Genomic DNA, 60,948 nt, shown 5'->3' on the forward strand with positions numbered 1-60,948 from the left:
GAAACAAGATCGCTGCACCCTCCTGCAGAATTTCTATGGGTAAACTCTTTGGGCAGCTATTCCCAGGATCAGCGCCATGGAAGCCAGTGAGAACAGGAGGGCCCTGGGTGTGGAAGGTGTGGAAGCAGCAGGAATGGGATGCTTGCTTACACAGCAGTTCAGAAGATCCTATGAAAACCAACCCCTGGAGCATTTCCAGACAGGGCTTTTAGCTGACTTCTCCTCTGGAATGGAGGGTGTGCACTCACATACTGGCCAGGTTTACTCTAAAGTCCCTGTGAGCTACCGGGGAGCACTCCAGACACGATTCGAGTTCTTCATTACACTTTCGAGCATAGCCTGGTTTATTTATTTAAAACATTTCTATACCACCCAGAACTTGTGTCTCTGGGCAGCTGATTTATGTCTCGGGTAAAAAGATCCACTGTTTGTGTGGGGTTTGGTGGGGCAAATCCATACTTGCAGTAAAGCCTGCTGTCTGGAAATGCTCCTGGTATGGCTGTCAGTTCCAGACTTTGGAAAGAGACCTGCGTTAGCAATGCCACTCTTTCTACATATGAAGCGGATGCATGCCAGGTCAGATGCTTGTTCCAGCTAGCCCACTGCCATCCCCCCTGGACTCGTAGCAGTTCTCCAGGGTCATGGCAGAGATGCACCAAAGCATTGCAGCACTGAGGCAAAGTGCCAAATGCTGCCTTGCCTCCTGCCTCAGTTGGGGGGCAGCCCCCTTTCCAAAAACTAACCCTTGCAAGCTTTGAAAGTAGTGCCCGGTCAGGGAGGAGGGGAAGTTGCCAGCAACCTTCTCTTCCCTCCTTGTGCTTCTTGCAAGCGTTGCCAGGAGTGTGAAGAGAGGAGCTCTTGCAAGGTTTGCCAGCAAATCTTGCCACCCTGCTGGTGCCCTAGCAATCTGCCCTCTGAGACCACTGCCTTCCCTTGCCTCATGAAAGGGCTGCCCCCTATCAGGCAGAGACAGTCCCTGCCTGTCTCTGTTCAGTCCACTGGAGATCCTGCCAGGGATGGGAACTGGGACCTTCTGCGTGCAATGCAAGGGGCTCTGTTGTCATTCTTTGACACCTACATGCAGACTTCTAAAGACTGTGACTTGAGATTATTCCTGTTTTCCAAGTGGTCAAAGGGCAGTAAAATGGGATATGTCAAGGAACATTTCAGTATCTGCTGAACTACTTGGTTATATTGATCTTAAATTCCGTGCACGCAGTGTGTGTTGGTTTTTAAAGATTTTATGTGTCACCATTATTCCCATTTGATGTTGTTGTTTTTAAAAAGCCTCTAGAATAATAAAAAATGCAGAAATAAAAGACAACCATTAAAACAGGGCAATCATTGAGAGAAGTGTGTGTGTGTGTGTGTGTGTGTGTGTGTGTGTGTGTGTGTGCGTGTATTGGGAGTGCACAGAGCTAGGCTTGTGGTAGCAAGCATGAATTGTCCCATTTGCTAAGCAGGGACCACCCCAGTTTGCATTTGAATGGGAGACTACATGAAGTACTGTAAGTAGGGGAAGGGGTTGCTCTGGGAAGAGCACCTACATGCTTGCCTGCAGAAGGTTCCAAGTTCTCTCCCTGGCAGCATCTCCAAGACAGGGCTGAGAGAGACTCCTGCCTGCAACCTTGGAGAAGCCGCTGCCAGTCTGGGTAGACAATACTGAACTAGATGGACCAATGGCCTGACTCAGCAGAAGGCAGCTTCCTATGTCCTCTAACACTGAGTGATATGGCCCTCCAGTTGGCAAAAGCTCCGCAGAATGGAGTGGATGACAACAGAACAGATTACCTGCTTCCAGTGCTGTCCTAAAGAGCCAGGGGCTGTCAAAAGAAGCGCAGCTGCCTCTGCTTCCTAGCAACTCTGGTTGCTCCTCTCTCTCTTCCTGCCCCACACGAGAGCTGTGCTGTAGGCAGCACATTTGTCAGGTAGAGCTTAGGGGTGTGCATGGAACCAACTGGCCCGGTTCGGTCAAGCCCCCGTCGACCCCCCCCCCGTCTGGTCCGATCCCGGACCGATCCACAAAGGTTTTTAAAAAAACATTAAACAAAACAATAGGGACCTTTAGCCCCTTCGGGGGGCTTGCTGAGGCCGTGGATGTGTGTATGTCCGCACGGGTTCCCTCTCCCCCTGCCAGCCATCCTGATCACCGCCGCAGCCTGGTAAATAATCATTTTCGGCCCTTTCGGGCCTCCGTATTGATCAAACAAAATGTCCCTATTTTTTTGTTTTAATGTAAAAAAAAAAAATTGCAGACCAGACCCAGTGGTCCGGTCCCGGTCCAAAGGAACCGGGGGTGGTGGTGGTTTGGTTCGACCCCAAACCCCCGAACCGGAATGCCGGAATGGTTCGCACATCCCTAGTAGATGAATGGCCAGCCTGCAGGCAGCGCGGCTCTTGGGCAGGGTAGGGAGCAACCCAAGCGGCCTCCTTTGCCCCCGCCCTGGCTTGTTAGAACCAGCCGCTATGGTCTGCTTCTGCATCAAAGCCTCCCTTACAAAACGCAGGCTCTCCATGAGCATCTCTGAAATTGAATCAATGAAATGACGACACCCATCATAACAAGCCTGTTTCCTGTTCTGGCCAGCTGGCCAGCATGTGTTCCTGGCCCCAAGCCAGGCTGGTGGAGCAGAGCCCACTGGGTGGGGCATCGGGCTCTGGAACCCTGGAAAACAGAGAGCTGTGAGCCACAGAACATTCTCGGGGAAAGGGAGGTGGCTGGTTTGGATTTCTCTCACTGGGCCAACAGGCGAGGTCGAAGCAAGGCAAGAGTGGATCATAACTCGTCTTGAGGACACTTGTGTTGGGAATTAAGCTTGGTTGGGAATGTCAGGGGAAAGTCATATCACGGAGCATATCATGGTGTGAAAATACTGCATTTAAAATTGTGGTGTATCAGATACTGCGTGTGGCACCGGGAGCGTGTGTGTCAGTATTCCCTCTAACAGGGATTCCCAGATGTTGTTAACTACAACTCCCACAATTCCCACACATAATATTCTAATTAGACTAGAATGTTAAATGTTGCAAACCCCATTCCTCCACCAAAGCCCTAAACATCTTGTTCACGTATGTATGTGTCCGAGTGAGTAAATGGGTGGCGGGGGGGGCATTCTCTGCAGTGACAAGAGTGAAGAGTCATATATCCAGGGCATTTTCTTTCCCTTTAGAAGACATCAGAGACCCTGGAATAAGATGTGCTTGAGACAAATTGGGTTTCATCAGCAAGCACGATCATATGACATCATCATGACTTCATTCTTTGAAATGAAGGGAGTTCAGGAGTTCAGTCCCTCCTCACAAAGCACTGATGATGAGGGATGTCTTTGTGTGACTGTGCCTCTCCCATGAGCTAAAATGTGACACATCTGAGGAACCGCAGACTTTCCCTCCACAGGAAAGGAGAATCGGAGGTGCCTTTCAGACACTCTACATTTTAATCTTCCTCCGGATTGTGCCAGAGATCTGAGAAATGGCTGAAGGGTTTGCATGATCTGATACGCTTTTCTTCCTCGGCTGACATTTCTGTAGAGGGCCTGGAAAATAATCCCCCGCCAGGCTGAATAGAGGCTCAGGACAAGCTGCAAAATTTTACAAAATTGTATAATTGATTGACTCCCAGCCTCTGCTGGACGGAATGCGGAAGGCATGCCGCAGAGAAGCTGCGGGGAGCAGAAGCCCAGACTGGAGCGCAGGGGACCTAATTTGCATGTGGGCAGGGAGAGGATTTTATTTTTTTTTTAAATTGTCTCCTTCTGTTGCTCTACAGGAATGTGTTTGGGAGGGCTGAGCTGGCCACTGGCGTATGGGACATTTGTCCAGAATGCTGGCACACTGAAGAAGCTGGCTGCCTCCACCATAGTATATGTTACTCAGAGGCAGAGTTCCTCTGAAGATGTGGGCTGCACCAGAGATGCACCTAGGTAATTTTGGAGCCTGGACCTCACACACACACACAGACACTGCTGCAAGATAAGCATCATCCCCCTACACACGCACACACCAGTGTTCCCTCTAACAGGGATTCCCAGATGTTGTTACTACAACTCCCAGAATCCCCAGCAGCCATGGCTTTTGTGTGGGAATTGTGGGAGTTGTAGTGAACAACATCTGGGAATCCCTGTTGGGGGGGAATACTGACACACACACGCTCTCAGTGTCCTACGCGGTATCTTATACACCACAACTTTAAATGCAGTACTCTCATGCCATGATATGCTCAAGGAAAGGGATATGCTCAACCCACTGAACTGCAGATACCACATTTTGCAGTGGCAGTTCTGACAATCCTGGCCGCGGATAGTGGGAGGGAGATTGGGCGGGCTGTGGCTGGCCACAGCACTCAGACGCCACCCTCACCACAGTCATGCTCAGCTGCCTGGCACAGCACGGCCATCACACTACCCAGAACAGCACCAGGAGTATTTGGGGGGCCCAGGGGGTGTGGAAGCCCTGCCCAGGGGTAAGTCCAGGGGTAAGAAAGAGCCCCTCTGGGCTGCACTTAGCTATTATGGCTAAGAGTCCTATCCAAGCCAGGGGGCACAATGGTGTCCTGTGTGCATTGTGTGAAGAAGTATTTTCTTTTCTGAATATACTGCCATTTTCTAAATTTCAAATGCCAACTTTAATGCCAGGGGAGCAAAAAGACCTCTCTGTGACCTCTCTTCACCCCATTCACCACTGCAGCAAACTCCCTCAGGTCAGAAATTAGGGCTCTCCATTGCTAAACTAAACTAAAGAGCTCCTTTGAGTCTCACTTCATGGGGGAGCTGCCTTCCCTCCACCCTGGGCTATGTTGGTTGCTCTTTTCCACCATGGGAAGCTAGGAAGCTGCCGTATACTGAGTCAGACCATTGGTCCACCTAGCTCAGAATTGTCTACACAGACTGGCAGCAACTTCTCCAAGGTTGCAGGCAGGAGACTCTCTCAGGCCTATATTGGAGATGCTGCCAGGGAGGAGGGAACTTGGAATCCACCCATAGGCAACGATGGCAGGGGAAAGGCAGGGAAGAGCATGCAGGTGCTCTTCCTAGAGTGGCCCCATCCCCTAAGGGGAATATCTTACAGCACTCCCATGTAGTCTCCCATTCAAATGCAAACCAGGGTGGGCCCTGCTTAGTAAAGGGGAGAATGCACGCTTGCTACCACAAGGCCAGCTCTCCTCCTCTTCATAAGGCAGCTTGAGAGGTGAGAAGCGGGAGAGAAGGCTGCAGAATGAGAAGGGGCCCACAGCTCCATGCCAATACGAGCCATGCTATCCATCCCACTTTAGCAAAGGTGACTTTGCCTTCCTTGTCCCCAAGACAGACAAGAGGGGAGCTGCGTCTTGTGACATGGCCAGGGCTGTGTTCCAACCGTGGTGGCACTGCAGGGAAGGGAGGCAGGGAGAGGGGCCACCAGCCCTTCCGCCCTGGCCACCCACCCCAGGCTTCCTCCCTCTCTCAACCTGTAATGTCTCTTGCTCTGCCTCAGCCCTTTTAAGGACTGTGTGTGTGTGTGTGTGAACAAGAGCAGCAGCCAAGAATATTCTACGGCTGCCATTGCAGGCTTCAGCAGACTGTGATTAATCCCCAGCGCCCAGGGACCCAGAGGAATTCCAGGCAGCGGCTGAGAGCGCAGCGGAGCAGGGGGGCACCTGCACACAGCCAGCCCCCAATTCTGAGTCGCCCTGGCTGCCCTAAAGCGAAGACACCCAAGGCATCGAGACGGGGACTGCTGGGGAAACCGATGGCGAATGTGCATGTTAAGTATCCTCACTCCTCACCGAAGCTGCCAGAAAGAGCCCCACCGAAAGAGGCATCAGAGCAGTGCCAGCCAGCGCCACTTTGCTGCCCCTCCTCTTTCTAGATCAAATTCACCTCCCATTCCTCTTCCTCCATCCCCACAGTTTCCCTTCCCCATTTCCCTTCCCCCCAGTAGAAGAGGAAGAGGAGGAAATAAAGCAGCTGCCTAGTGCCATTTTGCCTTCCCTCCTCGGCCGGTCATCCATGGTGGAGGGCTACTGTGCTGCCCCAAGAACTGGCCCAAAATGTGCCTCCACCTGCTTCACTCAGGTCGGCCCGGAAGCAGACAAGCCATCCAGCGGCCTGTGTTATGTGGGGCCATTCCCTGCCCGGGAGGAAGGCTTACAGTCTTTTTGACACACATGAGCTAAGCCACAGCTATTCTGCTGTCCTCGCCCGTATATTCCACCCAGTGGTGTAATGCAGGTTCAGAAGTGCAGGGAATCTCCATGACAGCCCCCATGGCCATCATGCCCACCCGAATAGCCACAAACCCCACTTAGGGAGATGTGATCATTGGGGTGGGGGTAGGGGGAAAGTCAAGGAAAGAAGTCATGGAAAACTTCCGAATCCTACAATACTTGAACCTCATGAGTTCAGTACTTGAACCACCCAGAAGAACAGCCTGGACTGTCAACCACAAAGGGTGGACGGATACTCCTTCTAACAGAACGCAGGAAGGATGGTAATCAAATCAATTGTAGTCCAGTCTGAAGTGATATAACAAACTGTCGGAATAACAGGACAGAGCATTCTTTCCATTTAGAAAGCAAAGGGCTTTGCGTCCCTGCTGAGACCCTGCAAGCGGATGGGGAGAATGTATCAGGACTGTGTCCCTGCCCGTCCCTGCAACCCTAACCCCATTGATCCACCAGCTCCAGTGCCTGCCACTCCGAAGGCCGCACTAGATGATACGCAGATCGCATGACCGGGACCTGCAGAGTGGTTTGCTCATGGAAACAGCAGCCACGTCAGGCCCCTGACCTGGCTTTGATCCTGTGCCCTGCCGTGGTCCCAATCCAGATTGGGCCCCACAGGGAAGCTCCCTTCCAGTGGAGCTTGGTGGTTCAGCCTTGGAGAGCCAAGGTACATTCCAGGGCGGCTCTAGAGAAAGAGCAGACAAGCAGACCATGGGTCCATCACCCTCCACCCTTATCAGTGCCCAGGCCATGCCACGTTTCCTTGTGCCATCTCCATGTCCAACTGCAGACCCCTTTTCACCATAGGAACATAGGAAGCTGCCATATACTGAGTCGGACCATAGGTCCATCTGGCTCAGTATTGTCTACACAGACTAGCAGCAGCTTCTCTAAGGTTGCAGGCAGGAATCTCTCTCAGCCCTGTCTTGGAGATGCTGCCAGGGAGGGAACTTGGAACCTTCTGCTCTTCCCAGAGCAGCTCCATCCCCTGAGCGGAATAGCTTGCAGTGCTCACACTTTTAGTTTCCCATTCAAATGCAAACCAGGGTGGACCCTGCTTAGCTAAGGGGACAAGTCATGCTTGCTCCCACAAGACCAGCTCTCCTCTCCGTTGCCAATTAGAGTGGAAAGCAGCATTGAGACCCGGCTCCTTCCTCCAGCCACTCCCCAACAGGGTCAATCACCATCCCCAGATCCATGCGGAACCAATCCAATTAGGGTAGCTTGCTCTCATCTTGCTGTGCGTTCTAATGACATTCGACAGTATGAATGGAAAGTGGAAACATCAAAGGGTCCTCCTCCGCATGGAAGTTGGTCTTGTTCCGCTCTCTCCACACGCACAGCGTTTCACAAGTGGGAGGCAACACGCATGAAGCGAATTATGGATGCTCCCTTGTTCAGAAGGGAGCCTTTTGCCTGGATCGTTGGAGAAACATCACAAGATTGTTTGCACAAGATTGTGATGGCCATTGACCATCGGCCCTCTTTACTCCATTGAGTAGCAGGCCTGCTGCAGCCAGACCCAGTTCTCATGCTGCTGGGCTCTGTGGGGCAAGAGGGGGGTTGTGACAAACTCCAGTGGGAAGGGTGAAAACAAAGTGAAAAGTGAACATATAGTGAAACAGTGAAAAGTGAAAGAGCGAAAAGTGAAAATAAAAGGAAAGGGCACACACTGGTGCGGTTTTTGTTGTTAAGCAGTATGCAAATATTAAATAATAATATCTAGGGAAAAATCAGTGAACAAATATTTTAAACAAATAACTAAGCCTTAGTATGTATCACTGAAATAAGTGCCAGTTCTTCCCCTGTTCACTCCTGCTTCCAATCCTTCCTCTGCCTGGCCCACAAATCCCTCCGTGCTGAATTTTAGACTGCAGTCTCCTCGGGGCAGGGACCTACTTGGTAAACCATCAACACAGTCTCTTTTGGTCTCCTTGTTAAAGGGCCCGGAGCCCTCTCAGAAACACAACTGGCAACTATCTGAATCTCTGACATCCCAGCAACCTGATCCTCACTGTGATGCATTCCACACAGCTGCCATGAAGGGTGGCTTCCCAAGGCAACGAGAGGTTGCTGTTCCGACATCAGCAGGAATTCCTACTCAGCCTGATTCCCCCCTTCTGCTACCTGCTGCAACTATTCTTCCATCAGCCCGTCCCAGCACACACTTGGTTCTCACTATGCACAGGCAACTCTGCTGAGGCAACAACAAAAGCAACCAACGGTCAGCCAGCCTACAGCTATGGAGAGCCACTGCCTGCCAGTGTAGACAATACTGAACTAGATGGATTAATGGTCTGACTCAGAACAAGGCAGCTTCATAGGGTGGGATCAGGCTACCACTAGTTCAGTGCTTTGCATGCAGAAGGTCGCAGGTTCGATCCCTGGCAGCATCTCCTGGTATGGTTGAGAGAGACTCCTGCCTGAAACCTTGGAGAGCTGCTGCCAGTCAGTGTAGACAACTGAGCTAGAGGGACCAATAGCCTGATTTGGTTTACGGCAGCTTCCAATGTTCCTTTTAATATTTTCCTTTCCCCCATGTTTTCCAAAACAGACAGAAACTAGAAGGAGGGGTAGTGGTAATAGGAGTAAGTTTAATTTACAGTCTTAGGCCAGCAAAACAGAAAGCAGTAAATACAATCAGTTCAAAACTCTCAGCTGGCACCCATACAGAACAATCTGCCGTTGTTCATGTTGCTACTAGATCTGATCATGGTATGGATATCCAAGCACTCATTTGCTATACCCACATTCTCAGAGGAGGAGAGGGAAATCAAGGGAAGGGGGACCTGAAAAGAGCCGTGTTTGTGGAAGCTCATGGGCAAGAGGGTGTTGGAGAAGGCAGGAATTCTGTGGGGTCCCCAATCCACCCCATGCCCAAAGGCCTCTAGTTTCTAAACCCCCAGTCAAAATGGCCTGTGTGTGGTTTTGACAGCTGATGGAAGACAGACTCCCCAAGCCAGGCAGCAAAGCGGGACTTCCAAAGTTGTCATGATATGTCAGGCAGCAATTCTGAGCAGGCTGGTGCCAGAAATGTCCTTTCGGCTGCAAGCTCAGGCCGGCCAGACTATTAAATGTGGGTGCCCTGAAAGAGTCACGGCGGAGACCTGGGGGCACCCCATCACTCTGTTTATTGCTCTCATTTGTCTGGCGCGAGCAAGCAGGAGAGCAAGATTTGCCCTGATCCATGCGCCAAGCTGGGCCAAAGGTGCCAGTTTCCTTCACAGGGAGATCAATCACGAGTGACAGGAGAACGGATGTTTTTCCAAGTCCGACGGAACCCCTGATGAAAAAGAAGGCCTGGCCTGGGGGCAAGGTGCCCACAGCAGCAGTCTGGCCCCCTCTAGTGGGAGCTGGGGCACTGGCTCTATGGGATGCTGTTGCCCCCAAGGCACCGCTACGGCTTCCTTTTTGTAGGAGTCCCATGAGCGGGCCGGCCTCCTGAAACAACAACGGCAGCAGCATCATGGGACTTGGGCTTCTGCAGGAGTAATCAAGCACTTCCATCTGCACGGATGTATTTAATGTCTTGTTTGCACTGCTTGCCATGAGGGAATTTATGGCTCTTGGAAACGGTGAGCTCTGGTTTGCTTGGCATGGACAGTAAGAGAGATCTTCTCGGGACCTCACAGCATTTGACATGGCTTCGATTCCCCTCCACACACACACACACACCCAAATATCCACCAGAACAGGGCTGGCCTGCCCACTGGGCAAACTAGGCATTCACCTAGGGTGCCAAGCAGGGAGGGGTGCCAATGGCCCAGGTCATGGGTCCCCCTGTGGGCTGAAGTGGGCCAGCTAGTGGGCAGGCTCTCCTCACACCCGTCGCCCGCTTGCTCTCCTCACCACGGCAGGACGCTGCTCCTGCTGCTGGCCCACCTCTGCTCATTATAATCACGTCCCCACATCACACAGCGATGTCATTATAATGGGCCATGGCAAAAGTTGCAGCCTGCTGCGGTGAGGGAAGCTAGCAGGTGGGTGGGTGAGCAGCGAGGGCTGTTGCCACCCGACGAGAGACACCTGCCCGCACATGCCCACAGGGTGCCCGCACAAGCCATGGTGTGTGGGGTGCCCATGTGGGTGGACAGGGTGTGGGGTGCCCGCTTCGCCTGGGGCACCACCAATCCCTGCCCCAGAAGGGGAGCTCTTCTGTGAGCTCTTCTGACTTCACTACACACACAGGGCTCTTGTCGAGAAGTGGATTCCTGCCAAGCCAGAGAAAGCCTGGGGGGAATGCTTTTGAATCAGAAACAAAGACAGATGACCAAGGAGTCAACTTCCAGGCATGTGATGGCAAAGGATCCAACACCAGCTCTCTCCAAGAAGAGATGTAAGCAGGTGGGAAACAACAGTCGTGGGTGATGGGTGTTGTAGTCCAACCACATCTGGCGACCCATGGTTGAGAAGCCCTGGAATGAGGTATAGAAAGAAAATGAGGGTTGTGGGTTCTGCTTCTGATGGTGTCATTCCTCCAGTAAATCTGCCACCCTGTTTGCCCACCAGCCAGCTGTTCAGACTTGAGTGGCCACCTTTTTATAGCCAGAGGGTCTGCACCTTTTCACAGCTGCACAAAGGACAAAACCCCAGCGGGTGCCACTTTGGTCATCAGGGATACCTGAAGCTCCCGAATATGGAGCCAGACCATCGGTCCACCCAGTGCAGTACAGAGTCCTCCTCTGACAGCAATTCTTCTCCAGGCTGAGAAAGAGCTTCCCCATCACCTTGTCAGGCTCCAAGCTGGTTGTCCAGCCAATTGCATGCTTCCCAAAAGGTCACGGTCATACTCTGGACCAGCACACAGGAATCAGTAGTGGTGGCACCAGAAGAAAAACTGAAGGGGGACACACAGAAGGGACAAAGTGCAATGACAGGTGGGCAAGCTTAGATTCCAGGGGGGCAAGTGGGGGGCAAACTACTTGTTGGGGAATGATTGCCCCCCCTGCTGCCCCCTCTGGAGCTGCCCTTGGCATGTAGTCAGGAGCAGGCAGAGGGCAAGATCCACAGCAGAAATCAGGGAGGAGGGGCTGGTGCTTAGAAAACATCCTCACCACAGAGACTGCTTGGACGGAGGAGCAAGTGCAAAGGCCAGGGCGTTCTAAGGGGCTAGTGAGCCAGACCCTTTGGGTCTGCTGGCTGGCACTACAGCCCAGACGGTGCCTCCAAAGTGCAGGACTCAGCTGATCTAGTATCAGGTGTGCAGTAGAAACAGAGCACGGGTGTTAAGGCAGCAGAGTCTGGCTTCTGGGAGCCCTATTTCAAGGCACCCTAGCTTCTGACTACACACACACACACACACACACACACACACACACACACACACCTGCTTCCTGATCCTTTCAATTGGAGAAGCTGCCAGGCATTGAACCAGGGACCATCTGTGCGCAAAGCAGGTGCTCTGCCACTGAGCTGTGGCACCTCCTGCAAAGACAGCAAACTATTTCTACAAAGCCATGTGCAGCAGTCCCACTGAAAAATCAATAGATCCCCAGTCAACAAAATCAGCCAAAATCATTGAAGTAAAATGGATAGCACAGCCAAGGAGAAAGAGCTGAGCAGACCCAAAATATTGTCATTTTCACCATCATGACCTCAACAGTAGGGATGTGTGAATCAATTCGAATTCAAATTGATTTGACGTGAATCTAGTCAATTTGAGGGATTTTGACCAGATTCAAATTCGAATCGATTCGACAACAGTTTCGGCACCTTTAAAAAACCATCCAGGCACCCTGATAGGTTAAAAAAGGCGCCCAAAGAGGGTTGAATGGATTCAAATTCAATTCAAATCGATCCTGTTTTGAACCGATTCAATTCAAATTCGAATCAGGCAGATTCAATTATAATTCAAATGGATCACAAAATTTGATTTGTGCAGATTGTGCACATGAACTCAACAGCCGTTCCAACCCCCAGGCAAAGGCCTGAGCAATGCACAAGACCAGTGCCAGCCAGGAAGCCGCAAGGAAGAGACCAGCAGACTTCTAGGAAATGAAGCGGCTTCTTCTCACACCCTCCCTGCTGCCTGCCACGTATTCCCAGTGCTGCACTGAGTCAACAGCAGGCAGAACCCAGCAGCAGCAGCAACAGTAGCAGCAGCCCCTTCTACAGTTCACAATCTGGCACTTGGGAACTGGGCTGGGCTGGGCCTTTTTCTGCAGAAAGGGGTGAGATTTTATTGCCCCAGATGAGATTGCTGGAGACACACCATCTCAGTCGAGAGTAGGTTATCAGCCTGCAATCAAGGGTCTTTATTTAAAAAATGGAGGAGAAGACAGGAGGAAAGGAGGGCGGGCGGGGGGCGATGCTGAGTGAGTTATCTGGGGCATGGAAGAGAAGCATCCGCCCAGCACTAATAGAAAGAATGGCAGGTGGAGAAACGTGGCATTCCATTCTGCTCCACCAGCAGTGCACCATCTCCTGTGCTCTTCTGCAGCCAGCAACGCTTGATTTCCGTGGCCATGGCCACGGTGCTCACCCATGTACACAGTCTCAGGAGCTTTTGAACTTTGGTGCTGGAGAAGACTTTTGAGGATACCATGGACAGCCAGAAAAGCAGACAAATGGATCATAGAACAAACCAATCCAGAATTTTCACTCAAGGCACACAAATGACCAGGCTCAAACTATCCTACTTCGGACACATTATGCGAAGACCCAGCTCCCTTGAGAAATCCATAATGCTGGGGAAAGTTCAAGGGCAGAGAAGAAGAGGACGACCAGCAGCCAGGTGGATGGGCTCCATTATGACAGCAATGAATGCACCACTGCGAGACCTGAAAGGCCAAGTTGAAGACAGATAATCCTGGAGAGAATCTACCCATGTGGTTGCTAAGAGTCGACACCGACTTGACGGCACGTAATCAATCAATCACTCACTCATCACCTTGCAAACTCCTGAGCTCAAACACACTGAGATCCCCTCCTCGAATCTGGAGTCTTTTCATCTGCCAAGCTAAGCTGGGCTGGTCCTCCCTAAGATGCTGCCCAGAGCTAATGGCCAGAGCCAGCCAATATCGGACCAGAGGCACAGATGCTGGGACTTTAACAAGCACAGCCTGCTGCAAGCCTGGCTCTTTGCTCCCAGTGTCCTGGCTTGCCATCTTGTTGCAGCCCCCAAACAAGGGGTGTAGCGGAGCGGGGACATGCAGGGATGGTACTTCTCGGCTTCTCTGGCTGTTGGGGTGGGCATGGCCATGGGGGCTGTCATGGAGAGCACCTGCCTGCACTTCTGAATTGGCAGCTACATCACTGTGCCAAAACCCACTTTGTAAACAGAGAGTGGAGCCTTCAGAGGACACCATCCGCGGGTGCACTGAACATCCAGGTGCCCTGCTTTGGTAGCAACTTGCCTGAGCCTGCCCCTCCTGCCGTCTGAAGCGTGGGCCACCGACCGTGTTTTGCTTTCAACAGTAGCAGTGAGATACTCACATTACTACCACAGCTCCCACGGGCATCCCCTCCAACATGTGTCAGATTAAATTAGGTCACCTTCTTCTTTTGCTTCTTGTGAGAGCATCACTCACCAGAGGAAGGCAATGAGCAAGCGGCTTGCCGGGGGATCTGCTGACTGCCAGGCACTCCACCACACCTGGAAAGCACAGGCAACACATGCGGGAAGAGCTGAGGGTCCCGAATCAATGCGACTTCTCTGTGCCCCCTGAGTTCCGTGGATTCCAACAGGATTTTAAAAGCAGCTTCACTTCCTCTGAATTGAGCCTCTCTTAGATCTGTGCATTTCCTCCCTTCCAGTGCAGTACTGTTGAAGCATGTGAGCCTTATCAGAATCTGTAGATGGGGGAGACCCTTGGAAGCCCAAGCTGCTCAGAGTTTTCTAAAGTGCAGGATGCATAAATGAATACACGTAAGGTGGGAAAGGAGGATCCATTGACACACACGGGACCTTCATAACTGCCTCCATACACTTTGTCCTTGAGTGCCTCTGGTTTTTTGCATGAAGCCTTTGGGACATGCCCCCCTGGTCCCCCATCTTCTCCTCTGCCTGTCCTTCAGTCATAATCATACCAGGACCTTTCCCAGAGGACAGGCTTTACTGCGAGTTTACTGCAAGTTCAATTTGCCCAAAAAAACCGAAACAAAAAGAGTATTTTTTAACCTTGGTATGTCCAAGGTTAAAAAATACACTTTTTGTATCAGGTTTTTTGGGCAAATTCGAACTCGCAGAAACCTGCGGTAAAGCCTGGGAAAGGTCCAGGTACAATTATGGCAGGTACACCTACTTACATAGCCTTATTTATGTAATAGGGCTAGGCTTTAACATGCAATGAAAAACCCGAATTGTGTGTCAAGTGCTCTGCAATATCTCACACCGACTTCGGTGCGAATCCGGCTGATGTGCGAACGCACACCCTCCATTCCAGTGAAGAGGCGAGCGAAAAGACTTGTCTGGGAATGTTCCTGGCTCCTCTTGTCTCCTCTTTTTCCTTCCCTCCCTCCCTCCATTGTCTTCCCTCTGTTGAATTTTAAAGTGTAAACCCCTTGGGGCAGGGACTTATCTTCGTGTACAGAAACATTCTGTACAGAAACCTGCTTTGCCTCTTTGCTCTTCCCCAATTTTCTTCCCCTGTTTTCTACTTGGGACAGGAATCTGTCCTTTCATACTTGGTGAAACAGTTCTGTACCATGGGTGACACTATATAAATCCTCAAAAATCAACCACATGCTTAAGTATGCCATGTAGCATGAGAAGCTGTGTAAATTAATTACAAGATTTCTCTTGCGTCTTTTTAGGAGATAAACACTATGGCTGCCTATGCGGCTGGAAGAGCCCCAGAAAAGCATTCCTCGCCCCTCTCCATGCATCTAAGGACCGGGCACCCTCTAGACCGCTGCCCAGCTTGCCCAAACCCAGCTTCCAAGCCTGACCGAGCCCAGTGGTGGATTTGGTTCCCTCTTACTTGGGAGTCATCTCATGAATATGGCTTGAGCAGAGAGCACCTCCAGAGTCCCGTGCTGAGGGGAGTGATTTACTGGAGGGAGGCACATTAAATCCTCATCCACAAGCCCTGCAGCAGCAGCCTTGCTCTCCAGCAGTAAATCAGGCCAGCTTAATGCATTCCTGGTGCGCGGGCAATCGCAGCCCCAAGTAATTTACACTCCGCCGTGCATGTAATGTCCCAAGTGCTAGCGAGCTAAGTATGTTGTTTGTCCGGGGCACTGAGCACAGCAGCTGTGGGGGGTGCTGGCATGTCTTCAATCACACGCTCTGTTTCACACAGCAGGCCGCGCCCTGCACCCGTCACGGCCAGAGCTCTGCAGACTCCATGCTAATACTGTGCTGGGAATTCTCTCTGGTAGAGAAACCCTTTTCCAATTATAGCAGAGTGCACAGAGGCACAACACAGTGGATTTAGTTGGGCATGCGTGTATGCTGAGAGTAAAGTAACTTGGAGCCGGTTCATAGTTTCAAATCGATATATAAGGCATTTATTAGAGAACTCCATTCTGGATAGGAAAGTGAGGAGTTACGTTCTCTAATCTATCTATCTAGCTGGATGCAGATGGATTCTGCATCTTCTCTGCACACATGGTGCAGGGAGAGGAGCTTGCTTGCATGGTGCAAGGTAGAAGGAACAGGAAGAGAAGGGAGGAAGGAAGTTGGTCCCTAAGAGTAGCAATCTACATTCCAAAGGGATAGTGTCAGAGCAGTAGAGAAGGGATGACCAATGTCTTGACCCTCTAGCCCTCTGACTCACTAGTCTGTCCTCCACCGTCTTTGAGACAAGAGACAGTGCAAAGTCCTAAACTTCCAACATACTGTGTCCCCCCCGCCCCCACCAAATCAAGTGAATTGGTAGGTTTGTGCTTTTATTGCATAAGGTTAGGTTTCCAAGTAGTATGTGCTGGCAGGCCTCCCGGCTGACTCTTTCTTTGCTAGGGAGAAGGCTGGTTAATGGCCCAGAATGGCTGGTGGGAGCATCATGGAAAGAGGTGGTCTTTTTTTATGCCACCTGGACACCCAAAGTCGTCAGAGCCTGGGCAAGGTCACACAGGCTGAGCTCCAGCTAAGGGGACAGAGGGACTTAGTGACCCGGTTCACGTAGTCGTTCAAATCTAGGTTTAATGTGAGTTACTAACATTAGTAACACGATTGTGTGAACCCATGGCAAGGTGGGAATCTCACATTCATCTTGAGATGGGGCCATAATTCAGGGAAGAGCACCTGCATGCTTGCATGCAGAAGGTTCCAGGCTCCCTCCCTGGCAGCATCTCCAAGATAGGGCTAGAAGAGACTCCTGCCTGCAAACTTGAAGAAGCCACTGCCAGTATGTGTAGACAACACGGAGCTAGATGGGCCAATGGTCTGACTCGGGATATGGTAGCTTCCTACATTCCTATGTCCCCATGGATGGCCTGCAGAGGAAGGAAGACAAGGTGGCACCAGTCTGCTTCTCCTCTTCCCTCGCTAATCAAATAGGAAGGAAGGAATTGGATGTGTAGTTTTAATAGAAGACAGGAGATGGAAAGGAGTGGGGCAGCTTTGGGTGCTCTGTTGCAGGCAGCCAAATGTTCTGGGCATGTGCTCTTGGGATGGAGCCACCACTGAGTGGGTGGGTTCAAAGAACCCAGGCCGTCACCCCTCAGGGACCGCACCTCATGCCCCAGACACACACACACCCGCATCTGATGTCAGATGCGGGGGGGGGCATGATTTAGCTCCCAAACGGGGCCACACTTTTAAAGGCAGGGAGAGTTGCTCCTGGCCATGCTGTGAATGCAACGCTGGCTGGATTTAGCTCCCAAATGGGGCCACGTGGCCCCCTTTGGGAGTTAAATCAGCCAGCACTGCTAATGCAGCACGGCCAGAGTAGCTCTCCCTGACTTTAAAAGGCAGGGATAGTAGCTCCGGCTGCACTGCAAACACAGTGCTGGCTGAGCTAAACCACACACCTGCATCTGACATCCGATGTGAGGGGCGTGGCTAAATGCAGGGGTGGGGCTGATGCAGGGGGTGGGGCTAGATGTCAGATGCAGGGGGTGGGGCTAGGGGTCGGAGGCGGCAGCAGCAGAACCTGGGCAGCCGCTGGCCTCCCTCCACACCTGCCTCCACTGAAGCTCTGCTTCTAAATGTGTAAATAAAGCAAATGCTACATAGATGTCCTCTGCCTCCAGTGCCCTCTTGGCCAAAGGAAACCACCCCCAGGCTGTCCTGTCCCTTGGAACTACTCACCACTCAGGGAAATGGAGACTGTGCAGCAATATACTACAGCCACAGATTTGAGTAGCCGAGGGCAAGTGGAATGAAGGAAGAGGCGAGAGGTCGGTGTTAAATGGGGCCATGTTGAACCAAAGCATGGCGCTTCTTTGGGCAATGGTAAACCACTCCTGTATTCTACCAAGAAAACCACATGGCTCTGTGATCGCCAGGAGGCAACACTGTCTGGACAGCACAATCTTTCCTTTTTCCTTTTCAGCTCTGGGAAATGCAAAATCACCAGAAGAAAGCGAGTGCCTCTGAGCATGTCCGGAGTGCTTTTCCTCCACATGAGTGAATGACACAGGCAGGCTCAGCACACCAGGGATCAAATCAAGAGAATGATTCCAGATCAGAAAGCAGGACTTCCAAGGAAGCCTTGATGCAGTTTGGGCCTCTCTGTTTGGAAACTGGCTCACTCCCAAGTGCTAGATCTCTCCTGCTGACGTTGGAATGGAGTGGAGGAAGGTGGTCTTCAGGGGGCTTGTCTGGTAGAAAGCAAAGCCAGAGCCTCTTGGGGAGACTGCAGCTTTTCAATTAAGCCCCAGAGAGCCCCTGCATCCTCTGGAGGATGACAGAGAGCTCTTTCTGATGCATTCCGTGGCCTGAGTTTCCATTTAGCTCTTCTCTGCTTAACTTTGGTGATTAGGTTCATGATCAATGCCTCCGTGAGTCCGGAAGCAATTGCAGCTGAGTGCCGCTGCCTGGTCCTTGGGCCTTGGCTGGAGAATCTCATTAGGAAAAGCCTGTCAAGGAGCTCAGGGAAATGCAGCCTAGACAGAGCTGCAGAGGGGATGGATGGATGACTATCTGGCAGGGACAGAATGAAAGGCAAGGGGGAGGCGGCGGCAGCAAGAGCCTCCTTCCTCCAGCAGGGATTAGCTACATCTCTCCTGCTGCCTCGGTGATTGCTGGCTCCTCGGAAATTAAATGCACCTCAGGCAAGCGGGAATGGGCTTCTTTGAACCCGTTGGCCCAATGGTGGCTCCGCCCCTGCTGGGTACGGAGCCACCATCATCTGAGTTTGAAGCCTGATGTGTGCTCTGCACTGGTTTGTAGTGAGATATTTTTCTTGTGACTGTGTGATTACCCTGCTGAGCTGTGGTCAATGAATGGATTAACCAAAAACACCACACTCCCCAGCAACAGCCACTGGGAGGGGCACTGTCCTTATTGGAATAAAGACAGTTGGTTTCCCCCATATGAGAGAGCCACCACCACTTAAAAAGGTGCCTCTATGCCCAGTTAGCAGATATCCAAGCCACAGCTGGACAATATCCTGAAAGGACCTGAGAGAAGGACAGGCGTCTTGCTGCAGGAGGGACAACAGAGTGGGACTGCCAGCTTCTTCCCTCTGTGCCTCGAGGGCAACTTGGTCTGCAGGCATAAGCTGGAAGTTTGTTACACAGGCTTTTAAAGCCCTTTAACTCGCATCTCCTCCGGAATGGAGGGGGTGCATTCACATATCAGCTAGATTTACCCAGAGGCGTAACTAGGGAAAATGGCGCCCGGGGCAAGCACTGAAATGGCGCCCCCGCCCCCCCCCCAACATAATACATTATATTTAGGTTTTTCCTCACAAGCGCCCACTGCCGCCGCCAAGCCAGGCCACTGACTGGCCACCAGGCGCCAGCAAAGCAATGGGGGGGCACAGGCGGCACGGAAGGGACTGCTCGTGGGGGAGGGGGCACCAACGCGCTCCCTTGACTGCTGCAGCGCTGCTGCACTGAGCAGGAAACATTTGTATTAACAAAAAAATTAAAAAAAAAATTTGTCATGGTGGCGCCCCCCACGTGACCAGAAAAGATGGCGCCCGGGGCACGTGCCCCCCCTGCCCCCCTATAGTTACGCCTCTGGATTTACCACAAGTCCCGGCAAGTTATCGGGGAGCAGCTCACACACAATTCAGGTTTTTCACTGTGCGTTAGGAGTGTAGCCCGATTTATATCCAGGGTAAAAAAATCCACTATTTGTGCCAGTTTTGGGGGACAATTTCAAGTTTGTAAAAGTCCCAGGTGATGAAGCATCTATGGTTAATTTTTGTTCACTGACTGGTTGTTTGAGGTGGTGTAAAAATGTAATAAACAAACGGCTCGTTTCTGCACAGGAGCAGACCAGGCAGGAGTACTTAGGGTTTGGGTGTTTTTTTTTTAAGTTCTTAAACCTAGTTGTTTCAAAGAGGCTTTTTAATGTGCTTTACCGCAGCCCAGTGGGTTTTTAATTTTAATTGGGTTTGTTTTAATTGGTTTTATTCTACACTGTGTTGTGTTAAATTTTATATTACTTTTATTGTTGTGAGCTGCTCTGAGCAGTATTGTACTGGAGGGGCAGGATATAAATATGTTTAATAATAATAATAATACACCTGTTCACCATTTCCTTTAAAGAAGTAGACGGGGGCTATGGCACATAGTAATGTAGGCGATGGAGGGGGCATACAGGAAAAGGAAAAACAGAGGGGGAAGAGCATGTGGGGAAGCTAAGGGTCAATGCCCTGCTCTGAAGGAGTTGGAACAGGCTACTGAGGAGGGTGGGAAGGGCCAGGAGGAGGGAGGTTCATGGAATGGGAGGACAGATCTAGAGTGAAGGGGAGACACCTTTCTGCTGCTTGTCTGTTTCCACCCCCACCCCAGATTTTAAAGAGCTGACATGAACAGCCCTGAAGGGAATGTTCAGCCTCCAAATAGTCAGTATGTGTGTGTGTGGGGGGGGGGATTATTAAAACAAAATTAAGAACCTTGAAAAGCTTCTCCAAACGGCCCAGGTACAGAAAGGGCCCGGAGAAGAGTACTCCGGCCACTTTCAGCCAGCAGGCTGTTGAATTTGGTATAATAATTACTAATTACTTAATTAGTAAGGCAAACTTGCTGGAGGCCATGGCAAATGGCCATGTTTGTTCAAAAGCAGATGGAAGTGAAGGCAGGCAGGTGCAGGCGATGCCTAAGCTGATGTGAAAGATCGTTGTGTGTGTGTGTGTTTTAAATCTACCCTGCCTTTGCATTCAAAAACCTCCACGTCTGTTAACAATTAAGAATGACAAGTTAAAAACAATGCCACCTACAAAACCATATTAAAACTGCACAGCAGGTAAAATGAGCAGCTAAAAAGAGCAGGGTAACAGTCGTAGTCAATGATCAGTAGCTGCTTAGTTTAGGAGGCAATGCTGTATCCTTTGTTCATTCAGGTTTAATATCAAGCATTTCAAGAGATAATTTCCAGAGGAATAGATCAGCTCCAATGAATAAGGGTTTATTTATTTATTTTTATTATTGTGGTGCTGGTGGTGGTGGTGGTGTTGGGGAGACTTCCTGGACACAAGAGGCAGGGAAGATGACATTCTTGGTGACAGCTTTACTTACGTTATGTATTGCTTTTAGATCTGGTTAGAACCAAACTGAGAGCAAAAGATAATACAGGTAGATTATTTTCCTCCCACTTCTTACCTTGTATCTATAATTTTTTTAAAAAAAGAAAGATTGTGCCATCGAGTCAATAGCAGCCCTGATATCAAGTGAATCTGTTACTCTGTGATAGCTAAAAACCTATTCCCTACTCCTCCCATTGAACAGTCTATGCCAAGGATTCTCAATGTTTCGTCCCCAGATATTATTGGACTTAATTATTGGACAAAGGCCCAGTGGCCTTTGTCTGGGAATTATGGGAGTTGAAGTCCAATAACATCTGGGGACCAAACGTTGAGAATCCAACACAAAATTTGGAGGAGCCCCTCATCAGGGTGACCGTGGGCTGGAACTCTTCAGATCAGTTTCACCTGGAATTGCTGCCCAGCTGAGAAGGAGCTTTTTCAGAGTCCTCAGCCTAGCATAGCTGGGCCTAAGGTGTTGCAATTTACTCCATAAGCATTGTCTCTGCTCTCGTCTAGGCGCATGGTTTTCTGTATATGTTTGTTTCGATGTTTGGGTTTGGGAGTGGAGTCTAAGCTCCTCCCTCCTTCATAGCTTCTAACAAAGTCCTGAATTCAAACTAAGAGGTTCTCCCTCTCTCCTCGTAAGAGACTGTTCATCTGTTCTTTGTTTTTTAAGCCTCTTTTATTATTATTATTTATTTAACATATTTTTATACTGCCCAAATCTTACATCTCTGGGCAGTTTACATCAAAGCAAAATAAATGACAACAGAAAAAGTGAAAACATTAGTTAAAACAAAATAAATGGCAACAGAAAAGTTAACATCAGTGAAAACAAAATAAATGATGATAGAAAAAGTTAAAACATTACAACAATTTAAAAATTTTAAAACAATAGTTCAAAACAATTTTAAAACTAGTAAAACAATATTTAATTAAAAACCTGGGTGAACAAATGCATCTTATATTTACTTTGGTTAAATAGAAAACTCTTGTTTCTCGGGTGCTTCCTGTACAATTACTTTCTCTGCAACACAATTCAGAAGACTCCTTGGGGCTGAACCAGTGCTCTCTTTGTAATGCTCCACCCCCTTTAATGTGATTGGACTCTTCCCTGCCCTGCCCTGCCCCACTCCTATATCAACTTCCACTTCCCATTTGTGCTGGTCTTTGCATTCTTCTGGCTAGCTGCCCTAGTTGCACTGCAAACAGAAAGCTAGTGAGCTAGGTAAAACATTCAGGGAAACCCACTCACATTTCTTAAAAGAGTGTGTGGTAGCCAAAAGAGTGTGGCAGGGAGTGAGCAAGCTGTTAGAGTGGCCTGATTTGGAAAAACAGACTTGGGAAGAACTAACCTCGGGTTTGAGTGACAGAACCTCCTTTCGAGGTCCCAGAAAGAAACCTTCAAGGAAACGGGACGGAACGGGTGCCCTCATACTAGGGAATTGGAACATTCCCCTTCTCGTAATCAGGTTAGTAAACCTGTATGTCATTTATGCAATGCTCCTGCATAGGAATAGGGAGGGAAGACGCTACCAAGAGGTTCACGCAGATGAGACAGTAAATCTCTTCTGGAAAAGTTTGTATGGTTATGTGCAAAAAGACAAGAGTATCTTTTCTAAGCAGCAATGGGACAAATTGTGGAAATGGACATCGGACGTAACCCCCACCACCACCCATTACCTGATGTGCCTTGAAATCCGCTCCCCACCTCCCGAGTTACAGTACTGCCTGCATATACTTCATAACCTTGTGGGTTTCCAAATCCTTGTGTGTAAATCTTTGTAGATATATCATGTACAAACAACCACTTTGTATATAATTGTGCTTTGGCAACGTACTGTATGCTTTGGTAGTTTGTTGGTTCAATAAAAAAATCTTGTCCTATTAAAAAAAAATAAAAAATCTTGTCCTATCTTGGAGATGCTGCCAGGGAGGGAACTTGGAACTTTCTGCTCTTTCCAGAGTGGCTTCATCCCCTGAGGGGAATCTCTTACAGTGCTCAAACATGTAGCCTGCCATTCAAATGCAAACCAGAGTAGACCCTGATTAGCAAAGGAGTCAATTCATGCTCACTACCCCAAGACCAGCTCTCCTTCCATAAGAATAACTGGCAGTCAGGGGTGTAGCCAGGTTGGAGTGGGCCCAGAGACAAGATTTTAAAATGCCCCCCTCCTCACTGAAGCTCAGCTCATGAAGTAAAAAAATCTTAAATGAGACTGAATAGTGGTAACAAAAAGCATAGTAATAGATAGATAGATAGATAGATAGATAGATAGATAGATAACACCTGTGTGCCACAACAGAACATCATCTTAAATTATTTTTTAAAGGTTTTATAAATTGTGGGCGATACAAGTCATTTAATGGTACTAGAGAAAGACATGCTGTTCTGGTAGCTCCAGGTCTTAACACCCACATCAATTTTGGAGGATGAATACAACTGAGGGAAACTCAGGTGGGTGCACGGCTGGGGGAGTCAGTCATGTAACTTGCCTCTCCCCCCCGCAAGGCAGTGGGCCCCCCAGACAACTGTCTCCCCTTGCCCTATTATGGTTACGCCCCTGCTGGCAGTCTCTATTCTGGTGCTGTTTATGCCCCCTGCCCAAGGTGACCACCTAGTTCTGTCTAGTGGATGGGTGGCCCTGACTGATCCCAGTTTCCCAGCCTCCATAACTGGGAGTCGCTGCTGGGCTGGGTCCGCTGTCCTTTTCCAGTTGCACCCCACCCCCCAGCTTTCCAAAAGCACCTTCCTCCACCCCACCCCCACCCTGGTCACCTCCAGAGTCCTGACTCTGCAAAAATGGCCAGGCCTCAGCATTCAGCTCCCTCAATGAAAAGTGTATTAATATTTATGAAACAATTACTGGGCAGTGCCATTCCTTAACAGCTCCCTATAAGGCGTCCCATAAAACACGCCAGCCATAAATCTCCTTCGAGCGGCTCTTTCCCAAGCTGTTCTCGGGGTGGCTCCCTGCCCATAAAGTGGTCTTGGGACGTGATGTATCACTCGGAGATGTTTAGACAAGGTGCTGTAAAGTGCCAGAGGACTGAATAAATTGCTATCGAGCCCAGCCCTGTTATTTTTATTGGTCGTGATAACAATGTGTGGGCTTCGCACCCTCCCCAAAGATGTTTAATGCAGTGCAAAATTGCGGCAGCCTGCTTCCCGTTGAGAGGCAAGCCTGCTGGAACAGCCTGGGCTCAGCTCTGCTAATCAGCCGGAATGATTTTGCTGCAAATCTCTCAGCCTTCAACTGTCGTGGCTCCTGGAATGAGCCTGTCACTTTGTATATTTTATAGGCTTGAGAGCAGTGTTCCCTCTAACAGGGATTTCCAGATGTCGCTGACTACAACTTCCAGCATCCCCAACTGCAGTGGCCTCGGGCTGGGCATTGTGGGAGTTGTAGCCAACAACAAGCATTGCAAGGTGTGCTGGAATTGCGCAACAATTTCAAACCACAAGTAAAGAGTAGTTCAATGTTTTGTGGTGGGCTGGTGGCCATTAATATTGCTGCCCACTGCAACGTGTTTCCAGGTGGGGGGTGTCCATATTCTCCTTGAAACGAGTTATCTGCCTCCTCCTCCTGCCTCATTTGCGGCCAATGGGATCACAGAGGGAATTGGGGGCAGGGTGACATGATGTCTAAAAAAAATAATAATCCTCAGCTCCCTTGCGCAAAGCCGTCAGGAGGGGAAAGCACCATTCAAAAACAAAAATTTAATTGTAGCATTGTGCCCTTGCATAAGTGCTACAGCAAAACAAAAACAAAACCCATGGCAGGGAAAGCACCACTCCCAAAGGAGAATTCAATTGCAGCTTTGCACCCTTGCACAAGCAATCCAGCAAAACAAAACAAAACAAAACAAAACAAAACAAATGGTGGAGAGAGCCCCTAGATAAATACCAAGGCAGCAGGGGATCGGATGGATTTTCAACAAGAGGGTTGCGGTGGGGGAGTCAAGGCAGCTGTTCCCCTTGCTTCCTCCCCCACCCCCACCCCCAAAAAGTGGTGAGCAAAGCAAGCCCAGGCAGAGCCCCTCGGCCCTTAAGGCTGCAGCCTTAAGTGCAGCAGGCAGCAATAAAACCCGAAATAGGGCATCAGAAATATGGACGGCACCTCGCAGCAAGTGATGTGAGATCGCAGGCAGTACGGAAGCACACTTAGCAGACATTTAGCTCTGTGTCAGAGCCGGTAGCCATGTGGGTGGCCGATCTGGCTGTCCACAGAAGAGCAGTGATCATCTGCAGGGAGGTAAGTGCTTTCATGCTTCCTTCGCACAGAAGGGGGTAGCCTCCTGCAGCAATAGTGAGGAACGCTTCTTTGTGTTCCTTTCTGTTATCTACATTTGATGAGGGAGTCAAACGGATTATTAAGCAAGAGATGGAGATTGCAGAGAAGCTCAACGAGTTCTTAACATCTGTCTTCATGGCAGAGGATACTGAGTGTATACTTGAGCCTGAACTGAGCTTCTCAGGGACAGAGGCTAAAGAATTGAATCAGATAGAGGAAAGCATTCCCAAGGATAAAACTGTGAAGCATATAGAAGAACTACTGAAGGAGAACCAGAATGGCTTCTGCAAATGTAAATCTGGCCTCACCAACCTTTTGGAGTTCTTTAAGAGTGGTAACAGGTGTGTGGATAAAGGTAATCTGGTTGACATAGTATACCTGGACTTTCAAAAAGCTTTCAACAAAGTTCCCCATCAAAGACTCTTGCAAAAAACTTACAGGTAGCAGTCATGGGATAAGTCTGCCTTCTTCACTATGAACCACACCACCCATTGAGATCATCTGGAGAGGTTTGTCTGCAGTTGCCACCGGCTCATCTGGTGGCTACTTGGGGACGGACTTTCTCCATTGCTGCCCCAAGCCTTTGGAACACACTTCCTGCGGAAACAAGAGCCTACCCATCTCTTACAACTTTTAAAAAGTCAGTCAAGACACATTTATTCACCCAGGCTTTTAATTAAATATTATTTTAATTCTGTTTTTAATAGTTTTAACATTTTAAATTTTAATTGTTGCAATGTTTTAATCTTTTTGTCTGTTTTTATTGTTTTGTTGTAAACTGCCCAGAGACTTGCGTTTTGGGGGGTATATAAATGTTTTAAATAAATAAATAATAAAAATAAATAAGAGGACAGGTTCATGTGTGGATTGGTAACTGGTTGAGGGACAGGAAACAGAGGGTAGGTATAAATGAATAGTTCTCTAAATGAGGGAAGTAACAAGTGGTGTCCTCCAGGGATCTGTACTGGGACCAGTGCTTTTTAATTTTTTCATAAATGATCTAGAAGTTGGGGTTAAAAAAAACACAGTGAGATGGCCAAATTTGCAGATGACACCAAACTATTTAAGGAAGCAAAATCCAAAAGAGATTATGAGGAGCTCCAAAAAGATCCCTCTAAACTTGGGGAGTGGGCAACAAAATGACAAATGCAGTTCAATGTTAAATGACTTGCAGTTCAAGTGTAAAGTGATGCATATTGGGGCAAAAAATCCCCAGCCCAACTTCACATATACGCTTATGGAATCTGAGCTGTCGGTGACTAACCAGGAGACGGATCTTGGAGTCATGGTGGACAATGTAGAATCCAAGAGAAAGAGTTGTGCTATGCAAGGACAAGGCAGTAGAGTGGAATCAGGAATATTAATCGTTTAATGAAATAGGTATTATGTACAGAGAAGCAAGTGTGGACTGCTTTTCAGTGCTTTTGCTGCTGGCTGTTTTTTAGCCCAGGCTTTCCTCCAGGGCTAGAATACAAGTAACTAAAGCCCCATTCAAAAGCTGGCCTGGATCAAGGGATGGATTAACAAAAAACAACACAGACAGCTTGTTGAAAGTGTCGTCTCAACATGCAGCAGCTGTGAAAAAGGCCAATTCCATGCTTAGAATAATTAGGAAGGGGATTGAAAATAAAACCGCTAATATTATAATGCCCTTATACAAAACTATGATGCAGCCACATTTGGAGTACTGCATACAGTTCTGATCGGCATATCTTAAGAAGAACATTGTAGAACTGGAAAAGGTTCAGAAGAGGGCAACTAAGATGGGCAACCTAAAGCACCTTCCAAGAGGCAGCCAAGAGGGCAATGTAGAACACCTTCCTTATGAGGCAAGGCTACAACACCTGGGGTTTTTTAATTTAGAAAAAAGATGACTAAGAGGAGACATAGGAACATCGGAAGCTGCCATATACTGAGTCAGACCCCTTGGTCCATCTAGCTCAGTATTGTCTTCACAGACTGGCAGCGGCTTCTCCAAGGTTGCAGGCAGGAGTCTCTCTCAGCCCTATCTTGGAGATGCAGCCAGGGAGGGAACTTGGAACCTAGATGCTCTTCCCAGAGCGGCTCCATCCCCTGAGGGGAATATCTCACAGTGCTCACACTTCTAGTCTCCCATTCATATGCAACTAGGGCAGACCCTGCTTAGGGGACAAGACATGCTTGCTACCACAACACCAGCTCTCATCTCCTAATGTATTTTATAGACGTGATAGAGTCTATAAAATCATGCATGGTGTGGAGAAAGTTAATAGAGAAATTGTTCTCCCTCTCGCTTAACACTAGAACCAGGGGGTCATCCCATGAAACTGATTGCTAAGAGGTTTAGGACTGACAAAACGAAGTACTTTCTCATGCAACACATAATTAATCTATGGCATTCTCTGCCACAAGATGTGGTGAAAGCCAACAGCCTGGATGGCTTTAAGAGGAGTTTAGATAAATTCATGGAGGACAGGTCTATCAATGGCTACCCGTCTGAGGGCTATAGGCCACCTCTAGCCTCAGAGGCAGGATGCCTCTAAGTATCAGTTGCTGGGGAGTAACAGCAGGAGAGAAGGCATGCCCTGAGAGAAGGCATGCTCTTGCCTGTGGGTTTCCCAGAGGCATCTGGTGGGCCACTGTGTGAAACAGGATGCTGGACTAGATGGGCTTCCTTGGGCCTGATCCAGCAGGGCTATCCTTATATTTTGATCCACAGCACCATATTGGGGGTGGAAGCGGGGCAGGACTGTTTTGAAATATTTTCCACCCAGCTAGAGCTGCATTTGCAAAGAAACAGCTTTTTCCTAGCTTTAAGACAGCCATTTGCTGTTGCTGAGAAATTAGTTCCTCCCAAGCTACAAATTGCTACAAATTGCTCTTTGGCATGCGGTGTGGAATGAAGTTGAGCACCTATTGGCCCTGACCTGGAGTGTTGCACACCTATTTCAAGTGATACTGTGGATGTTTTAGGTTGCTGGCAACATGGTTGGGAGATGCCTTGTCCAGAATGGAAAGGTGGTCTGCCGGAAGAGTTACAAAGAGTCCCTCATCTTCTGGGCAACGATCCTTGATTTACTATTTGTCTGTTTTTTAAAAGCAATAAATGAGCTATCAGCGGATCCACAGAAATAATGGAAGGCCACAAACCTGCGTTAATTTCCTCCAGGGCAGCCCTGGAACCTTCTCAGCCACACCCCTGGGATGTCATTGACGACACGTCAGATTTAAGCGTGTTGTAATGCGGTCATGGGATTGTTTCTTTGCCTTGTGATTCTCTGGTGGGAAGGGAGTTGTTGAGATCTTCCTTTGTCTCCTTCCTCACCCTGGGACAGAGCAAGGAGGGACTCTACTTGCAAAAGAATATTCTCTGATACATTTAATAGAATGGGTAGGATCCAGAATATCCTCTCCTGTGTTAAATAATGCAGGAGAATGTTCTTTTGCTAGCCCAGCTCTGCGTTTTTAAAAATCTGTGGCTCTGAGGATGTCTCAGCTGCCACTGTTGTATTTAATAAAAGGCCACTCATGAGCGTATGAAGGTGGGAAGGCAGGTTCTTCTTAAGGCCTTGTTAACAGAGGGAAAGAGTGCCCTGCAGCTCTCCACAGGCTGTATTGATTATTTGGACTGATAATATCCAAATGCTGCTTGCACTGGGGAGACGGGAGGCAATTAACATTTGGAGAGCAGTTAATCTCTAATGGATCTTGTCAGCAATGCTTAACAAGCAATTACTGTTCCTCTGTCCTGTTGAAGCAAATGTCTATGGCTTCTTGAAGCAAAGAGTGTCCAATTTCCCTGAGAGTTATATAAATGTATATTCTGTGCATGAGTTAACTCTTCATTAGTTCCCACCACCGGCACAGGGAAGGCCGCCGCAGTGTGTGGCAGTGGCAGTGTGTGTGGTTCTGGTCCCTCGGAAGCTGACCCTGCCACCGCTCCTCAAGGGGAGCCTTGGGTGGCACCAGAGAGCCATCTTGGGGTGCTCTGCTGGGGCAACAGCCACGAACCTTTGGCACAGCGCCACAGGAAAGGAACTCGGGGCTTTTCCAAGATGGGAAATGGACTGTCCCTGCCCACAGGCTTAGTATCAAATTGGCCAGGACATGGAAAGGGGCAACAGAGGAGCAAAGAGGGCTGAGTCTAAAAGGAAAGGTGGCAAGGGTGCCCAGTGGCCTCTTCTCTCCAGCACCAGGGTAATACTAGCAGTGCTCCGTGCACCAGTTCGGAGACACTCATCCCCCAAGAGCCAGCGTGGTGTAGTGGCTAGAGTGCTGGACTAGGACCGGGGAGACCCGAGTTCAAATCCCCATTCAGCCATGAGACTTGCTGGGTGACTCTGGGCCAGTCACTTCTCTCTCAGCGAAACCTGCCTCACAGGGTTGTTGTAAGGAGAAACTTAAGTATGTAGTAAACCACTCTGGGCCCCTTGGAGGAAGAGCGGGATATAAAATGTCATAAAATAAAATAATAAATAAATAAAAAGAGTAAGAAACCGAAGAGAGCCAGCCAAGCACATGCTACTTTTGCTGAGAAATGCAAGCAACCCACACTGAGCCCTTGGGATATACAGTGGGAGTCAAGGGTGTAGCTATAATTGAGCAGATGGGTTCAAAGAAGCTGGGGGCTCCAGCTCCTGAGGGCCTCCCAGGTCCAGCCCTCCCTATTTTCTTCATTATCTTCCTCACTCCAAGGGGCCACTGGGGAGGGGGCAAACACGGGCCCCCTCTCTCCTAGCTATGCCTCTGGTGGGAGTTGATGTTCACAGACTCCCAAAATGCTAGGGTTGGAGGGCACCTTAGAGCAGAGGCGTAACTAGGGAAAACGGCGCCCGGGGCAAGCATTGAAATGGTGCCCCCCGCGCCCCCCGCCCCCCCCAACATACTACATTATACTTAGGTTTTTCCTCACAAGCGCCCGCCGCCGCCGCCAAGCCAGGCCACTGACTGGCCGCCAGGCGCCAGCAAAGCAATGGGGGGGGCGCGGGCAGCACGGAAGGGACCGCTCGTGGGGGAGGGGGCGCTGACGCGCTCCCTTGACTGCTGCAGCGCTGCTGCACTGAGCAGGAAACATTTGTATTAACAAAAAATTAAAAAAAAATTAAAAAAATTTTTTTTTGTCATGGCGGCGCCCCCCACATGACCAGAAAAGATGGCGCCCAGGGCATGTGCCCCCCCTGCCCCCCTATAGTTACACCTCTGCCTTAGAGGCCTTCTCAGCAGCCACCACCCTGGTTCAGTTTAGGAAGTTCTCGATGCAGGAATGTTCTCTGGTTTGGTTCTTTCCGGACCTGTGATTCTGTGCCTTCGGTCTGTAGCCCGTTCCAAGGGAATCTTTTGAAGCAGGAATGGAGAATGAAGATGTACTCTCCTTTTCTACACACACACACACACACACACACCAGTGTGGATGCAACCACCACCCAGCTTGCTTGCCTCCACACTGGAAATTTTGTGGGTGATCTTCACAACACCGTCTTTGACCCTGAAGTTGAGCTGCCAACTCTGACTGAAGCTGCTGTATTTACCTGAAATCCAAAACTAGTTTATTTCCAAATTCTTTGATGTTGGAAATCAGGAGCTTGTCTTAAATTCAAAATCCTCTTCCCTTTGGGTAAATAGAGGTATAACCTAAATGTAACCTCTATTTTTTAAGGGTGTCATCTTAAATTCAGAATAGTTCTCTATTCTGATAAAGGTAGTATTCCTAGATATTTGTTTCCCCCCACTATTTTTCACAAGATCAAGCTCAGGCTGTTTTCAAGAGTCCCTTGGGAGTTATTCGCACATGGCATCATGCTGAGGGGTAACTGTTGAGCGAAGTCACTTCGAATTACACTTGTGGCACTGAGGGAAGCAGCCCCTCCCCTCTGTTCTCGGGTTTTGTTTTGATGCAAGTCCACCTGGCATGCCTCCATGTTTTCCTTCTGGCCAATGGGGGTGGGGGGGAGAGCTTTCTGAAGAGTTATATCTGCATTTCTAAAGAGAACATCCCTCTTATCATGCTAATGATTCTATGTCAGTGCCTCTCCCTATTTGCTCCAGCATTTTCAGAAAGAGTAGCTTAAAACCAGCATTTAAAAAACCCAGAAATAACACTGAGATAAGCTAGAATTCATAAGACAAAGCCCGATTTGTGTGTGGAGTGCTTCCAAGGATCTTGAAGGGACTTTGGGGTAAGTTTGGCTGGTGTATGAACACTCTCTTCTGAAGGAGATTCGGGGTAACATCCCTGTCTGTAAAGCCTCCTGAAAAGTGACACCAATTCCTGGACACTCCAGGCCAATCCAGGAGGGTTGGAGGTCTTTCTACCCTGAGGCCTCCAGGTGCCGATCCTATTCTGTGCAAAGTTTGAATGAAAATGGATCTGCTATAAACCCCAATAAGCAATTGCATGAAGCTTCTCTCAGCAGCCTGTCTGACAAGGGACCTGGATGGATCATTGGCCTGAGTCGGCACATCAATACACGCAGCTTCTCATCAAGGAAGTTGCTTCACTGCAACATCTTCTAGGGAATTAATTCATCCCAACACTAGCTAGTTGCAGCTGCCTTCCCCCCTTCTTCTTAATAAAGCGACAGTATTAATAACAGCCTAATGCGACTGTGTGTATCCGTTTCCCAGAGGTTAAGCCGTGTTTACCATGATGGCAAATAGAGTGAATATCTTTGCTCCTGTTTTCTTCATCTGGAAGTTGCCAGATGAGGATTTATGGGAAAGAGAGAGGAATAATCACAACTGCTTCTTGCTCTCTTTTGAATTCCTTCCTTTGCACGTATTGGATTCCTAAATTTGGTGAGGCCTTGCCTAGAACTCTTGGGGCCTCTCCTCTCCCTCCCAAAAGGATAAATTCTTCAATAAAAGACACACACACACACCCCACAAAACCAGCTGTACAAAGCCAAAGAGAGACCAGCTGGGAGACAGGCAGGAAGGCTGACCCTGCTGCTGCAGCAGCTTTTGCAACGACAACAATCTGCTATTCTGAACGAGAAACGTCCAGCAGGTGGGTTGAGGAGGGCAGGGTCCCATTTGGATGAAACTGGCAAGCCAAACCTGTACTGGAAGAGGAAGACGACATTCCTCTGAAGCATCCAAGGAAAATGGTTATTCATTTGGGAATCATACAAAAAGCGATCAAGTACATTCATCTAAAATGTTGGAAACAAGCCAAATTTTGTGTGGGAAATAAAGCAGAAATTGCAAAGTGTCCGTTCTTGTCAGTTCTCGGCAGCAGAAAGATCGGCCCTGTTTAAAATGCATCTTATTGCTTTCTAAGCAGCCCTGGAATATTCCAGATTTCACTCCTTCTCTCTGCGGCATATGACGACTGAGATCTGCATTCTGGGGTCTCTCTTACCCTGGGGCTATGCCAGAACTTCAAGCACGCCGGTCCCTGTGTCTGGCTGGTCCTTTGTTTTCACCACCAGCTCTTGTAGCAATGAATTTTTCTGGTTGACTTTGTGCTGTGGGAAGAAGGCTCTTCTCTGCTCTCTTCAGAATTTATTGCCTTTTATTTCAAGTGTCCCTTTCCCTCTATGGCTCTGGCAGAGGGTGGAACAATTTGCAGGGTGAGGGAGGACTTATGAGTAGTGGCAGCACGTCTTTGACCTATTCTTCTGTCCCAGCTAAAATTGATGGTCTGTGGTAGTGGCAGGGATGGATTTTTTTTTAAAAATGGTGGGGGTGTGGATGAGCCAACTGGAATTTACTGTCCCGACACAAAGGGCAGAAGCAGAGTGTTGATGCCAAAGCTGATGGAAGCTTTCTGTGTGTTTTTGCAACGCATGCACCGAGATATTTTTCTGCTCTCTGTTACCTTTAAGCACCTGCTCCTCTAATCAATGTGTAAGCCCCTTTCCTGAATGCCTGAATCTTTACGGCTGATTCCCACAATCGGACTGGGCACGACTGAGCGTGCTGGCATAAGCTCCTGAGGCTATGAATGCCATGATGTCACTGCTGGGCCAGGAAAGATGGTCCCCATTTAGCACAAAAATAAGGGTCAGTTTGTTAAATATGGAGCTGAGATCAAAGTTGGAATACAACGGATACGTACACTGCCCCTGCCAGAGCAGGGCTCCTCGCTACAAGAGCTGGTTGCTTTGGTGGGATCTGCCCAGCAATCTCGCCTCCCATTTATTTCACAGGCCTTGATGAGAAGTCTTGGCCAGTAGCTGGTGCTCTCCATCCTCGAATAGTGTGCCAGCCGCAGAGCATCTGCTCCCTTTCCCTGCCTAGTGACGGTCCTGCATCCTGGGAGCAGCTGGCCTCGCTGTGTGAAACGGCTCTTATTTCCTGGCTCTGGGGTGCCATCTCCGCTCCGAAGCTTGCCCCATTGCGGCCAGCTTGCTATTTCAGGCGTTCTGTCCGTGGATCGATTCTGCTGTGTGAAGCACTTAAAAATAAAAGGGCTGTTTTGGACGACCTTGTGTGGCTATCAATGTTCCGGAAACGGTTCTCCTGAACAGCTCACCAAAACACCCATCCTTGGTTCTTGGAGCCCTACGAGGGAAGATCTTCCCTTTTCCTTCTCAGCCCATAAGCCAGGCTGGCAAACTCTGGACTTTGGCTCGATGACTTCCTCTGCACACCCAAGCCTGGTTACATCCACCCCTGCTTTCCCTGCTGAAGTGCCAGACAAGTTTGCTGAGCCCAGAACTCCTCCCTCCTTCCAGGAAATGCTGAGCTGGAGGAACCTGCAGTTTCTGGCCCACCGGCAGCTGTTTGGAGCTCCCCGCCTCCCCCCTTTTCAGGTATTTGCTTCATCTCCACTGACCACCCTTTTCACTTGGGGACCAGCCAGCCGTGCAAATGCTGGTAAACCTCAGTCTGATCTCTGGATGCAAGAGGGAGGAGGAAGGCAAGCTTCAGAGCCGGGGCTGAGCAGCATGTGGGGAAACAGCCTGACCACCTGAAAGACCACCTGCTCTTTCTCCCAAGGCACCTACTGCCGACATCAGTAAGCAAACTGCAGCACAGGGGTCCTTCAGAGGTCTGCATATTTCCAACCACAGCAAGGGGCAGGAATTCCGTGGTGTCGTGCTGCAGGGACGGGCAGGTACTTTCCCCCCTCCAGGCAGAGGTGCACCTAGATAATTTTTGGAGCCTGGACCAAAAGGCCTTTGGAGGCCTCCTCACCCCCTGCTGCAAGTTGAACATCATCCCTCTTCCCCAAGGTTCCCTAACCTGCGGCCCTCCAGATGTTGCTGAACTACAACTCCCAGCATACCCAGCCCCTGGGTATGCTGGGAGTTGTAGTTCATCAACATCTGGAGGGCCACAGGTTGGGGAAGCCTGCTCTACACCAGGCCTGCTCAACTCAGCCCCTCCCCCGCCAGCTGTTTTTGGACTACAACTCCCGCAATCCTCAGCCACAGTGGCCAATAGCTGGGGATTATGGGAGTTGTAGGCCAACATCTGCAGGAGGGTCGAAGTGGAGCGGCCCTGCTCTACACAGTCCTATGGTGGACTAGTGTTAGAACATCCTAAAGTCAATGCATCCCATGGCCATTTGGAAGGAACCCGTGCATTTCAGTGGGCATTCCCTGTCATTCATTCTAGTACATTCTCTAGAGTCTATATTATCTCTGGCATCTTGTAACAGAATCCCCCAAATTATTGCATCTATCTATGCAAGGGATATGGCCATTGGGATGGGCATGGCCATGGGGTGTGGCTGTCAGTGTGGGTATGGCTATGGGGGGGCTGACCTGGAACGTGCCTGGCACTTCTGAATGTGTGATTACATCCTTGGGTGGGATGTGCTGAAATGCATGTTCCTCTTTGGGAATTGAAACGGGGGGGAGGGGGTTGCACTCCCCCAAATAAGCCCCCTTCCTCTGACTTTGAAGACACATAACCCAAATTCTGTGTCAAGGAGCTCAGAATTTTGTGGCCTGTACATTGACTATGAAAATGAAGCAACTTTGCAAATACAGAGATGATGTTTGATGTTGTTCTCCTTCTGTTAGCCATGGGGAAGGCCAAAGAGCGAACGCGCCCCCTTGTGACCTCCAGAAACTCCTCTGAGCCACTTGTGGACCCAGTGGTGCTCTGACCCCTGGACTTCAGGGTCAAAGTCCTGGGGGCCCCCACGAACTCTTTAGTCTGTCCTGGATGGTGTGGTTGCCGCTGGCCCGCACTGCGCCAGGCGGCCAAGTGTGATTATGACCTGTGCCAGGTGCTTTAGAGACAGAGAGGGGAATGTGGAAAGAAATATGTGGGATGGGAGTATGTTATGTTGCGTGTTGAAATGTTTCTGCTAATGCATATTTGCATGAATATAGCTGTTTTATATTCTTACTCTTGTGAGTTCAGTTGCTGTTTGTGTCCTCAAGAACCCATGTGTTAAAAATACAGTGTTTGTGTGTGTGTCTGTGTGTGTGTGTGTGTAAGGGGATGATGCTTAACTTGCAGTGGTGGGGGAGGGGCTCCAGCAACTTGGGGGGGGGTCCAAAGGCCTTTAGGTCCAGGCTCCAACTTTACCCAAATGCCCCTCACTCGGTGTTGCTCACAAGTTTTCAAAGCAGCCTTAGTAGCTGAAATATTGGTTTATCTATTTCTGAATAAAAGCCAAGCTTCTCTGGATCTTAAATGCGGTGCCCAGCCCAACAATAAATCTTGAACTTGGGGTGAATGGTTGCAGAATTCTCAACACTGTGCTAGATAGTACTTTGTACCTTGTATTAGTACCTTTCCAAAGAGGAAAGGTAGTGCAACTCATGCACACATCCAGTTTGGACTACTGCAATCTGCTTTGCATGGAGCTGCCCTTGAAGATGTTTGGAAGCTTAGCTGCTGCCACAAGGATGCTCATGGGTGATAGTCACTTCACAAGTATCACATCCATCTTGTGGCAGCTTCAGTGGTTTCCAGTTTGCTTCCAGGCTAGATTCAGAGTGCTGCTCTCTATCTTTAAAGCCCTACATGGCTTGGGACTGAGGCACCTGTCAGACCACATTCACCTATATCAAGGGTTCCCAACCTGTGGTACTCCAGATGTTGCTGAACTACAACTCCCATCATCCCCAGCCACGATAAATTGTAGCTGGAGAAGATGGGAGTTGCAGGCCCTCATATCATCAAATCAAGCCCTTCCCTCAACTCTGCCATTGACACAGGTCTGGTTGTCAGAGACCATGGAGAGGACTCTTTCGGAAGTGGCCCCCGCGTCATTGGAATGCCCTCCCAGAAGGGCTTCGTCAGTCTCCCTCCTTTTTAGTTTTTAAAAGAACTTTAAAATCCTCCTTTTAAAAGAAGCTTTTAAAAACTGGCTTTAATTAGGTCTCCGATGTCAAGCAGTTTTAATCTGCACTGCTGTTTTACCTTGAGCATCTCCAGACTTTTCGCTCGGATTGAAAGATGTGTGTTCGCACATTGGCCAGAGTCGTGCCAAAGTCCATGCAAGATACTGGGGAGCACTTCACGCACGATTCGGGTTTTTCATTACACGTTAGAGCCTAGCCCGATTTATGTCTGGGGTTTTAAAAAAAATCCACTTTTTGCGTTGGTTTTTTTGAAACAAATTCAAACTCACAGTAAAGTCTCGCAGTAAAACCTGCCATCTGGGAAAGCTCGTGGTGTATGGCTTAAATGACCTGCCTCTGTTTTTAATTGTGTTTTGTGATGATTTATTGTGTGTTATTGTCTTTTTGTATGGATGTTATGCTTTTATTCTTTTATTGTCAGCTGCTCCAAGCAGCAGTGTCCTAGAGGGGTGGGACCAAAATATTTTAAATAAGTAAATAATAATAAATAAAGAAGAGGCCTCTTCTTCCTTAGGCTGTTGGCTGGCAGGCCATGTCTTGGAAAGAGAGTGGCAAGAGCCCACCTCCGGGCCTCATCTGCCACCTGGACCACCTGGTGATGACTGTGAGAAGCATCGAAGAGACGGTGGCTTTCTATTCTCGGGTCCTTGGCATGGAAGTCGTCACCTTCAAGGTTTGCTTGGGTTCAGAGTGGCAGGGACCCAGACCATGGCCAGGTGCATGGTAGAGGAAAAAGTCCATGACGCTTCTGCCAGAAGGAGGCACTGTGGCAAGAAGATGTGGAGAAAAATGGGAACCCAAAGCCAAAGAGAATGACTCCCCATCTCAGGAAGGATATTGTAGAGCCAGAAGAAGGCAATAGTATGGATGTGGGCCTGTAGCACCTTCCCTACCAGTAAAAGTCCAAGCATTTGGGGCTCTTCCATTTAGAAAAAGTTCCCTCAGAACAATCCCCCCACCTTTTTAAAATTATATGCCAGACATGCATATCGCAGGTGTGTCTCTGCTCTTTTTTCATTTGCTTTGGACCTTCCACTTGTATTTTGGCAAGCCCTCAGTGTCTCCTCTCCCTTTCCCTTTGGCTTTTGTGCACAGAGAGACCGCAAGGCCCTGCATTTCGGGAAGCAGAAGTTCAACCTCCATGAGGTGGGCAAGGAGTTTGAGCCCAAAGCCCAGAGGCCCATGCCTGGTTCCCTGGACATCTGTCTGGTCACTGAGATGCCCCTGGAGCAGCTGATGGTGCACCTGAAGGTCAGACGCTGCAAAATGGTGGCCCCCTGCCAAGAGATGCTGCTCTAGAGAGCCAGCGTGGTGTAGTGGTTAGAGTGCTGGACTAGGAGAGGGGAGTCCTGAGTTCAAATCCCCATTCAGCCATGAGACTTGCTGGGTGACTCTGGGCCAGTCACTTCTCTCTCAGCCTAACCTACTTCACAGGGCTGTTGTAAAAGAGAAACTCAAGTATGTAGTACACCGCTCTGGGCGCCTTGGAGGAAGAGCGGGATAAATGTAAAATAATAATAATAATAATAATAATAATAATAATAATAATAATAATAATAGAGAATCCTGCCCTGAAACTGGGGTTGCCAATGGATTATGTGGGTCATCCCATATTTCAGGGGGGAAATTGTTGTCCCATCCGGGATGCCATTTCCCCCATACTTGCTTCCTGGGAGGAGGAGCAGTGTGGGTGGGGGCAGGTGGAAAAGGAGGCAGGAGTGGTGGGCGGGGCCGTACAGCAAGGGGCGGGGCAGAGGGCGCACACTCCGTGCAGGCACGTAGCCAACCCTGATGAGGAGAGGACTCTACAACTGGCGCTGTTGGCTGAGCTCCTCTCCTTCCAGTAAAGTCCTCTCCAATAGGGGAAGTGCGCTAAGCAACAACTGTCCCACCGATCTGTTGCCTAGCTGCAGCTTAGCAGCAACAGCATGGTGCTTCCTGCACCCTTCCTCTCTGGAGAGGGCTTTACTGAAAGGAGAGGCGCCTTCTGACCGGAGCTCAGCCAGCAGCGCCAGTGAGTTGGGGAGGGGGCAGATTCAGAACAGAGAGCCCAGAGCGAGCGAGCTGTTGCCTAGCTGCTGCTTAGCTGCAACAGCACAGTGCTTCCTGCGCTTCCTGTTGTTGTGAAGCCGTTTCTAATCGTGTTCTAAGAATATTGGCACTTTAAACAAAAAATACTGGGCATAAAATACATCTGTGTCAAGCAGCAAAAGAAAGCTCTCAGCGAGCATGGCAGTCAGGGATTCCTGACTAATCCCTCTGCTGTTTCTCCACGTGTAAAAGAGTCAAGGGAAATGGAAGTAGAGTGGAGTGGACAGTGTGGGGGGCAATTTGGTCCAGTGTGGGGGGCAATTTTGCTACTCTGCAAACTTCACATTGAGGGGAAGAGTTGAAGGGGTTTGAGGTTGCAAGTGGGGATGGAGAGCGTGGGCAGAAATGATGGCCCCGCCCCTGAGATCTCCCCCTCCTGACTTGTGTTCTATATTCTGGCAACTGAACGTTGGCAACCCTACCTGACAGTCTGTGCACCACAATACAATGAAAGCACTGCACAAGCATCTCCCAGTTTTTCTGCAGCTTGCCCATCCACTGTAAGCAGCTCCTAGCGCAGGGGTGGGCAAACCTGGCCCTTCAGCCAGGGGCGTAACTATCATAGGGCAAGGGGAGACAGTTGTCTGGGGGCCCACTGCCTTGGGGGACCCCCCCGAGGCAAGTCACATGACTGACTCCCCCAGCCTGACACCCGCCCGGGTTTCCTTCAGTTGTATTCATCCTCTGAAACTGATGTGAGTGTTAAGACCTGGAGCTACCAGAACAGCATGTCTTTCTCTAGTACCATTAAATGACTTGCATCGTCCACAGTTTACAAAACCTTTTTAAAAATAATTTAGGATGATGTTCTATTGCGGCACATAGGTTTTATATATAAGATTTCTTTACTTCATGAGCTGAGCTTCAGTGTGCGGGGGCATTTTAAAATCTTGTCTCCGGGCCCACTCCAACCTTGTTACGTCCCTGCCTTCAGCAGTTGTTGAACTACAACTCCCATCATTCTGTGGCTGGGAATGATGGGAGTTGTAGTTCAACAGCAGCTGGAGGACCAAGTTTGCCCATCCCTGGCCTAGAGCTGGAAGGAAATTCCACCCCAAGAATGCAGCATGAGCGAAACCTTCCCATGGCATTGCCCCCGTTTTTATTTATTTTATTTATTGTTAGGGTTATATACTGCCTTTCCCTAAAATAATCCCAAGGTGTTTTGCAATATATATTTAAAAAAACAACAGTTAAAACAATACAAATATTAAATTGGAATATTTTTAAAAATCAATTAAAAGTTTAAAATCTAATTACAAGTTGCATCTTTGTAACTTTTGTTACAAAGCCGCTTTGTGATGGATTTCCCATAGATGTGCATTGAAATCTGCACATTGTTATGTCTGTAAAAAAAATGGATTTCTGGGGAAATTTAATGACATGGAATGGAAATATAATGCCATGGATGGCATGAACTGGGTGCTTCGAAATGGGAGAGTGGTGGGGAAGTTATTGAACGTCATCTCTCCTAACAGATTCCCTCCTCAGCATGCACCTCTTTACAGGCCTGTGGGGTAAGAATCGAAGAAGGTCCCGTGGCCAGAACTGGTGCTGTCGGCCCGATAACATCCATCTACTTCCGAGACCCAGATCAGAACCTGCTGGAGGTCTCCAACTACAGCAGCCCTTTAGAGCAGTGATTGTTCCCCACTTGCAGTTCTGCAGAGACCACACAAGCAGGGATACTGGTGCAGGTCTGCAAATCCAGGCATGGCTGAATCAACAGCCTGGTGTCTTCCTACCCCCAACATGGCTCCTTGGGAAAGAGGGTCAGACTCAGTCGGAAATGCCCCTGCTAACTGGGCAAAGAGGCACCTTTTAACGTGGCGATTCTCTTTATTGAGCAGGGGGAGAGCAACTGGCCCTATCCACCCCCAACACAGGACCTCCAGTGACTGCTGCTGGTGTCTATCTTGTGTTTCATTTTAGATTATGAGCCCTTTGGGGACAGGGTTCCATCTTATATTTATTTATTATTTCTCTGTGTATTGTTTGATCTAAGTTCGTAAATAAACAACTAACTAACTATTTCTCTGTGTAAACCGCCCTGAGCCATTTTTGGAAGGGCGGTATAGAAACCAAATAAATAAATAAATAAATAATCCAGTACCGATCCAATACTCCTAGGACTCCCAAAATCTGATTCTGATATTGTCCATATCAGATTGGATCGAATACAATATTTTAATGGGTGCACAGCCTTATTTCCGATAGCCTAATCTGAAATTTTCCATTACCCCATCAGATTTCAACCCTGGGTAATCTTTTCTGATGGGTCATGTTTTCTGACAGGCTAGTCTGAAATAATTTCATTATGCTGTCCAGTTTCAATACTGGGTAACCTTATCTTACAAATCATATTTCCGGATGGGTAACCTTTTCCGACAGGCTAGTCTGAAATTTTTCATTACCCCATCAGATTTCAATTTCACATAAGCCTTTCTGACTACTAATATTTTCTGATGGACTAATCTGAAATATTTCCATCACCTGGAGCTTTCCCACACAGGTGCTTTACCTCGAATCTCCTCCAGAAGGGACGGAGGGTGTTCTCACTACAGATAGATTCCTGCTGAATTCAGTTGGATGGCTTTGGAAGCATACACAAATCGGGCTTTTCCTTCAGGATTACACTTCATCCAGGTTTATATCTGTGTTCTGTTTTTCAGCTAAATTTCCTGAAAAATACGCTGCACTGACATCAGTCTTTACATCTACATGATAAGAGCAAGTTACATCTATGGAATGCAAAAATAAAGCTTCCTAACTGCCTTGCTTTTGACCCAGAGGCTTCAGACTTTTTGCTCTTTGAAAGATTTTGGAGTGGGGAGATCTGGGAGGAAGATTTGCAGTCTTTTGAGAAAATGAGCATTTCTTTGAAATGCCTTCCAAGATGGGATGAGGCTGCAAAAGCAGAGGCAATGCTGCAGGAGGGCTGACATATGCTGGAGACTTGTGTGTATGTGTGTGTTGGGGTCTGGTGGTGGTGGGAGGGATAGAAAGCCAAGGCTGATGGCTAACAGGCAATCTGATCCACAAACCAATTAAGCAGAAGTGTGTGTGTGTGTGTGTGTGTGTGTGTGTGTGTGTACTTCAACAGAAACAGATCACAGAGGGTGCGTTAATTATTAAACCCTTGGTTGGAAAGGGGGAGATGGCTGTCCTCCCTCCTCTCTAGGAAGCCATTGGCCACAAGGAAAACACGGAAGGAAATTCGCAGTAGAGAGGGGAGGGGCTACTCCAAGAGCTGGAGGCTTTACAAACAGGGCTTCTGCAACCGAATCTCCTTCAGAAGAGAGTGTGTGCATTCACACACCAGCCAAACTTACCTCGAAGTCCCTTCAAGATTTTTGGACCCACTCCACACACAAGTTGGGCTTTGTGATGTGAATTCTAGCTCATCTCAACGGTATGTCCAAGTTTTTAAAATGATGGTTTTAAGCTACTTTTTCTGAAAATGACAGAGCAAATGGTAGAGGCATTGACCTACATACAATCATTAGCATGATAAAAGGCAGACTCTCTTCAGAAATGCAGATCTATCTCTGCAAGAGCTCTCGCCCCACCCACACCATTGGCTAGAAGGAAAACATGGAGCATGCCATGTGGACTTGTTTCAAAACAAAACCCGAGAGCAGAGGGGAGCGGCTGCTTCCCTCAATGCCGTGAGTGTAGTTCGAAGGGGCTTCACTCAACGTTTACCCTGAAGCCAAATGTGAATAACTCCCTGGAAACTCGTCAGATACTCCTCATCAGATACTCCTGGAGCTTTTCCAGACAGTAGTCTTTAGTGCTGGTTTACTGAGAGGCTTTACTGCAAGTTCAAAGCTGCGAAAAAAACCAACCTGATGCAAAAAGTGGGTTTTTTAAATCCCGGATATAAATCGGGCTATACTCTAACACGCAATTTAGAAAACCTGAATTGTATGTGAAGTGCTCCTCAATAGCTCGCAAGGACTTCGGGGTAAATTTGGCTGATATGTGAATGCACACACCCCATTCCGGAAGGGATAGAAGACTAAAATCTGGGTGTGAAAAACTTCCAAGGGAAGGCAGCTTTTGATTTCACCGCTAGATGGCAGCCTTGTTTTTCTCAAGAGCCACAAGGACCTCCCTACGCATTTGGGACAGAGGGAGGTCTCCTTGCACTGCCCTGCTGTTGCAGGTCCCCTAAGGGTTATTTTCACAGCAATCTCTGCAGGTGGTCCTGCCTATGGCAGTTTTTCAGTGCACACTGAAAGCCAAACTCTGTATCCCAGATGACACCCCTCCCGCCCTCCCAACTGGCTGGTACACAGCGACTGCCTGCTGGTAGCTGTGAGAATGAGCTCCAGGTGGAACCGAAGTAGCCCAGTGTATCCAGCTCTCCTTCCATCAGCTGCCCCGATGTCTCCTGCTGCCTTGCATGACTCTACTCTTGCACCTCTTTTGGCCAGGATGATGGGCAGTCGGTTCAGAAGAGGCCAAAGGAAGTGCACCTTCCTACAAAGTGGAATGGGTCGAGATTGGGAGCAGCTTTCTCTGCCGCCATGCCACCGGGTGTGTGCAAAGACAGCCCAACCTGTCATGATTTGGGGGGCAGGCAGGCCCACTAGGAGCTTTTGCCCCCTATCCCCACCACGCTACCGCCATGCAATGGCGACATTAAAAGCTATTAAAAACAGATTTAACTTTCCCCTGTGCCACCCCTTAAAATTTGCCACCCCTTAAAATTGGCCGCCCTAGGCAAGTGCCCATATTGCCTAGGCATTAATCCGCCCCAGATGACCTCTCACGGAGAAGGAAGAGAGGTCTGAGATGGCTGCTGGGAACGCGAGCTACGTGGGAGCCCGGGCTAATGGAAGCTGCTGTCTCCAGACACAGAGGCTGTGTGCCACTGAAAGCCAGCTGCTAAGAGATACTGCAGGGGAGGACTCTTGCCTTCATGTTCGGCTCCGGGGCCTTTCTGGATCATCTTATTGGCCAATATGGAAGGCAGGATGCCCGACGGCAAGGCCTTTGCTCCGCTCCAGGAGGAGAGGGCTCTTCTGATGGTCTTGACTCCTTTCCAACACACCACCTCAGAACCTACAATGTATGTGAGATCCCCATCCCCACCGACTCCACTGCATTGCGCATGAATACATGAACATAGGGAGCTGCTGCCAGCTGAGACAGCCTACTAGTCCATCTAGCCCAGTTCTGTCTAAACTTTGACTGGCAGCAACCACTCTGCGACCTCATGCAAAGGGAGGTCTTGCCTGCCCCTGATCCCTGAGATCTCTTAACTGGAGATGCCACCTGAGACCTGGATGCATGCACCCTATGTGCTCTGCCACTGACTATGCCCCCTTCTCCACATGGAAATGTGTTTGAGCCAGTCCACTTGTGGTGGTCTTGCATCTCCCTTCTATGCCCTTCTTTTGCCTCTTGCAGCACTTTCAAATTTAGGTGATAAGCTCTGTTTAAAAGGCTGGTGTTTTGTAAAAAATGCCATGTACCTATGTACCCAGCCACCTAGTGGTGCAGCGGGGAAGTAACTTGCCTAGGGAGCAAGAGGTTGCCGGTTCGAATCCCCGCTGGTGTGTTCCCCAGAATATGGGAAACATCTATATCAGGCAGCAGCAATATACAAAGATGCTAAAAGGCATCATGTCATACTGTGTGGGAGATGGCAATGGTAAACCTCTCCTGTATTCTACCAAAGACAGCCACAGGACTCTGGTCACGAGGGAGTCAACACCAATTCGACAGCACAACTTTACAACATTGATGATATCATAACAATTCATAGAGGTATCTATGAATCTTGTTTTCTCTAGTTATATAGCAAGGACGCTTTGAACCATTTTGTACTTTATAAGGTTGAACAGTACAAACACCAACCCCATTTATTTTAAAATTTGTATCCTGCTTAATTTTCCCCGAAGGGAAAGTCAACAACAGCTGATATCACATTTAAAACAACATAATAATAAATCAAAACACATAGGACACACAGCATGACTACAAACAGAATATGCATCTAAAGGAGAAGGCAGTGACCAATTACCAGCAAATGAAAACCACAACTTCCATGATTTAGCCCAAATCTGAGTACAATGCATTGCTCTCACAGAGCATTGTGGGATGCCTGGTGGCCCCAGCTTCCTTCCCCTCCTGATCACCGCTGAGATCTCCACCATATGAGTGTGAAGGCAGTGGAGCTCTGATGGGCAACTGGTCATCTGGGGGAAGGCAGGTAGGCTCCTGCCTTCCTCCCAGCCCAACCCCTTGTGGTTCTGTGAATGACTTCCACGAGTTTAAAGTGACCTACAGTCTGTGGAAATGGGGGAGCCACACTGAATGTTCGAAAGGTGGGTGGCATAGAGTTTTTCAGGTAGGGACTTTCAAAGCCTGCTGCTGGGAGGTTGAGTGCTTGTACAACATCAATGAACCAAGCAGAAACACCCCACCACCTACTGCCTAATTTCATAACCATGGACAGCTCCCACTGATTATCTTCCTATGGGCTGCAACAGATTTGTAGATGTGTTGGGTAACAATCAAAAGCAGATGTGGGTGTGGGTGGGCAGGGAGAGAATACAAAACCCTTCTATCTGTCGAGTCCTAGGTAGGCTGTCACAACCCACTTTTTAATATGAGCAGATTTACCCTTCCAAGGGAATATTCTGAGAGAGTAAAGTGGAAAACGTCTCCCTGCAAGAAAGGCTTGAGCAGTCTTTTTATTTATTTTACATTTTATATCCCGCTGTTCCTCCAAGGAGCCCAGAGTGGTGTACAACATACTTAGGTTTCTCCTCACAACAACCCTGTGAAGTAGGTTAAGCTGGGAGAGAAGTGACTGGCCCACAGTCACCCAGCTAGTCTCATGGCTGAATGGGGATTTGAACTCGGGTCTCCCCGGTCCTAGTCTGGCACTCTAGTCTTAAGCCTTCATGAGTGTGTGACTAGCGCAGGACCCAATAAGGAGCGACACTCTACAATAACAACAACAAGGATTTTTAAACAACTGGACGATAAGGAAAACTATAGAGGCATCTCAATCACTGCTTCCATTCAAGTAAAATCTTTCCCTGGTTCACTTAAGCAAGAATAAATTCCCTGACACATCTAGCTAAACTAGTCCCTATCCTTTCTACTTCCTACTTACTTCCAGGTAGGGAACTCCCAGTTGATTCCCAGCCCAAGGCTGTTAGTCTCCCCTCTCCCTACAGTAGTTACTGATTAGACCTCCTTCAGAGGCCTCTAGGAAAGAACTGGACTCCACCCCTCTCTGACTTCTCTATAGGCTGTTGTCCAGTAAATCCTGCCCCTCACTCTGGACTGGGCCACAGGGATTTGGTTCTCCCAGGCTTTCTTCCTTATTTGGAGAAGCCCCCCCCCCCTTCCAAGCAGTTACTCTAACTGAGACCTTGTCCTCCCTCAAGCCTGACTATCAGTACACCTTGAGACAGACTGATCTGGACTCCTCTGGTGAAAAACAGAACTCTTAAATAACACTAAAAGGGAGATGGAGTCATAATCGAATTGCTCAGCACTTGTTTGAACTCATCAAGTTGCCCTTCTAAGGGTCCGCTCAGCCCTTGAAGGAACCACCCTATTGTCAGTAGTTCTCAAGCTATGAGCCAGTCTCTCCTTGTCAGGGGCACCAAGTTCCAAGAAGGGGTAGGATCCTGAGGCGGGGTTGCCTTTCCTTCCACCCTCCTGAAGTCAAGATCTGAGTAGGTTGGAGCCTCCTTGGCAGGGAATCTTCCCAGGTTCCCATTGAGTTGGGTGGGCGGGTGACAGCCCTTGAAAGTGCCCCATCCTCACCATGTGATTTAGGAAGAAAGATCAGAGAGCAGGTGCTTTGCCCTTCCCATTTTGTTCCTAAGCAAAAAGGCCTTTTCATGCCCCCTCTAGTTTGTCTTTTTCACCCAGTAACACAGACGCAGAGTGTATTGCTTGGAATGGAAGGCCAGGGCACTTTCTGTCTCTCTGAGGTCTGCATGCCAGGGAAAGCTGCCTGCATCTGGGCACTTTCCAGAGTGGACCCTGCAGTGGGGTCACATCGTATCTCGGAAGTCTGCTTCCACACTTCCTGCGTCATGACACCGCAGTCCCTACACGGACAGCAGGGTGCCGTTCACATCGCCAATGCCTTGTCTCGAATTTAATTGCTGCAATATAGAGCAGGGATGTCATATATCCGGTGTGAATTTGCGGGGGGGGGGGGGGGGCATTAGTTTCTGTGAGACTGCTCTCCCTGCTTTTTACGTTCCGAATTCGACTTGCCTGAACGGAGGCATTTTGCTGCTGTTGAGCAGCTAGCCTGGAAAGTGCGCTGCTGACTTTTTCTGCTTAAAGGCACAGGAGCCATGCCAGAAGGAAAGGTGGTGACCTCATCCTCTGCCAGAACTTTGTTTGCAAGGAAACATCGGCAAGGGTTGTAGAAAGCACAGAGGACAAGGGTCTCTTTCTTGAGGTTGTTTATGACAGTGAACAAGGGGGTTGGGTAGGTCAGACTCTTAACTATTTTGGGCAGCCATTAGATTCCAGGAATGTTATTTACCTTGCTGTCTCCACTTCCCTTGGAGGCATAAACTTTGTGCCAGCTATGAAAGCTCTGCTCCGCCTTTTCTAAACAGAAAACAGCACGCTTCTCCTTGTAGGATCCAGGTGTTTACAGAATCCCTGGGGCAAAATGGGTCATGAGCTTTCATGACCCTTCTGTGGCTCATAACCTCATGTTTAGGAGCACAGTTTTCAATGGATGCTTCTGTTACATGCTTTTTTTTTCCAGAACTCTAAACTTGTGCATAAATGTTTGATTTCTCACAAGGAAGGATAGGGTATACCTCCCTCTGACATAATCTCTAGTGTGGCAGTGAGATGGATCCAGGGAAGATCTGGGGTGCAGTCAAGGAGAGACATTTGCAGAGGAGATTAGCAGTAGCAAAATTGCACTCAAGGTCTGGGCAGTGCTAATACAGGAGAAGCTGTCGGAAGCAATTGCTAGTATTATTACTCAGCATACAACACCGGATCTTTGGTCCATCTAGCTTAATATTGTCTACTCTGACTGGCAGCAGCACCCCAGAATTTCAGGCAAAGCAAGGTCTACCTAGAAATTCCACCGTGGACTGAGCCACTACCATTGTGCTATGGACAACCCAATGAAGTCATTTGCACAATCAAAAACTGTGTTCTACCTGTGTGTGCTCCCAATTTTCGGTTGTGTGGAAGGAAGGTGAGAGAAAAACCTGGGTAGAAGTGATTGTGTGGAAGGAACGTAGGAGGTAATGTTTCCTGCTACCTTGCTTCCACATAATCACTTCTACCCAGGTTTTCCTCTCACCTTGCGTCTAAACAACTGGAAACTGGGATCACACACAGCTCCCATACCCAGGTAAAACACAGTTTTTGATTGTGTGAATGATCTCATTGTCTTAATCAAACCCACATAACTCCTGTGACTAAAAAATGATGTCAGAAGAATATTTACACTTGCCAACAAAACAAAAATCAGGGTCACTTCAGGGGTTGGGCTATATATGTAACTTTGATTTGGTACTGAGAAGTCTTGAGGCCAAGTCATAGCCAAAGGCAAAGCAGCTACCTTACAGAGCGCCTTCTTCTGTATGATCTCCATTGCACGTTGAGGTCATCTGGAGAGGTCCATCTCCAGTTACCACCTGTACATCTGGTGGCGACTCATAACCAGGCCTTTTCTGTAGCTGCTCCTGGCCTTTGGAACGCACTCCCGGCAGATATCCGCATAAGAACATAAGAACAGAAGAACAGCCCTGCTGGATCTGGCCCAAGGCCCATCTAGTCCAGCATCCTGTTTCGCACAGTGGCCCACCAGATGCTGCTGGAAGCCACAGGCAGGAGTTGAGGGCATGCGCTCTCTCCTGCTGTTACTCCCCTGCAACTGGTACTCAGAGGCATCCTGCCTTTGAGACTGGAGGTGGCCCACAGCCCTCTGACTAGAAGCCATTGATGGACCTCTCCTCCACGAAGTTATCCAAACCCCTCTTAAAGCCATCCAGGTTGTTTGCTATCACCACATCCTGTGGCAGAGAGTTCCACAAGTGGATCACGTGTTATGTGAAAAAGTACTTCTAAAAACTTATTTGTTTGGCCTGGCCTTCCAAGGTTTTTAAATTGTTTTTAATTGGTTTTGACTTGTTTTAAAATTGTTTTTTATATTGTTTTAAGCAGTGTGTTTTAAATGGTGCTTGTTTTATGTTTTTTTTTTTTAAACTTGTTGTGCACTGCCCAGAGCCTTTGGATGGGGCAGTCTATAAATGTAATGTGATAGATAGATAGATAGATAGATAGATAGATAGATAGATAGATAGATAGATAGATGAGCTGGATGTGTGTGTGTGTGGGGGGGGGGTTCCAGCAGTCTGTGGTTTCCATTTAGAAGGTAGTTTGTTGTGGGGACGTGGCTTTGGGCTTCCCATTCAGCCCAGCCAACATACCTGGAAGATGGGGGGGGCTTAGAAAACCTAATGATGGGTCCCCCCCAACACACACACACACCCATTATAGATGGTAGATAACTAGGTTTCCTTACAGTAGTAAGGGAACCAGCGTGGTGTAGTGGTTAGAGTGCTGGACTAGGACTGGGGAGACCCGAGTTCAAATCCCCATTCAGCCATAATACTTGCTGGGTGACTCTGGGTCAGTCACTTCTCTCTCAGCCTAGCCTACTTCACAGGGTTGTTGTGAAAGAGAAACTCAAGTATGTAGTACACCGCTCTGGGCTCCTTGGAGGAAGAGCGGGATATAAATGTAAAATAAAATTAAAATAAAATAAAATAAAATAGTGGCCTCCAACAATAACCTTTCCTCCAGACAGACTTTTCTCTTAAAATATTTTTATTTATACATTTTCTATACCAATACACCTAATAATAATGGCATGCAGCAACATGAATCAACAGTGATGCAAACAGCGGGGGGGGGGGGACGGGACCCAAGCCAACAGAGCCACCGGACTGGACCCAGCCAAGACCTGTGGGCTATCCCCACTTTAGCTTCACAGCTGCTTGGGATTCTAATTAGGATATTATAATAATGCAAATCAAACTGTCATCAGAGCTGAAGAATCACCACTAAGGGGTGCACAAGTTTTTCCTGCATGAAGATGATGGATCGCCTGTGTTTGTACAATTTGTGTTTGTACAAATAGGGAAATGGGTCTTTCTACTGAGGGACTATTGTGGCATCCTATGTGAGATCCATTTTTTCTGTTCTACTTTTTGTTCTTTTAATGCTCCTGGTTTTGCATAGTAGTGTTTGGATTGCTTTTGTTTTTCGGATTAAAAACAAAAGCAAATCAAAAGTGGGAGATAATATTTGTAACTAGAATAAAATCAAGAGCAAGGAAAATATGGATCTACTTCTGAATAAACATGTTTAAGAATGCAGTGCACTATCAATGGTGGACAGATCTCCAATCCAGACAAACATCTGGTAAAGTTCTGACACTCTTAGACTTCTAACGAGTCTTAAAAATAAAGAATCCTCCCCCACAAATTATTTTAAACTAGTTAGAATATTGAAATACCTAGCAAATCACACACAAACTATGAATGTAGTGCCCTTTCTTCAATAAGCAGGGCTCAAAAAATGTATAACTGTACATTCTGAAAATATTGGACATTTAACAACAAAGGTATTTTATATCTGATGAGGTTTTTTTAATTAGTATTGTAATCGATATATTACAAAATATCAGCACAGACTCACTGGATCAAATATGTACTTTCAAAACTGAACATTTACAAATAATGTAAAACTAAAAGGGATGTAACATTCAGAAATCAAGATCCCAGATTTTCAGATAATTTGCATAAGTTGATATAATGGCGATGCAATACTCATGATGGATCTGCTACAATACTTCTCTCCAGACCTTTTTAAAATCCACACTTCTAAGTCTTGGATATAAATGTGGATTTTAAACACTGGGATACAGAACAGTGAAACTGACGTAAATGCGTCAAAACGTCTGTTCTTTGTTGCAATTCCCTCTTTTTATGTTTTAATTTATGCAATAAAAAAAGGTCTGGAAAGAAGAATTTGCCTATTAATAATTATATGCAAATATAAGAATTTGCATTCCTTTCTCCCTGCCTCTGCAATATATTTCAATATAGTTCAATATATTTCAATGCCCTGTTTTGTATCTGACCAGCAGAACAAAGAAACTAACATCATTCAAGTGCAGATCAAAACAAGATATTAGAATCAAAGTGGAACAGTGTTAATTATTTGCTGGTCAACCTGGGGTGGTGGTGATGGTTAGCGGGGGTGGGGGGACATGTAGCACAGAATTATATTTAAATTAAAAACATTTTTTCTTGGTTTCCATCTGGGTGATCTCCTGATTCCAGCAAGAATTCTCCAGTGTGTGTTAGATCTGCAGGGTTCAATTAACTCTCAGTCAGTGGTAGTTCTTACATGAGATGGTAAAGAGAGGGGTCATAACTCAATGGGAGAACCCTTGTTTTCAGGGGCGGATTAAGCTTTTTGTCTCCCATAGGCAAAAAGGCTCCCCCCGCCCTTTTACCTTAAACAAAAAAAGTTTGCCTTTTTTTTTAAAGGTAAAAGGGGGGAACTTTCTCCTTGCCCACTCCACCCTTGCTGCAGCCACCGCTGCCCACAGAGAGGGGCAGTAAAATTTGAGTTGGGGGGCAAAATTTGCTGCTCCTCAAATTTTGCTGCCATAGGCAAATGCCTACTCTGCCTCTCCGTTAATCCACCATGGCTTGTTTTGCATGCAGAAGGGCCCAGGCGCAATCCCTGGTGGCAGCTCCAGGTAGGGCTGGGGGAAAGCGCTTCTCTGCCTAAAGAGCTGCTGCCAGTCAGAGTAAACAGTGGTGAGCTAGATGAACCAAGGGTCTGGCTCAGAATAAGGAAGGAAGAAAAAATAAATAAACTAGACCCCGGTTCTCCGGCCAGAGGATGTAGGCTCTGAAACTGCAATCAATGAGGAATGGTCACAGATACTATGAAGTTCTCCTTATGCAAGCTACTTGTTAAATTGAGTGGGTGTGTCCTACAGGTGTAAGGCTGTTTGCTCCCAATGTTGCTCTTATGGGATTTTACAGACCCCCACCATATTTTGACATTACAGGCATGCAGTCAACAAAGAACTATCTGGGAGATTCTCGAGGTCGTCCACTGTGTTGATGATGCTGTCAACGTTGCTTTCTGGAAGCACTGGAGAAGCGTTGGATCGGAATTTCCTCAGGAGGGATTCTCTGCTCAGGGGCTTCCTCCAGTGCCCATAGAAGGTGTCGCAGCGGCCCGTCAGGATGTCGCCATTCTGCAGCCGGAGCTCCACTTCTGCATACATCTTGTCAAAGTTGGCCGAGTTGTCCTCTGGATGCTCCACCAGCACCTTGGAGAGCAGCTGCCTCAGATCCTGGCGGTGGATGCTGCTGCCGCTGAAGGAAGAGGTGCTCAGCTGGCCATCCAAGAGGGCAGTGCAGGCGTTGAACTGGAAGGAGTGCCTGGCCTCGTGTTCAGAACTTGGGAAGGGCCTGTTGATATACTTGGACCCCGGGACTCTCAGGACGACGGTGTGGATCGTCGAGGGGGAGGGAGAGCCGGAACAGTTGATTAAAAGGTTCCTGACGGAGAGGGCGGCTTCCGCCACCCAGTGCATGCCCAGATGAGCGGGAAAGCTCTTGAAGGCAATATCCTGCTTCTCCAGGAGGAACTCATGGCTGTTGGCTGCCAGCACGAGCGGCCTGGGCTGGTAGTCACCGTAGAAGGCACTGAAGCCAGCACAGCCGGGGACGTCGTCCAGAATGAGAGGGTTGGCCTCCATCCCGCGGGCGGCCAGGAGTGCTGCTTCTAGGCCCAGGCGGGTGGCGTTGCCAATGTGAAGAGGTTTGGCCAAGGTGGCAGCATTGGCCATGGGTGCCCCGGCCAGCGAGGCTGCGATGGCCAAAGCGTGGCCACACTGGGCTGCGTTCAGAGAGAGGATCTTGGCCGTGGCGGCGGCACTCCCCATGGTGCCCACCACAGAGGGAGGGTGGAACCTGGAAAGGAATGCCCAGAGAGAGTGAGGAAGGCAGCTTTTGTGCTGCCTCTCGTGATGGGATCTCTTGCAAGCCTTCAGGGACAGGAGATCTTTGTAGCATACTAGAATTCTCCCTGAGCACTCAGGGTTTACCCAAATATTTCAAGGGGGTTGGATCCCTTTTCTGCCTCCTATCTAATTTGGTGGGAGGGAAGCTAGCTCACTCTCTTCTGAAGCAATAGCCAATTTTGCATGTGCGCCGTTGAACACACTTTTTTTTTTCACGCAGTGCCCAGAGTTTTGCCTTTGTAAGAGACAGAAAACAGGTCAAGTGATATCAGCCAACTAAATTCAGCTGATGTGGAAGTATGCAAGCTTTTGAGTTAAACAGAAGTACTAATCAGGCTGCTGCTCTTCCCTTGGTGTCCACAAAAGCCAGGGCAGGGATTTTGCCCGACTTTTCCTCCCTAACCACTGCTGTCCCCTCCCTCAGTGCTCTTGCAGTAATTGTCCCATTCTAGTTATAGGCCTCACCAATATGGCAAAGAGTCCATTGTCACACAAAAGCTTCCATGTTCCTTCACCATTTTCTTCTGCAAGATGGCAAAAGCTCTACCCGACCCCCCGGAGTTTCTGAAGAACGTTTACCTCTTGGGAATGTTGTGAGCTTCACGGGAGAAGCGCAGGAGTCTCCCTTGCACCTCAATGCCCACGTTAAAAGCCAGCAGGAAGTCAAGACCGCTGGGTCTGGAAATGGCCGGCACCATCTGCGAGGCAGCCAGGAGAGCCGGCACAATGGCTCCTGAAGGATGCGTGGCTGGGTGCCAGGTGTCATCAAAGTCCATCGAATGAGCCTGCAGGGGGGTCCATGAAAAGGGAACTGTGATGTTTTGGGTGAATCCATTCCTTGATCCAGGCCAGCTTTTGAATGGGGCTTTAAATAGTTACTTTTATTCAAGTCCTGGAGGAGAGGCGGAGCTAACAAACAGCCAGCAGCAAGAGCCCTGAAAAGCAGCCTGCTCTTGCCTCTCTGTACATAGTATCTATTTCATTAAACTATTAATATTCCTGATTCAACTCCACTGTCTTGTCCTTGCATATCACAACTCTTTCCTCTAGATTCTAAAGGAACCATGTCTGATATGTGAGTATAGAAGTATGTTTGGAATAGGCTCTCTGAGGGAGAAATGCCTGAACCCTCCCTCTGGAAAAGGAGCAAGATTATTGTTCTCGTGGTAGTGAGAGGTGACTAGTGACCACCTGGATGGTTTCTGCTGAGTTATGATGACGACGACAACAACAATGAATATTTATATGCCGCTTTTCCACAATGAATTCTACAATGAATATTTATATGCCGCTTTTCCACAAAAGTTCCCAAAGCGGTTTACTTAGAGAAATATAAATGAATGAATGAATGAATGAATGAATGAATGAATAAAGTTGGCTCCCTATCCCCAAAGGGCTCACAATCTAGAAAAGAAACATCAGATAGACACCAGCAACAACTACTGTGCTCAGAGGTACATCTAGATAACTTACACCTAGATAAGAGGTACACCTAGATAACAAAAGACCTAAAGGCTTTTGGTGGCCTCCCTTCACCCACATACACAGTATTTTTAACGTGACCACATCACCCGGGACAGACTAAAAAGGATTTGCGGGCCTGCAGGGGGGTATGGAGACCCTGTACTTTGGCCCGGAAGTCCAGGGGTAAGAGTGCCTCTGTGTGCTGGGCTGGACAGGGCCAGCTGCTCTCCCCCTGCTCAATAAAGAGAAGCTCTGCTTTTAAAAGGTGCCTCTTTGCTCAGTTAGCAGAGGATGCTGAAGGCTGCATCCTGGCTCTATGAATTTGCATGCTGTGACTTAAATTGAATAGAGGAGACAAACTTGTATCTTCTCTTGAGCCAGTGTGAATTAAAAGACCCCACCTTCCTCCATGGATGTTTCCGGGAGAGGAAGCCCGCCACATTCGGCCGTCCTTTTGCATAGCTCCCACCCCCTGCGGTTCTAACGCAGAACAGGAGTCTTACCGCCACGCCGTTGGCAAAGGCCGCCAGAGGAGGGGAGAGCCTGAGACCTTTCCTTCCATAGACAGAGCTCACAGGGCTGGAAGGGAACATCTCCTGTCAGAGAGGAAGAAGACACCAACGAAAGTCTTACAATCTATGGAATTCTCTGCCACAGGATGTGGTGATGGCCACCAACTTGGATGCCTTTAATTAGGCCTTAGACAAATTCATGGATACTAATAGGAACATAGGAAGCTGCTACATACTATCTAGCTCAGTATTGTCTAAACAGACACCAAGTCCTTTTGGCTCTTTTGGCAGCTTTCAATACTATCAACCATAGTATCCTTCTAGACCAGGCCTGCTCAACTTCGGCCCTCCTGCAGATGTTGGCCTACAACTCCCATAATCCCTGGCTATTGGCTACAGTGGCTGGGAATTATGGGAGTTGTAGTCCAAAAACAGCTGGGGGGCCTAAGTTGAGCAGGCCTGTTCTAGACCATCTGAGAAGGTTGGGAGTGGGAGTCACTGCTTTGCTGTGGCTCCTCTCCTACCTCTCAGGCAGATTCCAGATGGTATTACTTGGAGACTTTCGTTCTTCTGAATGTGAACTTTTGTATGGTGTCCCCTAGGGCTCCATACTGTTGCCAATGCTTTTTAGCATCTACATGAAACTGCTGGGAGAGATAACCAGGAGATTTGGTGCAGGATGCTATCGGTATGCGGATGACACCCAAATCTATTTCTCCATGTCAACATCATCAGAAGAAGGCATAACCTCCCTAAACACCTGCCTGGAGGCGGTAATGGGCTAGATGAGGGATAACAAATGAGACTGAATCCAGATAAGATGGAGGTACTTATTGTTCGGAGTCAGAGCTCAGGAGATTATTTTGATCTGCCCGTTCTGGATGGGGTCACACTTCCCCAGAAAGAACAGGTGCGCAGTCTGGGAATGCTTCTTAATCCACAACTTTCCCTGGTATCCCAGGCTGAGGCAGTGGCCAGAGGTGCTTTCTATCAGCTTCGGCTGATACGCCAGCTGCCTCTGTTTCTTGAGCTCTCAGAACGGTGATAGATATGCTGGTAACCTCCAGACTTGATTACTGTACTCTATGTGGGGCTGCCTTTGTACATAGTCTGGAAAATGCAATTGGTGCAGAATGCAGAAGCCAAGTTAGTATTATCTGGGTGATCTCAAAGAGACCATATTACTCCTATACCGAAAGAGCTACACTGGGTCCCAATACGTTTACGGGCAAAATACAAGGTGCTGGTTATAGCCTATAAAACCCTAAACAGCTTAGGCCCTGGGTATTTAAGAGAAAGTCTTCTTCACTATGAGCCCCATCACCCCATCGCCCCATCCAGAGAGGATGCAGCTGCAACCAGTTTGTCTGGTGACTACACAGGGACGGGGCCTTCTCTGTTGCTGCCCCGAGACTTTGGCATGCACTCCCTGTCGAGATGAGAGCATCCCCATCTCTGGAAATTTTAAAAAAAAATCTTTAAAGGCCCACCTTTTCACACAAGCTTTTTAATTTAATTGTGGTTTTACTGTTGTAAGCTTTTTATTTCTGTCTTTTAACTTGTTTATGTTGTTGCGAGCCACCCAGAGACAGAAGTGTGGGGCAGCAAAAAAACCTGATAAATAAATAAATGTAGGCTCCTTCTGGGCTCAGAAGCAGGATGACCCCAAATAGAAGCTTCAGGGGAGCAAAGGCAGGAGAGGGAGCCTGCTGTCATCTCCTGGTTGTGTGGCTTCCCAAGGCATCTGGCAGGCCACTGTGGCAAACAAGGTGCTTGACTAGATAGTCCTGAGGTCTGATCCAGCAAGGCTGTTCTTATGAGAAGTGTGCTGGCCATTCAGGGAGCTTTCTGTAGGGCAGGGATTCTCAACCTGTGGCACTCCAGGTTTTGCTGAACTACAACATCCATCATCCTCAGCTACAATTTATTGTGACTGGGGATGATGGGAGTTGTAGTTCATCAACATCTGGAGTGCTCTAGGTTTGGAACCCCTGTTCTAGGGCAGAGTGGTGACTACCCCTCAGGCCAGCAGTATCCACTTTGCTTCACTAGAACCCCAACAAGGTCCACAAGCCAAAAGAGAGTCATAATTGTCTTCTGGCAGCTTGGAACCTCTTTGGCAACACAATGCTTTGATTTTGAGTGCTGGGGTGTGTGGCAGCTGCTGGGAAGTCGCTGTGGCTGGTGCCATCCTTACCTGGCAATACCGCAGAGCAATGTCAAAGACGTGGGTCGTGCTGCCCACCAGCCCCACCCCGATGCTGTCCAGGATCATCCGCTTGCTCCGGTGACGGACCACATCGGTGAGGTGACTGGGGCGGACGGCGTGGATGAAGGAGGCAAAGCTGCCGGTGATGGTCTCCTCGGGCGCATTCCTCTCCACAGCTGCCAAAGAAAAGACAGGAGAGCTATTGGGAAGGCCCGTGAAGGACGGAACCCAAAGGCCCTGCTTAGCACCCTAGGGTGTTCAGATTGGCTTGTAGGTTTCCATGGGGGCTATTTTGCACAGGCCCACTGAGTCAGAGCAGTGGGAAGCCAACCAGAGAGGGCCAAATCTCTTTCATAAGCCATGCCCAGCTGCATGAGGGAAAGGCGCCAGGATTTGGCCTCTTAAAACTGATGGTCATGTCCCGCTTACCTGCAAAGGGCGTTGGGGGACGGATGATCAGGGATTTTTAAAAGATGCTTTTGCCCAGCTTGATGACAGACATAGGAACATAGGAAACATAGAAAGCTGCCATATACTAAGTCAGACCCTAGTTCCACCTAGCTCAGTATTGTCTACCCAGACTGGCAGCGGCTTCTCCAAGGTTGCAGGCAGGAGTCTCTCTCAGCCCTTTCTTGGAGTTGCTGCCAGGGAGGGGACTTGGGACCTTCTGCTCTTCCCAGAATGGCTCCATCCCTTAAGGGGAATATCTTCCAGTGCTCACACTTCTAGTCTCCCATTCATATGCAACCAGGGCAGACCCTGCTTAGCTAAGGGGACAAGTCATGCTTGCTCCCACAAGACCAGCTCTGAGGGGTGCTTCTTCCCTTGCATTTCCAGAAGAAGGACCCATCGCACTCAGTGGCAGAACTCCTGCTTTGTACTCAGAAGGTCCCAGGTCAGTCCCCAGCATCTCCAGTTAAACGGGTCCTGGGTAGCAGAGCTGTCTGAGACCTTGGAAAATTGCTTCCAGGGTGCTTTCCAGATTAAACCCTACAACAGAGGTAAAATGCTTCGACTTGGCAGGATCATATTGAAAACGATCCCCGGAATCTCAAACTCCTACAACAGGAAAGTACAGCTACTTTTTTTTTTGCGACGCACATTCAACGTTGTAGCACTATATTGCAAATGTAAAATCTGAAAGAAGGCATCGGAAATGTGAATGGCATCTCGCTCTCAGCGCAGGGACTGCGGTGACACAACACAGGAAGTACGGAAGCACAGTCACTTAGCAGATCCATATTGACACTGTTGCAGGGTTTAATCTGGAATGCGCCCAGGTGGAAGAGATCAGCCTGGGTTAGAGGCATCACCAGTCTCATTTGGCAGAGGGAGCTTCATTTGTCCCTATTCCAACATGTCAGTTCTGGAGAAAGCAAGTTGTCTCTAGAGTGCAAATAGTCACACCCAATCCACTTCTCAAAGCCCGCAAAAAGGGCTTCGCAGACGGAGGGGGAGGGCATACTGAGAGGTTTAGGTCACAGAAATAATAACTCTTTTGGACTTGGATTTTAAAAAGGTAATCTTTCCTCCCCAGGCTTTTAATGTTTGCTTCAGTAAACGTAATGGGAGCCTTTCAAAATATCTCAGCATAGCTGACAAGTTGATCATTTCAGTGCTCAGGGTGTGGGGGTGTGGGTGGGTGAATTATCTGCCCCCAGAATTCAGTGCAAAAAAATGTGTATTTTTCTATTTCATGTTAACAATACAGATAACCCATATAAATACTGCATAAGACACACAATTTAAAATCCAAGAGGAGAGACAGTAATCTCAAAAAGGAAAAAATACGAATACGAAGAATATTTATGTACCGCTTTTCAACAAAAGTTCCCAAAGCAGTTTACATAGATATAAATAAAAAAAATAAAATGGCTTTCTGTAGGGCAGGGATTCTCAGCCTATGGCACTCCAGATGTTGCCGAACTACAACTCCCATCATCCTCAACTACAGTTTATTGTGACCAGGGATGATGGAACTTGTAGTTCAGCAACATCTGGCATACCACAGGTTTGGAGGTATATCTGAAAGCAGCAAAAAATAAAATTTATCTTCTCTTTTGTTTGTTTTAATTGCTTCTAACTCTCGACAGTTTCCTCTCCAGGCACTGCTCAGGGCCAAAGCCCCTTGAATTTCAGGAATTGACGCTTCTTGGACATCTTCAGGAATTTAATCTCTCAATCATGTTCTAGAACGTTCAAGAATTCCGACAACAGATTTCCTTGCTGCTTTCACACAAATCCCTCCACATTCCCAGAGCAATCCTAAGTATGTTCAGTGACATTCCCATTGCAGAACTTCCTTCCTAAAGCGTGTTTGCCCAGCAGACAACCAGCTGTTCACTTGAGCCTTTAAGGACAGTGGATGTTGATCTGCTCTTAGCTGCTGCCTGTTTCACTTGTTTTATTGCTGGCATTTAATACTGAGCTTGAGGGTGCGAGGGGAAGAGAAGCCTAGAAAAGCATATCTCCTCCACAGACAACCCCTGGACCAGGTCTGGCCCTAGAGACTGTGTTCTATCTATCCAGGTTTGGGAGCTGTGTGTGCTCCCAATTTTCAGTTGTGTGGAAGCAAGGCAGGAGGAAAAGCTACCTAGGTTCTCCTCCTACCTTGCTTCCACACAACCAAAAACTGGGAGCACATACAGCTCCCAAACCTGGATAGAACACAGTTTTTGATTGTGTGGGTGAACTCTCTATGTTGTTATCTGTTGAAAATATAATACTACTCTTCAGTCCAAAAGAACTCTCTGAATAGCATACAAGGAACATATCAAACAGAACAGGGCAACAAAGTCCAGAAAAAAATCAGGATAAATAAACTTCACAAATCTGAGTAAGTAAAGTTGTGCTTTAGGAGTGCAGCTTTAGACCAAGATGAGTGAGTGTAGGTTCCTACCACAGGCAAGGTTTCAGATTGTTCAAGCATGGCAGGAAAAGCTATAATATTTTACTGAGCAGAGGAAGGATGCCAAGGAAGCTTCTGCTTGACTCATTTAAAAAAAATGGCACATTTTCCGACACTCTCTTCAGAGCGAGAGAGATCCCCTTCTTTGTCCATTTGACATTTGTAAATATTTATTTGAGTTAGTTTTGATAAGTTTTAACACAAGAGACATACCTTTAGCGGCCGCTTTGTGAAGATGCCTGGATGCAGCGAAGACCTTCTGAGATTTCTAGAAGAGAAGGAGATGACACATGTGGTGTGGTCACTGGCTGGCATGCTGGATGAACAGCTGCCCGTCGCTGAGAGCAACGCAGCTTGTCCTGAGTTGTTAAAATACTGGCAGATGAAGAAGTGGAGTGAATTCAGCAGTTGTGACTAACTTGGGTGGGGAGGGAAAGCTGGCTGGGGACAAGAAACTCCTTCTCAAACTCCAGGCTGGATGTCTGCAAGTTTTGGAATTAGTGGCACAGGCCAGTGGAGGGGGCAGGGGAGAGGCAATATAATGTTTCAAAATCTCAGACTGTCAAAGATCAAGAATAGGTGACTTTTTAGAAAATAAAGTTTTCCATAAAAGCAACACAACAAAGACAGAAGAGATCTTATCCTGAGAGATCTTATCCTGGCCCAATTTGGCCAGGGGGAGCGGGGGTGATACACGACCCCAGTGTCAGCAGACAGAGCCAGCCTTTTTCCTTTGGAAAGCAGAACTCTATGAAAGAGCCAGACTTGGGCTGCAAATAGTTCTGCCCAGGTGAGAGGCAGCCTTTACCTGCAAGGTAGTCCCGACCATCTTCTTGCTGGCTGCTTCTCCTTCCTGAGGGCTGGGAAGTTGCTCCAACTGATGCTGGTGTGTCTGGCAACTCTTGGGTGACAGGGTGACTTTATATCTCTCTGGCAAAGGCATCTCAAGGGTGGGGACATCAACCTCCACGTCGACAGGGGTTTGAACGGGCGGCTCTTCCTGTTGTGGGGCAATTCACTGAAGGAAACCCCCTTTCTTTTTTGGGGAAACAGTGGATGGGGCAGGTGGAGATAGGCAAGAACACCAACTGGGGCCTGGGGGTGGGGGAAAATTCAAGGAACACACAGCATGAAAAAATACTAGAGTGCTGAGAAATGACCCAAGAACACAAACACCCTGAGCTCCTCCCAGTTTCTCTAGGCAATTATAAAAACTGTTATTTATCAGGAAATGACAGGGAGAAAAAACCTTGGGCCCATTCAGTTAATATCTCCCAGAGCAGGTAACGTGCTGATAAGTGACCTTCAGCTAGGATTTTGCTGGTCATTGGCTCCTGCTTTGTAGAGCTCTGC

The 60,948-nt window shown here is 48.4% G+C and overlaps 2 protein-coding genes across 2 annotated transcripts; one reads left to right on the top strand and one right to left on the bottom strand.

Moving 5' to 3' along the window:
- The first annotated feature begins 33,743 nt into the window (after positions 1-33,743).
- On the top strand, positions 33,744-41,201 carry GLOD5 (glyoxalase domain containing 5). The gene is made up of 4 exons (XM_053274213.1): positions 33,744-33,817; positions 36,846-37,004; positions 37,427-37,582; positions 39,931-41,201. Exons 2-4 carry the CDS (start codon positions 36,864-36,866, stop codon positions 40,063-40,065), a joined length of 432 nt encoding a protein of 143 aa, XP_053130188.1. The 5' UTR covers positions 33,744-33,817; positions 36,846-36,863; the 3' UTR covers positions 40,066-41,201.
- A 10,332-nt stretch (positions 41,202-51,533) lies between these two features.
- Positions 51,534-60,538, bottom strand: LOC128335601 (cis-aconitate decarboxylase-like). The gene is made up of 6 exons (XM_053274162.1): positions 60,404-60,538; positions 59,809-59,863; positions 56,676-56,863; positions 54,470-54,559; positions 53,082-53,287; positions 51,534-52,452 (listed from the first exon to the last, which is right to left on the bottom strand). Exons 1-6 carry the CDS (start codon positions 60,536-60,538, stop codon positions 51,534-51,536), a joined length of 1,593 nt encoding a protein of 530 aa, XP_053130137.1.
- Between the last annotated feature and the right edge of the window lie 410 nt (positions 60,539-60,948).

Source organism: Hemicordylus capensis, chromosome 11, assembly GCF_027244095.1.
Source record: "Hemicordylus capensis ecotype Gifberg chromosome 11, rHemCap1.1.pri, whole genome shotgun sequence".
In the NCBI taxonomy this organism is placed as follows: domain Eukaryota; kingdom Metazoa; phylum Chordata; class Lepidosauria; order Squamata; family Cordylidae; genus Hemicordylus; species Hemicordylus capensis.

Bases quoted from the DNA above. Each gene is read 5' to 3' on its own strand.
- GLOD5 (XM_053274213.1), top strand. From the start codon at position 36,864: ATGTCTTGGAAAGAGAGTGGCAAGAGCCCACCTCCGGGCCTCATCTGC. The intron at 37,005-37,426 runs GTTTGCTTGGGT...TTTTGTGCACAG, and splicing joins TGGAAGTCGTCACCTTCAAG to AGAGACCGCAAGGCCCTGCA. The intron at 37,583-39,930 runs GTCAGACGCTGC...ACCTCTTTACAG, and splicing joins AGCTGATGGTGCACCTGAAG to GCCTGTGGGGTAAGAATCGA.
- LOC128335601 (XM_053274162.1), bottom strand. From the start codon at position 60,538: ATGCCTTTGCCAGAGAGATATAAAGTCACCCTGTCACCCAAGAGTTGC. The intron at 56,864-59,808 runs GTATGTCTCTTG...TTTCTTTGGCAG, and splicing joins TCACAAAGCGGCCGCTAAAG to CTGTGGAGAGGAATGCGCCC. The intron at 54,560-56,675 runs GTAAGGATGGCA...CTCTGACAGGAG, and splicing joins TTGCTCTGCGGTATTGCCAG to ATGTTCCCTTCCAGCCCTGT.